This window comes from Mastacembelus armatus, chromosome 14, assembly GCF_900324485.2.
Source record: "Mastacembelus armatus chromosome 14, fMasArm1.2, whole genome shotgun sequence".
Classification (NCBI taxonomy): domain Eukaryota; kingdom Metazoa; phylum Chordata; class Actinopteri; order Synbranchiformes; family Mastacembelidae; genus Mastacembelus; species Mastacembelus armatus.
The window spans coordinates 8045000-8114091 of record NC_046646.1 but is presented as its reverse complement, the minus strand read 5'-3'; the positions used below and the strand labels follow the sequence as shown (position 1 = coordinate 8114091).

The 69092-nt window shown below is 39.2% G+C and overlaps 1 protein-coding gene across 2 annotated transcripts; it reads left to right on the top strand.

Moving 5' to 3' along the window:
- The first annotated feature begins 38871 nt into the window (after positions 1-38871).
- On the top strand, positions 38872-66752 carry LOC113142902 (neuroligin-2-like). 2 transcript variants are annotated; one of them, XM_026328254.1, is made up of 8 exons: positions 38872-39448; positions 46266-46319; positions 51408-51557; positions 60340-60525; positions 63393-63658; positions 63818-63971; positions 64957-65323; positions 65819-66752. In XM_026328254.1, the coding sequence occupies exons 1-8, from the start codon at positions 38935-38937 to the stop codon at positions 66750-66752; spliced, it is 2625 nt and encodes an 874-aa protein (XP_026184039.1). In that variant the 5' UTR covers positions 38872-38934. The 2 variants fall into 2 exon arrangements, with proteins under 2 accessions (XP_026184039.1, XP_026184040.1); XM_026328255.1 differs by lacking the exon at positions 46266-46319.
- The last annotated feature ends 2340 nt before the right edge of the window (positions 66753-69092 follow it).

Genomic DNA, 69092 nt, shown 5'->3' with positions numbered 1-69092 from the left:
CCTAACCCTCATCTGTCAACACTATTTTATTAAACCTCTCTGTCAGCACAGCTTCGACACTGCCTGCAGTTAAAATATAAATATGATACCTTTTACTCTCACTACAGTATCAGACACATAGAAATACAGTTCTGTCACACAAATGGATGTGTAGGGAGTGTGTTTAGAGTGAACATGTGCTCTTGTGCAGCACAGTAATATACTGTGTGCAGACCAAGTGGATATCAGCTTATCAGATGAGGCCAAAGTTTGTGATTGTGAATACCCTGACACTAAAAAGAACTGTGTATAAATATGTAAATACCAGTCATCTGTACTCTTCTAAGGTTTTTTGTCATTGTTAGGATGCTATTTAACACTAAACCATGTTAGATGCCCTGTCAGGCTGTCTCTATACCAAATGTCATGGCAATCCATGTAATAGTTCTAAGACATTTCAGCTTTTATCCTCCAAATCCCTCCTTGCTGCATGAATTAGTCTTATGTTGCTAATGACTCTGAAACATCAGAAGACATATCCATTGATATAACGGCCACTGACTTAAACCCTTTTTGCAGATTTCACCTCAGTGATTATTAATCTTTATTTAGCCACTGCAGTGCGTGAAGCACGTGGCATTGTAGCTCTGGCAAAATTAAAACCAATAGCTTGAAACTCAAAGCTTTCACACAGAAAGCTGTTTGTCACTGATCTCCGTGGACTAGAAACTTTTATTTGAGTAGCAGCACATCTTACCTTTAAAACTGAGCAGTAAAAATTTACATCCTAGTAATAGCGGGGTTTAATAGCCCACTGAATCTGCCTCTTAAACAGACCTCATAAGCTTTTGGCATTAAGCTTTATAAAATGAATCTCCAGTCACAGATTGCTGGAAAGAGAAGCAATAAAATGCATTACACTGCTGTACACTAGACTTGATAGACCTGAAGAGAAGTCTTCCAGTCTCCACTAAAATTGGTTTGTGTGGTAAATAATTATAAACATCTGGCATACTAAGGTGTTCCCAGATATGTTTAGGTTTGGATTTTAATAGTTATATTTAACCATTTTTGGATGAAGTGAGAGTTTCCTCATCTAATTACCGCTTTGTTTTCAGACCACAGCCATATAGTGGGTCATGGCTTTAGGAATAATTTGTCACACCCCCCTGAGAGTCCATTTTCTTTTCTCATTGCTTTCTGTCTCCTTCCCTCTCCATCTGTCTATGCATCAGCCACTGTTGTATTATACTCTCATATTCATATACGCTATAGGCATTACAAAGTCATCAATCCAAACAATAGGCTTTCAATTACATTAAAGAAGTACCTGACCACAGAAAATGTCGGTAAATTAAACTCCCCAGCAGGAAATCTAAATATTTGTGGTTTTGTACTTTGGTTAACAGCAGTGTGGAAAATGTGTTGTACCATGTATTCATTGTGATAGTCTCCTCGTGCATCTGCTCAAATAGGAATAATACAGAAAATGGAGCAGACAGCAAGAAGCACTGGTGGAGAAGCAGGACAGAGAAAGAGATGACACAAACAGCGAAGGAGAGTGAAAGTCTGAGAAGTGCAAGAGAGTGAATGTTGATAGAGAATGAAAAACTGATTACTTATTACCCCCTTGACTTTTAATCCAGTTTACAATAGTCGACTTCACCCAGGCAATTTGACTTCAAAGGTTTTGAGTCATGGCCAATTATGTTGCATCCAAGAGTTCGTTTTCAAACTGGAAAAAAAAAAGTAGTCAAAGCGAATACTAATTAATATCAAGTCAGAGCCAGAAAATAAACCTTTTAGTTAGTTAGCAAACCTGAATATGTGCCATTCAATGCCAGCCCTGTAAAGAACATCCAGATGTGGCCTTATAAAACCTTTGGTAATTGTCATCATAGCTTTATTGATTCATTTTGTTGCTACACAGCTGTTGTGGTCCTTTAACGCACTTCATTTTGGCAGCTGATTTTTTATTACGTTTTAGTCAATGGTGAAAATCTATATTTGTCTTGGTCAAACAGTTTTTTTATCACTGTCTTGTAGCTTGAAATGAGAAGCTAGAAAAGCAGATAATGTGGTGGCCCTCCTTCAGGAAACCTCTAGAGAACATTTTGAAGGATTGCTGACATTAATTTGGTATATTTAGCAATTTCCCCTGACAGCAACTTGAACAACAGCCCACTAAAAGTGACATTAATCATCCATCCACATCCACTGCACTTGATAATGTTAGGTTAGCATGCCTTTTTAGATATGTTGGCGTGCTGCTTGCGTGTTTTGGTAGTTTGTCTAAGCTAGATTGTAGATGATTTTATCAGTGGATAGAGGTAAATTTACTGTAGTCCATATGTTTTTTTTGTTTTTTATTAATATCCCAAGAGCCAATAATGGAAGATTACGTTACTGGCAACAGAAGATGTGTGTTTAACTAAATCAGCTTCTTAACAAGAGACATTTTTGAGTGATAGAGGATACTTTTTACTAATCAGAGCTATGGCTACAATTTGTAATTCTACAGATGCATGCAGGTCACCGAAAAAGACTTAAAATGGTAATTGCTCGGTCTTTTACATTAGTGTTTTGTTTTTATTTGTTGATAAAAATGTAAATTATAGCTACAATCTCAGTTCAATCAGCAGAGCTTTTACTGAATTGAATGAGTTCATAAATGTATACAGAACATTTGTTTTTACACTAATGGCTTACGTGTGCAGCAGTGTCTACCAATATGCACATTGTAATAATGATTACATACTGTACACACACAAAAGAGATAAAAAATGTAAATCAGCTATTTGTTAACCATTGTAATGAACCCCATGCTTTTATTCCGTCCCTCAGAAACTATTAATACTCTCACAGTCATTAATGGAGATAAATGGATACAGGTAATAAACAGACATAGAAGAGCAAAAGAAAAACTATAGTGCGTGGTGATGGGAGGGGTGCTGCACCTTGCAAGGGGGTGGAAACAAGGACGGACTGAAAGATGGATAGATTTCATTACATGAGGAAAAGGAAACACAAAGTTCTGAGGTGAAAAACACCTTGATACGTTTATAAAAGACCGTCCCCCATTAGAGAAGGGTGTCCTCCAAATAATCACAGTTTAGTGTTCCTTCTCAGTGTTATAAATAGTCACATAGCAGAGTGTAGTGCAGAAATAAGAGAAAAGAACAAGCCAAAAGCAATTATTGGAACTGTGTTGTTCACATTTCACCAAAGCTGGTGAGGCTGTTAAAGCGTCTTAGACAGTGTCAGCTGGCTAAGATGCCATACAAGGATAATTGAGTGCAAACAGGCTGGGCGACATCAGACCAGGGGAAACAATGTTTTGAGTGACAGGGTCTGGGATGATGCACTCAGTAGCCAGCTTTGTGGACACAGCAGTGGATGAGGCTGTGCTTATATAACTTGAGCTGTGGAAGATGGGGGCATCCAAGCCTGAGTCCACGGCACAGCCTGGAGAAGAGAGACAGAAGCTGAGACAGACAGTGTTTTGTGTGGGTGGGGAATGGGTCCTTGTAGTTAAGGGGGTATGGCAGAGAACATTCCAGGAAACTCAGAGGCATAATCTTCTTATCCATGGCAGATTGGTTCACTGTGTGATGTGCAGCCTGTGTGTACAAGCGTGGCTATATGTTTGTGCATGAGAGGTTTGTTTGTCATCGCTGCTGCTGCACCTCCTCTTCTTCTTCATGTTTCACTTGCTTCCTTTTCTTATATGTATTTGACCCTAATCTTTTTGACCTTTCTAAACAGTCTCTGTTTCATCACCTGACCAAGACCCACTCATTTGCTTTTTATCCTCATTCCACTTTGCACTTTCCCCACAGTGAAAAAATGAGAATGACCCCCACTTAGAAGGCAGAATGAAGGGAGGTTTCTCCCTGAGACTGCTTGTGTTCCTCTGCCCCTCGGCATGGTGGTGATTGGTGTGGGAGTCGCGGGTGTTGTGGACCAGATTCTGCTGATTGTAGGAAATTATACCCTCTAATTTCACCTGTGACTCCAAGAGACAAAGGCCTTAGGGAGACAATAGGATGAGGACGTATTTCACAGAGTGATAAGAACAAGACGGAGAGGGAGAGATGAAAAAGGGAAAGAAGATGGACATAGGGGGCTCAAGAGCAGATGTAACAATAGAGCGAGTTTTGGTCTGAAGCCAGTCAGGAAGGGCAGCCTCTGAGAAGAACTTTGGTTCTGCTTAACCAAACCATGTCTTTATGGATCACACATCCAGCTTTAGCACGTGTGCACACACACACGCACAAATCTGTGTACACTTTCAACTATCTATACTCCCACTTTTCATCTTAACACCTTACTAAAGCACCATTTGCCTTGACGCTCCCTGTGTATCCTCCCATCTTCCTTTTTCGATCCTGGTTTCCCTCTCCTCCCTGATAGTCTTACTCACAGACCGTGACTATCTCCCACTGACAGAGCCACTACAGGATTAAAGAAATGCAGAAAGCCGAGTGCAGTGAGCCAGCACCTCCTGCTGTACACCGAACGCAAGTGGTGCACAGGTCTGCACTCTGCATCCTTGAAAAACACAGGAAGGGCATTTTTTAATTCAGACACAGTCTGTATTGTAAGTATGGTTTTTCCAAATAGGAAGATGAATTATAACATGAAAAACATAAAGATGGAGAAACAATGTTCATAACTGCCCTTTTCTGTCAGCACTGTATTCCTACTTAGCATCTGTATTATGATAAACCTCCTAATAATATTATATATTAGGAAATGTCCATATCTGATTTTTGCAGGGGGGGTTCTTCAAGGTGATGTATAGCTTTGAATGGTTACCATTTACAATACAAGACATTTTTCAGTCACCAAAGCTGATGACTGAAGTCATCAACAGGATGTAGAGCTGGAACGATGAGTTGATTAATCAATTTAAAGTCATTGACGGAAAACAATTGCTCTTATCAATTAACAGTTTGAGTCCATTTTCAAGCATGCTACACATTAGCTGGCACCGGCTTCTCAAATGTGAACCACAGGATTTTAAATTGAAATATAGTTTTGGACTGTTCAGCCAAAATTGGCAATTTAAAAGTCGCCTTGGGCTGATGAGTAATTGTCCTTATATAGACAGAATAACTAATCTCACTGATGAAAATAATTGTTGGCTTCTTTTTTGTTAAAATGCAATTAGCATAGAAATACAAAATCATTAATTAATTAAACTGAATCAAGACAGCATACTATTTTAATCAAATGTGTCATCTAGTCAACTAAAGAGATGGATGACGCACATGGCCTGTTTTCTGTCGGTGTTGATTTAAAACAATAGTTAAATGTTTCTTTCACCCCAGCATCATATTGTAGCATAATTTCAGTACCCGTATTTATTCCGGTCAAAATGGATTTCAACCGATTTCAATGGTTTTTGGAAAATTTGGATACAATGAAGAAACTGGGACACGGCAGCACATGCAGCACCCTCAGTGTTTCACATTACAGATTCCAGCAGCAGCCTCAAGTCGTGCTCCTCAAAGCTAGACAGTTTAGATGGTGTACTTTTTCCCCCATCCATAGACTGAGATGTTACTGTCCAGTGTTTAATGCTGCCTGAGATGCTATAATTGATGCTGGCATACAGACACAAACATTTTTTCTATTGCTGTGTCCTTGTTAGACCTCTGTTATTAGTTAGGAATCTGTGTGAGTGAACAGCGTGAGCCCACACTAAGTAATTCACAGTGTTTGGGACGCAATGAGAAGGTGAACGACAGCGAGTGAGTCTGGCAAAGTTACAGCGTTTCACTGCAGAGGTTTTAAATCCTTTAACATGATTTCACTCATCCTATTAAAGACACAGCTATGGATAGGGAGACTGTAAAGTGTTATGTACTGGAGGGAGGGAGTGAGAAGGAGAGAAAAGGAATGAAAGAGGAAGAGATTTTAAATGGGTGTTAAATTTAGGAAACAAATCATCATTTCAGTCTCATTTATATCTGCAGTCAGGCTTGTCATCTCTTGTAGATCGGGCTGGATGACTTTTCATTATTTGCTCTCCTCAAATATAATTTTTTGGTCTTCACATGGACATTAAAACAAATCTTTCTCCCCTTAGTTATGGTTTTACTTTTTTCCCGTCACTGCAAGAGATGAACTATGTTTTGGAGCAAATGGCACCTCTGCTCTGATCTACAGTACACTCACCATCCACTTTATTAGGTACACCTTGCTAGTACCAGGTGGACCCCCTTTTGCCTTCAGGACTGCATTAATTCTTCGTGGCATAGATTTAACAATGTGTTGGAAACTCCTCAGAGATTTTGGTCCATATTGACATGATAGCATCATGCAGTTGCTACAGATTTGTCAGCTGCATATTTTCTTTGCCAAGAAGTGTGCCAAGAAAATATCCCCCACATCATTACACCAGCACCAGCCAACCATTGATACAAGGCAGGATGGATCCATGCTTTCACATTGTTTACACCAAATTCTGACCCTACCATCTGAATGTTGCAGCTGAATTCGAGACTCATCAGACCATGCGACGTTTTTCCAATCTTCTGTTGTCCAATTCTGGTGAGTCTGTGTGAATTGTAGCATCAGTTTCCTGTTCAGTTTCCGAGTATTACTCGGTGTGGTCTTCTGCTGCTGTGGCCCATCTGCTTCAAGGTTCGACATGTACCTTCAGCAATGGTATTCTGCAGACCTTGGTTGTAACAAGTGGTTATTTGAGTTACCATTGCCTTTCTATCATCTGGAACCAGTCCGCCCACTCTCCTCTGACCTGACATCAACAAGGCATTTTCAACCACAAACTGCTGCTCACTGCTCACTGTTTTCTCTTTTTTTCTGTGGTTGTGGGTGAAAATCCCAGTAGATCAGCAGTTTCTGAAAGACCGGCCCGTCTGGCACCAACATGCCATGTCATGTTCAAAGTCACTTAAATCCTCATTCACCTTATTCCTCATTCTGATGCTCAGTTTGAACTTCAGCAAGTTGTCTTCTCCATGTCTGCTGCGGTGTGACTGGCTGATTAGCTATTTGTGTTAACAAGCAATTGAACAGTTGTGCCTAATAAAGTGGCCGGTGAGTGTATATTACTTCATGTATGTGGAGAACAACATATAGACATTTCCACTGCCTTGAATGTTATGTTATGCACAGGCATTACCTGTGCATAACAATCAACTTTAAGTGGCTTTAATCCATAATACTGAAAAAGTGAAAACCATGTGAAAGGGATCACTATGATCATAGTTATAAACCTGCTGAGAATTTTCACCTGAATCTGCAGCTTCCTGTCTTACTGAGCTTCATCATGAGTGTCAGCTCTTTAGCTGTCTGGGCCATAGCGTTACAGATTTGCTTAAGTCCCACCTTCCCATACACCACCAAGTGTGTTCATTTGTGTCCAAATGTTTGACTGGTTGTGGATACTTACAGTTAAAAATTGAAGATATACGACTTCACTATAAAGCACTGGACAGTTTAATACCATATACTGGTATTGTTGCAGGAATATCCAGTATGTTGTTTATGACATGATGGCAGATTTATTACTTGAAATTTATAAAAGAATGCATCTTTAATTTCAGCAATATTTTTCACTGGACTTTAAGTACATTGCTTGTGCTTTTGCTCTTGTGTATGCTTTCAAAAAGGCAAAAAAGACAAAACAACAACCATAAATTGAACACTGACAGCTTTTTTGTTGTTTTATGTTAATAATCTAAACAATTATAGTAAATGAGACATATTGACATCAGCTGAGGGAATTCAGCAGGTTATGACCATTGTTTTCCTTTGTTAGTTTCCTTCTTTTGAGCTATTTGTCCTGCTGTATTTCCTGTCTAAGCATTTATCTGTGTATTAGCTGCAGTATATTATTTTCACAATACTGACCAAAGTCCATGGATTCCCTTTACACTAAGATGGTGCCAACTGAAAATCGGGTCAGAGCAAATTGATACATCAGTTATTAGCTGGTGATTATAGAAAATCAAATAATGAAAAAGAGGATAGCAAATGAAAGAACACGGTCAGACTGAATGATGAATTGGCAACAAAACTGTCATTTGGTCTCAACATATGATGCTTTCTATTCCAGTTTCCAGTGCTGTGATTATACATTTACTCATAACAGGACACAGAAATCAACATTTCTCTGTCAGTGCTACTGTATAATCTGCACCCATGAACATCAAAGCTGTGAAATTATTCATTGACCCTTCAGACTCAAGTAGTTCATATTTTTCTTTCTCTTTAACACATAGGATCTTTCCTGAGGCAATTCAGTTGTTAAGCTAAGGGGAGAGGGCTCTATGTTTATGTCCCTCATTAAATCACAGTTTTGTATTTTAACTATGCATTTTCATAAATTGTTAACTGGTTTACAGTAAGCTCATTGATTTGTTACAATTCCAGATAAGATTTGATAAGATTCCAGTTGTCCGACATCTTGCCAGTTTCTCACTTGTAGTCTCAGCCTTGGGTAGCCATTACAAGGACAGTATTGTTCAAGTTTTTACTGAACAGCCTTTAAAAATAAAGTTCTTTGTTTTACCACTGGACTGCAACAAATATGGAACATGTTGGAAACAAATATTCTGAAACATCAGTGCTGCTTTAAATGCCCAGACGTGCAATAGCAATTTGCATCCAGCAGAGTGAGCTGTTCTCCAACAGCTGAACGTGACTGTATCTGAAGTGCATCCTGTGGTTTAGCGCAGTTTCAGCTGGATTGCCTAGATGCCTTCATTCATTCATCCATTATCTATACCCGCTTATTCCTAACCAGGGTCACAGGGATCTGCTGGAGCCTATCCCAGCTCTCTTTCAGGTGGTAGGCAGGGGTACACCCTGGACAGGTCACCAGTCCATCACAGGGCTGCCTAGATGCATGGATATTTTATTTTCAGTTACACTGGCAACTTTATCTCCTGATTGTCTATGGTCGTGTGTATCTACAGTGCTTTCCAGCATGCAAATATCATTTTTCCGAATCATACAACTGTACTGCAGTACATATATTTTGTCAACACCAGTACTTCAGAGACAGGTTTTTATTGTCTGATGTTCTTTTAAAATCTCCTCTTTTTGTGTTATTTCATTGAGATGACATAATGGTATGTTACAGTACTGCAAGAGCATTTAATATAAATATTCGTATTTGACTGATATGTTCTTAGAAATTTGAAGAGAATTACTCAACCTTGATTTAAAGCTGACTTTTTTTTATTTATTTTTATTTTTTTGTTAGGACAACACTAAGACACTGAACCAAACATTTGTTACATACACCATACCCTCAGGTGCCTGTGATCTTAATCATTCTTCAAAGCAACATTCCTGTGACTTTTACACATGACATTTACCCACTGATCCCAGATGTCTGTGACCCATTATGCTCTATTCTCTCACAGTATACAAATTGCAATCTTAAGTGCACCACAGTTGACTGAATGCACTTCAGAAGCATTCCTCCGGTGCGTCCGCGTCATCCATTCTTCCAAACACACACCACCTTCCACTGCATTTCAGCTTTCATGACCCAAGGACACAGCAGCAGCCTGCACAACCTTGACTTAGGAAACAATAAGCTTATATCTCACTGCTGAATGCGAGCCAAACCACTGTACAATTTAATTCAGTAGTGCAGAGTTTCAATACTCTTCAGTCAGGTACGGGGATGAGGAGAAGCTCAATCTTGTGACGCAATCTGTTTTTCTGTTAAGAGTGTTTTATTGAAATAGGTGCATTTTGGACACAGTAATGTCTTTTTATTACCTATCAACTGTTTTTAATAAAGGCCGACATGTTGGACTGGTACGGTAATGTAGATGTAACTGTAGATGTAAAGCATATTTCTGAGAGTCAGTATTCAATCTCAAACATCTTATTGGTGTTTAAGATAGAAAATATTTTGAACATACTCACTTTGTTTCAACAGTTGTGTAACAGTTTTTTAATGAATTTCTGTATTATATATAAATGATAGAAAAGCTGGTGTCCTATTTTAATCGCCTTTAGTGAACATGACAATCACAGATACATGTATGTAACATGGCTGACTTAAAAGTAGCAATTTAAAGGAAATTATTAAAGTGATGTAAATTTCATATTTCCATGAATGAGAAAAGGGGAAAGGCAAAATTCTGTTTGATTTAGCACCAAATCACAATACAATCATCTCAAGGTACTTTACAAAAATAAAAACGAAACCCAACAAATCCCTTAAGAGCAGCACTTGGTGACAGTGGAGAGGAAAAACTCCCTTTAAAAGCAAAAACCTCCAGCAGAACCAGGCTCAGTTTGGGCGGCCATCTGCCTCGACCGGTTGGGGTAAGTGGATAGAGGAGAGCGAAAAGAACAGCAACAATAAACAACAAATAGACACTGCAGGTTGGTGGGGCCAGTAACTGCACATCAGGGATATACAGCTCCAGGACCAGGGACACCTGCAGAAGGTACAGAGAGAACAGAGAGAGAACAGAGAGAGAGGGAGAGAGCACAAACTAGGGGAGAGAGAATAATAATAAAATAATAATAAATCATAAATCAGATTTTGAAAATTAATGGAAAAGACTGATGAATTATCTAAACCAACAAAAGAAGTTAAACAGTTAAACTTGTGACAGTGATTCAGTGATTTCAGATACAGTTTTGACACTCCTAAACTCCTAAATGAAGAGAATGCTCATTAGTTAACTCAGCTGTTAATGGAGAACAAAGTCTCTTGTAACGGACAAATTCCCCATGTTTGCACGTAAAGGTTATGCTTGCAAATGACTGGAATTTATTACCACTGCAATAATCAATATTTACAATGAACAATGGATTAAATCAACACTGCAGTTCCCCTCAGTTCTACAGAGCATTTTAGCATCCCCCCATCCTTTATTAAGGGTTTACAGCCCGGGTTTTCCGTTTTGCTTCAGTCTCACTCTCACCTCATTGTTTGCAGATGCAGCAGCCCAAATCCCCACTGTGTGCTACCTGCTCAGAACCAAGTACCAGACAAAAGTTTGAGCCCAGTGGAGCATTTAGCAGCTAAAGAGCCAAATATTTCCCACAGGAGCCGGTGGAGAACAAATCAGAGCTCAATGGAGGGTAGTTATTGGACTTAGATTCATGAAGTGGACACGACAAACACGACTCTAAAACTGACTGATAATGTTCCCCTGTGTCTGCTGGATGTGTGAACAGGCAACTGTTTGCTCTGAGGTTCATCAACTTAAACGCTGTCTATGTTGTTTCCAGCTTGCGTTTTCTGCCCCCTGGTGGCCAGATCAAGTAAAGCAACGTTTTAACTCAACGTACACCCACTCAACAGTCTCCATGTTTTTTTTTTCTAAAATGATAGCCAAATTACAAAGGCTATCCTCCTAAAAACATATTCTTGTTATAACATGGACGCATTGGCACATTAAGAATAATGAGTATAACAGTAACAAAAACATATACAATGATAATCATAATAATAATTATAACCTTAATTATTATTGATATTATTTGTGCTAATGGAATCTTAGTATTTTTAACGTTGTGAAATGCACCGATGCCTAATGGGCGAAGAAAAAAAGACACCTAGAAATCTGACGTCAGCCTGGTGCAGATCTAAAAACAATCAAATCCTTGACATCTTCTTCAAATGATGTTTTTGCCCATGACGGTTCCAGCAGAGCGGTCACACCTTCATTGAATTATGCATCGCACCTCCTCGTCATGACAACTAGCTGTGTGATTGAAAGATTGCAAGCGGTGTCCTGTAAGAGAGAGAGTCGATGAGACCGCACCGAGAGAGAGAGAGAGAGAGAGAGAGAGAGAGAGAGGGGCTGTGGAAGTACAAGCCGTGGGATCTCCTTCAGCGCACGTAACGGACTTCAAAATAATATCACTGCATCCTAATCTTAAAAACATTCATGGTAGCCATAACTCTAAAGCAAATCAAGGTTAAACGCAAGATCCCCGCGCTGTTTGTCACAGCGAGCCTCTAGTTTCTGTTAAGAGCATCAGATACCAAGTCAAAACCAAGTGAGAGCACCACGCAAGCGCGTAAAGAGGAGACTGGCCACCTGATTTTCTGGGGTGTCTTTAGAGCTCTATTTTACTTGATTTTAAGTCGAACACTTCGTGTTTTTTGAAGGCCCTCGCGGTGCACAGGGGCAGATCCCGTGGATTATTATCAGCATGGACAAATGGGGAAAAGAGGACATTTCACTGCGTTGACTTTTGAAGCAACGCGCAGAGTCTTGACGCTATAGCGTTACGCATTTATTACACTCTGTGAGCGAGCGTGTGTATGTGTTTCAGTTTCAACTGTACTCTTTGCTGCGTCTCAACATTATAAAAGTCAAACATCTGTGGATAAAGAACGGGGCGAGGGTGTTGTCAGAGAGGGATGAGAGGAGGTGGGGGCAGTATGAGGTGTGCTTTTTTTGGAAAAGCCGGAGAAAGACGGACACCGAGAAGGTGTACTGATGTGCGAAAGCCTGCGACGCGTTATCCTCCTGAGAAATAATTACGATCAGGGAAGAAATGGCCTAGTTAAAACACCATCGACACGCCGACAGAGGACAGAAAAGAAGAATCGCGTTTAGATGGACGGGCCATCATCGTCGTCATCATCATTCCGGTGCTTGCATCGAGTCTTTTAGGTAAGCCATATGTTCACCACCACCTCCTAAACGTGACTAGTGATTTTCTGTCTGTCATGGGTTTTATGGATGCGCAATCTGTACGCTTTGGTGACTTCGCACATTGCGCACCTTATCCATCTTGACGCACTGTCAGAATTGGGCAATGAGATCTCAGTGTAAATCCTCATGCCACTTTGTTGCTATAGCACACATTTTCTTCCTTTCAGTGGGAGCCTTCGATTGGTCTTGCCTGTTGATAAGCTGTCACATCTTAACACGATCTGTCTACTTTGTGCATTCAGCATCAGTATTCAGTCATTTTAACCGTGCTGCTAAAGGAGATGATAATTCATCTGATTTAATTGAGATCAGCCCATCATGTATACTGTCAGTCAGAGTGACTCTTCTTCTCAATCCAGCTCCAACACAGTCCTGTTTCTCTGGCTCTGAAGGTGCAGAGGATTTTAGTAATGTTTTTATTACATGTATTAAAGGCGGCTTAATTAGACACACATGCTGCTGTGCTGTAATATAACTAATCTAAGGCTGGAGAGTGTGACAGGCCTAGAACCCAGAAGATGTCCTCTCTAATGAAGAAACCCACAACAGCTCCAAGACACACACGGTATGCACAAACACACACACATATGAACACACCAAGCCTGTGCCCTAGAAGATGCAGATAGGATTGTGAATTAAATGCACACACTCTGATGATCCAGGGAAGGCTCCATTAATATTCAGCGGTGGTTGGGCAGTGCTCAGTTAATGGCAGACAACAGGACCTCTGTTCTGACAGGTCATGGATGAGAAATGGTATATTTTCATTTTTAGGGGAGTAAATGTGTTTTTTTTTCTTTTTTCACTGATGCCTGTAGCTACAGAGATGGAGGAGTGACATTTAAAATCCATCAGAAAACCAATAAAGTGGTTCTGTAGACTTTTGCCGAATTTGGTTTTGCTCCTGTTCATGTACTGTTGAAATAGCTGTGATTGCTTTCTTTCAGCTGGCATCACATCAACCTGGTTACTGGCATTTGGACACTTACTCCAGTATAACAGAACATGGCTGAAGACTTGCATGGGTATTACATATACCATCTGATTTGCTTAATTCAATGCATATCTAAACCAAATGTCTATAAAACCCAAGCACCACCATTTCCAGAAGTATTCCCACAACCCCAAATTTGAATATTTCTTGGAAACTTCACAACAGGTCTATTTCACTAAAGATGATTATTTAAAATTCTCTGTGTCTGATACGTGTTAGTCTACTCCAATATTGTGTGTAATGTGTGGTATTTCTTGTAAACAATAGCAAGCTCACCTGGAAGAGTTGGTGGCAAATTATATTAAAGATGTATTGCTGTATTGAAGGATGTAGTGCAGTGACATCATGCAACCTCTGTCATCGACCAAACGACTGTTAACCAATGAATTTTAACCGTTGAAACGTTTTTACCAACTTTTTTAACCTCTGAGAAATTGCTGCCATTTCCAGATTACTGTATCTACAAAGCTGCAGTAAAAAGCTAATAAAGCTAATATCACGGTGGCCGCAGTGTCATTTGGTTTCCAGGGAGAAAATAGAAAAGATAAATGGAATAAAGAAGAAAGAATGGCTGCTTAATGGATTGGATGACAACACAAAGTGGAGACTTACAATCCAGAACCAAACGTGTTGAGGCTTAATGTTTAATGAAGTATGTCGCGGTGATGTGTGGGTGAATAAGGTGAAGTGTCCCAAAGTGTTCAATGTCATATTCTCTCACACATGAACAGGATCAAAACCAAAGCCTTGTTTAACAAGGACAAGACTAATGTCCAGTTGCTGTATTGTTTATATAGATGTCCCACCATTTAAAATGAGCATTCATATAAAATTTACTTTAGTGTTGTACTGTCACTTTGAGGGTTAGCTGGATTTTTTTTAAATTAAATGTTTGTTTTGAATGGATTGCCTTGTTATGGCTCTAAACTAGTACGACAAATGAAACACCAAAATTCTTCATTAAGACTGACATGTCACATTTTCATGTGCATCATGGATTGAAGTGCACACAGTATAATTTATAGCAATGCATAGAATGTGATTTTGTGTAGAATGTGATTTTGGCGTTTGGTGAAATGGCCCTTTAGGTCTCCTGTCTAGGGGTGCAAAGCTGTGTGGATGAATTACATTTTTCAATTTAAAAACCAAAATTTGTTGTTCCACTGAGTCAAATAGCTTTGCTGTAAGACAGAATGAGCTGATATAAAAAACTAGCTAGTATTTTAGCTCCCTGACCTGCAGGCAACTGTATGAAGTAGGATGTGCTTTATAAAATGTACCTGGTAATTTATGGTAAACAAAACTGTCAGTTGTTTCTTTATTTAATTGTGGTCATCTTATATGAATAAAACATTACATTAAAATAATCTTTGAATACACAGTGATTTGTCAAATCCATCAGAAATTTCATTTTATTTTTTCATATCACAACAGCATGCTTTAATTTAGTTTGTGTTCCCCTAGTTCCACCTTTTGCTCTTAACTCAACGGTCTGGTTTGGCTCATATGTTTTGACACAGCCCATTTAAAAAGTATAATACAGGTATTATAAATTTAAAAAAATAAATAAATTAAAGTTGCACTGTGTTGTTATGCTGCCACCCAGTCAAGGGGTAACATTGAAAAAAGTCTCATGAACATGTTGTCTCTTAGCAGTGATGCATTCATTCTTTGGAAGTGCAATAATATCATATACATATATATACATATATATATATATATATATATATATATATATATATATATATATATAAAGGTTGTAGAGTTTCTTTTGTTCTTGGCTAAACAATGTCTTCGCTGGTGAAGTCAGTGTCTTATATGTATAGATCACAATTTCAATGTCACTTGTGCAGCATGTCCATTAATGTGGACAGTACAAATGCTCCAAATACAAAGTGTGGGAAGCATTATGTTTTTTCTTTTATGTTTTCTCCAGATGTTTCTGGGGTTCCCCTGTCAGTCCTATTTCTTTTTGTCACAACACCATGAACTGTGTGCGAGTGACTTTTAAGGAGAGTCTGCAGGGTCATGCAGTTGCAGATATTGTGTATCGAGGGCTGAAAGCTCACAAAAGAGCCCTCATGTGCTTGCCAATTTTATGGCTTGAGACTGCCCTAAGCCCCCAGAGATGTATCAAGCACATTCTTCAAAATCTGTGACTTCTGCTGGACTGACAATTTGAACATAAGCACCGGTGTCACCACATGTACAGGTTACATGTAATGACACTGCAGCTTATGACCCTTGACATTTCTGAACCCTATCATGTTAAGTTTTAAGTGTCTAAGTGTCAACATCCAAAAATCATAAAAATCCTTCCCATAGTTCTTTGTATTTAACCAGCTTGGAGGCGTGGCAGCTGTTACTATCCATACATCCTCTCACCATATGGCTAGCTCAGTTTCTCACCAGGCTAAAGCATATTTACATACAATATTTACTATACCCTGGGTTAATGATGTGGCTGCTGTAATAGTGGCTGGGAAATATCAGTTATGTGTGAAGATGTGGAGTCAGGGAAACGAGAGGTTAAAATGACCCAGCGCTCGTCACAACCAGGGAGGAGAAGAGCAGGAGAATACCTTGACCTGACCCATTATCCATGAGCAAAGTTGGAGAAAGACCTGTGCAAATGCCATGGTAACCAACTTGCATAACCTCCTTTGAACAATATCATGTAACAAGACATCCAGGACATAAGCCTGGATAAGTGCAGTCCTGTCGTGTATGGCCTGGGAAAAATACAACACCAAACCCCATTATAATACCTGATCATTTCATGTGTTTATTATTTTATTAGTGGCAAAGTTGTGACCTGTCCTGAATTGCAAAGTTCCACCCTTCAATTCATCAGACATGATCCATTAAGCAGCTGCACACTTAATTCTCTGATGTTTTTTGAGCACTGATGCAGAAACTTGAGCTGGCATTCAAACATGGCATGTATTCTTAAAAAGAAGAGAAGGGTTTCTTTCAAGCAGCAGCAGAGCCTCATTCAACACTGATCATAATTCATCATAATTCACCTTGTTTATGACACAGGACACGCATTAGGCAGCTGGTGCTCTTTAGAAAGGTGTGGGCAGCACTGACATGAATTAGACACATAGGCAGCTGTAGCCTACATGATATACTGTGCTGGGATGGCAGTCCATTTGCTATTAATTAAATGTCATAGTTTCTACATTTTCAGATGGGAATATGATAGCTGGTTAATGTTGCAGTATAAAGTTAGCTAATGCTAGCTTCATTGGCTTGGGATATAGTGAGGAACTTTATTGCCTGAACAAATTTGAGATATAGTGCTAGGAAGGAAATGTTAATAACTGTGGCCCCCACCTACTCTCCCCTTCTATTACAGAAGTGAACCGTCTCTCAGTGGAAAGAAAACCAGAGTATGTGCTTAGCAATGCAATCAATGCATTGTGGAAACCCGGTATAGATAAAAAAAAAAAATGTTGGAACAAGGAAAAAAAATGAGTGAAGTTTCATGCACACTAACGAAAAGGAAAAAAAAAAAAGAGTGCCAATGAATTGTTTGAATCACAGATTTTAAGACAAAGCTGTGATATGAAGGATCACACAAGGATCACTCAGAAGCAATCAATTAGATAATACTAAATGTCTAAACTAAATGTCTAAACTAAAATTAGGCTGAAATTGAAAAACCTTTTTAGGCCCTGCCCTTGATAAGCATTTAATCTTCACTCAATATTTTTTAAGTGTTGTCATGCTATTGCAAATGCACACAGACTAACCACTGTGGAATATACAGTTACAACTTGATGTCCAAGTATAGAAATCTACCTCTGAACCTCATTAACAGGACAGATTTGAATGGATCTGTGCATTGGTACGTTATTCTACGATTTGGATTTGCCATAAATGTGATAATGTAAGCAGTCAAAGTTAAAAATGACACCTGGACTGGTGGTGGAAAATCAGACATTAAACATTAAAAACTATCAGCAGCAAACTTTGACACATAACTGCAGATTGCAAAATCAGAAAGCCAGAAACTTTAAATGTGGTTAAATATGAAAACTGCTCCGTTTTTAGTTATTTTGCTGTAATTAAAATATCTGGCATTCCATATAAAACCTTGTACCTGTACCTGACCATTAATTAACTAAACAATAAAGTGACTGCTCTATAGAAGCCCTGTATATCACAGCAAGACATTTGCTCATATTTCCCTCAGTATGTTGTTGTAAGTTTTTTGATTCAGGTTCTCTGGCATTCAGCTCAGTAGATTATTATCTTTACCTTTGGCAATTCAGAATCTCGTGGTGTGTTCAAATAAACACAGCTGTACAGAGCGCATGCCAGGTCAAACCCATACAAAATGTGGGAGTATTGTACCGAGGTTACTATGTGTAAAAGGTCAAGAACTCCAGTTTACAGGCAGTAAACCTTAATGTTTATTGGCAGTGCAAAAGGTTGGTCTGCAAGTTTCACAGATAGTTACCGAATCAGTAGGCTGGCACAAATAGACTAAAAGAGTCTAGCTAAATAAAATGTACATCTAGCAGACTGAACACAAATTAAAATTGATTTGCCTGGACAAGAATATGAGGGAAAACCACTTGATTTCCTCTCATATTAAGTACAAAGAGAATTGTGTCCTGTACTTTCAGTATTTCCCATGATGTATTAAGCAAAATGCTTTGCAATATAATTAAGCAATTATATTTAAGAAATGAATGTCAACACTTTAAAACAATAAGGTGTTTTTAATTCTCACTTCAATGAATGACGAGTGGGATTTTTTTTAGCCATCTGTTAAATGTAGATATAGGTCCAGTATCCCAATAAGGTCAGAGGGAACTCTGCATGTGGTGAAATTCATTTTCACTCCTTTCCAATGCACCATTTTAGTGCAATACTGGTGACATAGGGCCTGCTCACAGTCACAGGCCCAGGGGGATATTTCAGAAAGCAGGTTTAACAAACTCTGAACTTAACCCTGAACTCTGAGTTGATAAACCCTGAGATGGGTTTTTGTTTTTAAAACAGCTGATTAGTGTTAGTTCAGTCAACTCTGGGTTAACTGTTTTCACAGGGACTATAAAAAGCCATTACTAACGGAGCTCAGATACAATAAGTCACCATGGCAACAGAAAAAAGGTCTACGTTCTTCACGCAAGGGGGATCAGAGTATGTGTTCTTACGAAGAACATAAACGATTTTCGAAAGAAAAGCAACACAGTTGCAGCGACAAAGCAGAGGGAACTGCCATAGAAGAAAATTGTTGCTCGAGTCAAAGTGCAAAAGTTTGAAGTTCAAACTGAACTGTAATAAAACTGAACAAACAAGCAAGCCCACACTGTATAGGCTCACTATTATAACCTCAATTGATTTAACCATATTTGAAATGCTGAAAAAATTAAAACATTATTGAGTGGTTCTATTTCAACATGCTGTGTCTTTCATTCTGAACATAATGCAGTTTCAATATGTAGGCTACATGGACGGATTACTGAACAGACCGAATGGGCATGGGCCCATGGGCGCAAAGGGTTAATGGGCCCCAAAGGAGAGCCATGAAGGAACTGTTAAAACTCTCCACTGGAAAGTCTACAAACAACAAAATGCAATAATATATGCAAAACAGCTACAAAGAGATAAAAAACACTAAAAACCGACATTCAGTGGCTAAAGGTAGAGTGAAAAATCTCCAAATAGTGCAAATTGATTAAAATATGGAATACCACAAAAACATACACAAAACAAGTACGGTAAATATAGGTGAAAGTGACTATGAAGAGATGCAAAGCAAAGCAAAATAGGCACAAAATGGCTAAAACACTCAAAACTTAAAAAGAGACAGTAGAAGGCTAGAGGACTATTTTGGATATGCCATACAGCTGATGTCTGAGCAGGCCATGTAAAAGCAACCAAAAGCTTACAGTGTGGACCACTAGAACCACTACATTGTACAATGCACTTGCAAAATGTCAGGTAGTTCAGTCAGACACTTAACATCACAGGATTTAGGACAATTTTCCACAAACCGATGAAAATGCTCAGCATTTGTAAGTGCTCAATAGACGAAGCCAAGTAGTACAGCAGATTGTGTGTCTTGTACAGGCTGTACAGAAGCAATGAAAGGAACAGTCACAGTGAGTGTGCGAGGTCAGATAATCAAGACCACCTTCTTACTGTGTTTTAATCTACAGTAACAGGTGACTGGAAGATTCAGCTTGTAGTGGTCAGCTGACGAAATGTCGTAACCCCTTGCCATACCTGAACCAACACCCGGTTTATGATGCCTCATAAATACATAAGAACAAAAGTCTGCCCTTAAACAGCTCCTATCACTTCACATTCTGGTAATTTATTAGCAATCATTGTTTAGTATTAAATTTTTGTTACTGTTTAGATTGAGTTATCAGCCTTAATGAGGCAGTATAATTTTACATTGAGTTTTCAGTGTCAGCTTATATAAGCAGTTGATGCTGCCTGCTTTTTATTGAAATACTTCACACAGCCTGTTGTATTTGCCCTCTCAAACAGACCATTTAAAAATGACTTAATTTAACAATAAAGGAAAAGAAAAATTCAAATGCAGTCCAAACAATATAAGGAGAAATCAGGAATGTAATCACAATTTTTGCAAGCCACAAAATGTGTGAACGACTTTTATTTTGAATGATTTGTCTCTTTCAAAAATCAGAAACCCGCACTACCTTTCTATGTTTTATTCAGCTGACCTCAAAGCAGTATCTTTGGAAGTACAACATTTTATGGCATACAAATCATTTCAGCAGTGCTCTACTTAAGCTAACTTACCCATCATCAGCACAGCCAGTCCATTTTTCAAAGTATACTTTCCACTGAACGTGACAGTCCTCTTAAGGCAACGTTTAACTTTCAGCAGCTGTTTTGTGTTATGGCAGCTGGAACAGCATGGCAAAATAAACTGTATGTATTTTATCAAATGAATAATGACCTTGAGTCAAAAATGCCCCTAGTGCAAGACAATGAAGCAGACTTAAGTTCCTGGATGCTGAACTCCATGAGAGCAGAAGCTGTGTGTAGCTTTTGGACCAGCTGCAAGATTCGTACATGGTTGTATTTCCCATTATTCTGATTCTCCGCAGTCAAATGAGAACACCTGCTGTTTCCTCACACAACCAATATATTTTTTTACACTTCCATTAATCTATCTTTTTTTCAAATCTTCAATTTTCATAATGCTGTGCATCTACATTCCTTATCCAGTCTTTCCCCATTTTAACGAGGTAAAACGGCCTTTATTCTGGCTGCAGACTATTTTAACATTGATTTGTTGTGTGTATTGAATGATGCCAAAGTGTAATAATAAATGATCTACAGTATGTAATGTGTCTAAAACATAAATTCCCCTGCCTGTTTTGCATTTATTTTTATTTATTTGTTTATTTTGTAACATTTTCCGACAGTTTGCAACCCTAGGTAAGCAATGTCAGTACTGGATGATTCTGATGATTAGCTTCAATGACTGTTGTCCATCCAATGCCTGACTTAAAAATTCCTGTTGTTCTTTGTCCAGTGCTGAGGATGAGGATAGGTTATGTAGCAAATACTATGATTAAGATATCATTAGAGTAGGCAACTAAGACACTTGATTTGGCGATACCCCTGGTTACCTTTGTTACTGCAATTGCAGAAAACACTGATCAAGCAGCTAATTTGTGAGCAATACAACAGAAGGGGAAATTGTTTACAGTGGAACCTAACAAGTGTTTGGATGTAGGGCTTTTTTCATCACGCCATACTGTACACGGTGTGGTGTTACCTCGCAGAGATGGTGGTGTGCAGGTGTTGATCTAACGATTAACTGTTACTGCTCCTTTACTCCCTCCAATATTTAAAACTGCCATTAGAAAATGCCAAAAATTTCATTTTGTAGCCTAATTTTTAGTTACCAAATGCTGTCGTTCTGCTTGTGTTTTTTTATTACTGCTCTGATGTGGTCAGAGAGAGTGAAAAGTTAGACGTATAATATATACAGTAAACAGTAGTTTATCCCAAATATTTTACGATCGATAACTGTGTTTTAAATAGCTCAGATTCCCTCTTTTGTCTGAAATGAATCAAAACATTATGGCTCACTTTAGTCTGTGTTGATTTTTTTAAGATTTTTATGGCCTCTTTCTGCAAAGAGTGGTAAGAAAAAAGGTTATTTTGTTATTCTTGGAATCCACTATTGATATTGTAGCAGTAACTGCATTTACACACATAAAGCTCTAGTTTATTTTCTGAGAAAAAAGGGTGGTGTGTGGGAAAATGAGAGCAAACTATATGTATGTTATTCCAGCCTTTCTGAAAAGATTTGAATTATTAACATGTTTGGATACTCAGAACACAGCTGGACTAAAGTGCATTACCACAGCAGTTAGGGAGCTGGGTTTCACCAGCAGCAAAGGACACAAGCTAAACAAAAGAAAGCATGCAAACTAAACTGATGCCAGTTACTTAAAAAAGGAGAAGCATTAATGGAAAAACATGTTGCTATAATCATTTCAAAATCACTGGTGAATTAGTGAAATGAATCATGCATTATTTTATTATCGCCAATGTAAAAGTCTGTTTTTTTTTTTTTTCCATAATGGCATTTTTGCCGATAACATATTTCATGTTGTTCATTTAATAATGCAGTTTTCTTATAATGTCACTTTTCATTACCGTGATGTCGTCATTGCCCTCTTGCCTTTCAGCCAGTTGCATACCCTCTACCTTTCAATGACTCAACAGCCTCAATGACTCAACCAAATGTAAACCAGTGACAGTGACAGCTAACAGGTGCTAACTGGCTAATCCTGATAACTTGTTAAGTTTTCCTGCTTAAAAGGCAGGGGACATTCACTGAAAGGTGAGAAGGTGCTGCTCTCACTGGGCCTTTATCCTTAATTGTCATCTCTTATCTGTCACTAATCATGTGCCTTAACAGATACAGACTGAAGTGCACTGCAATCTACTTTCTTCTCCACGCTATCCAGCATCACTAATAGTGACGTTCTACGTTCCCATTTTTCTCTTGCATTTCACGTTACTTCATCTGCAGTCCTATCTCTTGTTGGCCCAAACTGGCCTTACCCAAACCACAGCTGCTCTACACCTATCCCCCCCACCGACTACACACTTCTGCAACAATGAGTATTATTGTGTAAATGTGCTGCACAGTGTCAACCATGTGTGCTTTTATCCTGCCTAGTATTTCTTTATACTCTCATGGTCTTATATAAGAATGGAGCAGGTGTGGCAGACGTGTGTCTCTCAGCCACACACTCAGGATGCTCCTTAAAGCATGTTGCACTTTCCACTTGGGATTGTCGGTACAGCAGGTAAAATAATGCCTCATTGGAACATATTCTGACAATAAGCAATTATGAGTGGATGCTAATGATTTATTCATGCAAAGGAGGAAATTAAACATCACATTTTGGAAGTCAGTGTTTTAGAACATACTGTAACCGGCTGGATTCTAATGGTTTGACTTATGACTTATTGTAGTTTTGATTATATGATACGTACAATGCAGGGACACCCTTGTTACTGTGACAACGGGATTTGCCATAATAGTTCAATTAAGCACAGGCACAGTTCAAATTAAAGTGATTTCACCCAGCAGGAATATGTTTGATTAGACTGGGGGTTAGTTGACATAGAGATCCAGAAATCACTGGGATACTTCAGGCATTTTTTACTGTTTTGTTGTTGTTTCTGTGAGTTGATCTCCTCACAGACAATATTGAATGGAAGTCTCATTATTCACAATTTTAGCTAAAAGCATTCTCTTCAAAACTGCGGGCTTTTGGTGCTACCACTTACCTTTTTGTCATCCTTGTAAACAAGTCCAGATCCTCCTTCTGTGCTCCTTTTGACACAAAAACACATTTAAGAGGAGAAAATTAAGAGGTGAAATCTGTGAATTTTAACCAGGTGACTCTCACTCTCTTGTGTCTCACAGTGAGGCCAGTGTTAATATGACAAATGCACTGACTAGATTAATGTCTTAATTAGTGCACAGGGCTTTTAGTGCAAACATAAATGTCCCAGCTGTCGTGTAGGTCTGTCAGTTGCTCCTAAACTCAGTGTTGATGATTAATTAACTGAAAACAGCTTCATTGACTAACACACCCCTGGCAGGAGATGTGACATATAAAACATTTGCTTTTACACTTTGAGTCCAAGATGGGTTATACATTTACTGCAGTCTCATACTACTTAACCTGGTAGCTTCTTTGTTCTGTAAACCTCTGCAAACTAGTTGACCTGACAACTTTCCTGAAAGTAAAAGAAGGATGGTTACTTACTAAATCCAACGAAGCCCTGTTGAAAATTAGAAAATATTAAGAACACAGAAATAGCATATTGTACTTGTTCAGATAAGTCAACATTATTGCCTTGTAGAAACAGACACTTCCTTTCAGACTGTGGCTTATAAAATCACAGTACATACTGTAGCATTTGACTCTACAGAAATTGAATTGGTTTGAAATTATTTTGCGAAGGGAAATTCATGGCTCGTTGAAAATTTGTATCATGCAGTCAGAAAGTATTGGGACAGCGACGTGTTTTGATTTTACTCCAGCATTTTTGATGTAAAATGAAGCAGTGGGTGTGAGGTTAAAGTGCTGAGTTTCAGCTTCAGGGTACAGCGTGGCTCCTATCCCATTTTTATAGATAACACAGCAACTGTAGAGCAGTGCAGCAGGACATAAACATAGAGACAAAGCAACAAAGGACTTTTTGGGGCCAAACATCTGTTAGGATTCAGTCTAACTGAGCACTCACTGAAGTCCAGGCTGAAGGTTAAAAGCTGTGAAACAAGCAAGAAGGGAAGGTGGCTCTGAAAGGCCTTTTTTTCTTATTTGGTAATATCTCAGTGAATGATGTTTTGCTGTCAGCAGCACAGAAGGAATGAGGCGGTTGATGGACATTTTAAATTGACTTTTTTAATTGCACCATCTGTCGACAGTTACTTGTACATGCTGTACGAATATCTTTTCCATGCAATTTAACCTGTTATAGTCTAATAATGCAGATATCTTATTCGATTTTCATTGGGCTTTATATTTAGCTGGCAGCCTGTCTTCACAAACAGTCAGTTTGCTTGCTTTGAGAAAGGGGATTCGAGGATGAGGTGTAACTTGACATTCAGCAAATCACTTAACCACGCATGTCACACCCTGTTGCCTGCACCCACCTCTATTTTAGCCATGACAGTTGTTTCCCTCGCTGTTTCCTGACATTGCAGTCTACTTCTGGTCTTTTTTAAGCCATCTTCTTCTTCCTTATTTTGACCTCACACTTGGCTCTTTTCCTCCGCCCGCGCAACTGTACAATTTCTCCACTTTCCTGTGATCTCTTTCCTTCTTCAGTTTGGCACTGAGCTATTTGAAGAACCAGAGCTTGTAGCGTCCGCTCGGTTCTGAGGAAACAAATTCTGCTTGTGCTCAGTCCAGTCTGTACAAAATGTGAGTGGATCCGAATGGTCCTGAGTGAAAGCGGTATAAATGTGCCCAGCAGTGAGAGGGAGACTGAGAACTGTTAACTTCACAGCTCACCAGAGCTCTGTTCTGATGAGGGAAGTGAATTCAATTTACAGATATTAAAGAAGTTACAACATTGTCATTTGTTTATTGCCCAGTTGGCCACTCAATGTTTGATTATTTGTGCAGGAGATGTAAACAGGACTCCCCATTATTTGGCCTGTAAATTAATGAAGATTATAGCCATAAACAAATGACTTTCATTTCCTCATAACTACTGTATCAACTTGTCTGATATCTCTTTAGTAAAGCATTAGGTTTGATTTGTTGCTATCTATCTGGAAATAAAGGCTTGTGAAGATAAATACATATAGTAATACCTTTAAAAACAGAAAACATCACATCTTCATTTCAACAAAAATTTATTTATTAAGAGGCTGCTTACTAGCTGGTGGAAGCTTAAGTTGTACCAAACTGATTTCATTCAATATATTTTTTATTTATTGAAATTACTGATAGCTTTACTGTATATGATTAATTTGGCAGCCCTACTAAACTGCCGACTGTGGTCATGGTTAACATGAACTGAAGCACCATGGGATCATGACGAGTGGTAAAATAAAGGCTATATCAATAGAACAAATAGAGAACATGGGATATTTTCTTTCACCCCTATTGAAATGAGTTGAGTGAGGTGTTATAGTGGCAGCATGGTGGATTGGTGGTTAGCACTGTTGCCTCTCAGCAAGAAGGTCCTGGGTTCGCAACCTTTCTGTGTGGAGTCTGCATGTTCTCCCTGTGCTTGTGTGGGTTTTCTCCAGGTACTCTGGCTTCCTCCCACAGTCCAAAAACATGTATGTCAGGTTGATTGGTGACTCTAAATTGCCCATAGGAGTGAGTGTGAGTGTGTGAGGTTGTTTGTCTCTATGTGGCCCTGTGATGGACTGGTGACCTGTCCAGGGTGGACCCCTGCCTTTCACCCAAAGAGAGCTGGGATAGGCTCCAGCTGATCCCTGGGACCCTGGTTAAGGAATAAGGGGGTATAGATAATGGATGGATGGAGTTATTGTAGTAGCTCACATTGCTTTTATGGCATTATATTCCACCAATTTAATACACATCCTATCTGGACATTAGACGAAGAGGTCTACGCTTGTCACTTGGATGTGGCTGTCACAGCCGGTAATGAATTAGTCAGACTCTCACATTGCCAGCAAAATGTTCGTAACACACCCACACCGAGAACACAAGCCACACAGATACAGTATACTACTTGGGAGTCCTCAGACAAATGATGTACATTGGAAAACACTGAGCTGGGTAGTTGTCACTTGATGCACTGTTGTATTTTATTGCCTTCAAACTAGAAGCTGAAACACGATGTAAGCTTGTGTTATATATGTGGCTTCTTACTTTGTGTCATTACTTTCCAATGATCATGTATAAAGTAGGCTAAAGCAACGTCTGGCCCATGGCTACATTCAGACTTTGAGCTTCCTGTCAGCCTGTGCTCCTCAGGATTTTTTGGCTCTTATTCAGTCTAGAGTCAAGAATAAAGCTGATTGCAGTTTTGCTGTGGGGGCTTAGCGTTGTACGTGCCTGCCTGAGGAACATAAGCTAGTTAATTCAATGTTATCCTGTAAATCTCCTTTTTAAATTGCATCCCTCTAGACATGCTTTTATGTATTGTCTTCATCTTTTGCATCCACCTTTTCTGTGTTCTCTGTTTTCCCAAGCTTGAGGAAGACTATTATTATTATTATTAGTATTATTATTATTATTATTATAATTATCGCTTTAGTATATCAGCGAGACTGGGCAATTATTTTAGTATAGCTAAGCTGCCATCTCCATTTAACTTAGTGGGTCATTCTATTCTTAAATTAGCTTTAGGCTTGAGGCAAAGCAGCTGTCAGACTGTTCCCTCAAACTGTGTATCGCCCACGGACACCTATACACACGCAAACACAGCTAGCATTTCACCTAGATCATCTCTAATTAGTGTGTCACCAGATTGTACACACTGCTTGGCTTCATAATGACACATTCTCCCACTTACAATTACCAAGCACACTACAAAAACACATAGATAAAAAGTAAAGGCAGCAATACAAAGACCAAATTTTAAGGATGTTTGGTGTGGGTAGTTGTAAGATAAAGCATTTTCCATGTGATCTACAGGTGTTAAGGAGAAAGAACAGTGGTGACCAACAGCAACATATTGATTTTCTGGTCCGGCAGTAACAGAGGGTCTTTTGTCTAGCATGTCCTTTCTGCCACTGCTGCCTGCTTCTTTATGGTCCCTGCTGCAACTTTAATAACATGCATTGATGCTTCATTAAGGCCCCTTTAATTGACTTGTATGTGATCATTTGTGAACTTTTTTTCTCCTAACGTGTTTTCATGCTGTTAATTATTGGGGTGAATCCATGCAGCAGTGTAGTAAAGAAATATAACAACATTTAATTTGTTACAAAGTGTGTTTTAAATGGATCCTGGCCTCTGCTACAAGATATTTCTATTCCTTTCTTGGTTTAGTTGCAGTTCCTTGTGGATATCCTCCACATTTTTGTCACTGCAGTGTGATAAAAATGGAGCAGCCATGGTGTCTGATTGGGCTGCGCTTGGAATCTGAAGAGTTTAGGGCAAATAGACAAAACTTTGGGATGAACCTGACAGCATTCATCAGGGCTAACTACGCAATTCTGCAATTCTGGGGTTGTAGTGAAATTCACACTGTGACAAGAAATCCTAACTTATAATATTTGTTCCCTCAAACAGATTAACCTTTATTTGGATATTGTTGACCAGAGCAGATTTGTCACAGACACATTTAACAAGCCCAGGACAGACAAATGTATAGTGACACTGTGGTGCATGCCTGTCATAATCAGCACCCCTAAAATTGTCATATACCTGTTCTATTTATTTTGTGGGAGAGTTTCATTCACAAAAAAATATCACACAAGAATCAAAAAAGAATTTTACCACTGCAGGGCTGTAGTCTGTTGTCACAAATAAACAAACTAAAGCATAAATAATTTAACAGACGGTCCATAATTAGCATGTGAGGGGTCAAAGGGATAACAGTGACTGAGATATTAGAGTAGAGCATACTGCAGCCTACAGCACAACAGAGGATGATACTGGACACAGACCTAAATAAAGACCCAAAGGCAGCTTCAAAGTGAGAGCTTGTTATCTTTGATCAATTTCAGTCTGGCCTTATAGCATCATGCCACCCAGACTTCCCTCCTCAAGGTGATTAATGACATTCTTATGGCTTTTGATGCTGGAATGTGTTCAGTTCTTGCTCTCCTGGATCTTAGTGCTGCATTTGACATGGTTGGTCACAACATTTTATTAAACATGTCAAAAGTCTGCAGACTGAAGCACAGAAATAACAGGTACTGCTTTAAATTGGTTTTTCTCATACCTGTCTAATAGGAAGTTTTGTGCCCTTAAATAAGTTCAGGTCCACATTTTCAGCTGTAACATATGGTGCCCTTTGAGGGACAAATTTTGTTTCATTTGTACTTACTGCCTCTAGGACATATTGTTCATAGACATGATGTTTCTTTTCAGTGTTATGCTGATGACAAGCAACTGTACCTGCCAGTTGGAGGCTCTACACATGACTTTATATGACTTTGTGAGATTTAAATTTAGATGGCTCAGACCTTTGGGCAGTTTTACTCCAGTAAAACAGAGCATTTGGTAAAACAAATCATGACATCTGCTGGTCCCATTTTACATTGCATTAAGCCTGTTGCCAGAAATTGCTGTTTAGTTTGATTATAATCTCAGTTTTGAACACCCTGTCACAAACCTGGCGCAGCCTTGTTTTAATGTTACAAATATTTCTAAAATTCATTCTGTTTTATCCTTGAAAGACCCAGAGACGATCTTGCATGCTTTTATTTCCTCATGCCTCAACTACTGCAACAGCCTCTTGCCTTTATTTTGAAATCCATCAGTAGACTTCAGATGGCACAGAATTCAACTGCAAGGCTTTTAATAAGAACAAAGAAAAGTGATCACATCACTCCAGCTCCCAGTATGTTTTAGAATTGATCTTACTGTTGACTTTTAAAGCCCTTCATGGAATTGCCTCATACTGTATAGCTGATGTTTTAGTGAGATATGAGCTTGCACGTAATGTGAGCTCTTTTGCAAAAGGTCTTCTTAACCTTCCCAGATGTGCGAATAAAAACAAGGTGACAGAGCTTTCACAGCCAGAGCAAACTACCTAGAGAAATTAGAACAGCAAAGACAGTGACTTCTTCTAAATGTCTGCTTAAAACATACTTTTACAGGAGCCCTTTCCAGATTAGATTTTATTGCTGTTATTTGCTTTTTATTGATCTTATTATTAGTATTTTACTCTTATTTTATTTGTGATTATTCTGTGAAGCTCTTTGGAATGCATGAGTTGAAAAGTGTTCTATAAAAAATATGATTACTATTATTATTATTACAAACTATAATAATAATAATAATAATAACCTCAGTAAATTTGGCAAGCCACAATGATGATATGGTGAACAGAACAATAACTTGACATTATGTTTGTTATATATATGTAAATTTTTAATTTACATTGCATTACATTTTAACTCAAGTTCTTTTAGATGAAGCCACTATAATGTCTTTTCTTCCAGTGAAGATTCTTATGACAAGTCTGGAATTTAGACTCTAACTCATAGCTCATAGGTTTTCAAACTTCAAAAGAGTCCTGGGAGACTTAAAGTGGACTTGCAGACAAAGAGGCAAAAACACTGTATTGGGTGAAAGGGACAGGTGCCTACAGGTGCTCTTTAAAGTTCAGTTTGTTCAGCCTGTTTATCACCACAATTAGCAGTTGCAACACCAGTGAAATACACAGCTCAATGAAGCAACTGATTGCAAGAATATGCATCAAAATCTGAACACACACGATATGGACATTTTTAGATTTAGCACAACTTAAACTTTACAAGGATGCAGTAGCGTTATCTTTGATGCCCCTGTCCAAACGTTTCCTGAGGACCATCATAAATTCTATTCACTGTCAAAGTGATTAATTGGTAGTTGTTGGTTCATCCAGAGCAGGTTTAGCATTCATTTCCCCAAAACATACTGTTGTACATAAATATTGTAGGCTTAAAAAAACAGGGCTCAAGGTGTAGACCATATAATAACTCACTCAATTCGTATCAATACTATAGTTTTCTCATGACTTTTAATGTTCAACTCATGCATTAAAAAACACTTTACATTCATTTGTCTTGGGTAATCTACCTATCCATCCATCATCTATACCTGCTCATTCCTATGTAGGGTCACAGGTATCTCCTGGAGCCTATCCCAGCTCTTTTTGGGTGAAAGGCAGGGGTACACCCTGGACAGGTCACCAGTCCATCACAGGGCCACATAGAGACAAACAACCTCACACACTCACACTCACTCCTATGGGCAATTTAGAGTCACCAATCAACCTGACATACATGTTTTTGGACTGTGGGAGGAAGCCAGAGTACCTGGAGAAAACCCACACAAGCATAAGGAGAACATGCACACTCCACACAGAAAGGCTCTTGATGGGTTTCGAACTAGGAGCCTTCTTGCTGAGAGGCAACAGTGCTAACCACCAATCCACCGTGCTGGCCCACTTTGTAACCTCTAAACACATATTTGAAATTTCGCAACTTTTTAATCAGTGGCATCTTTTAAACTCTTATCTGCATTGTTTATTAAAGTGGTTTCTCTGCTTGTTTAATCAAGGCATGTGATATTGAAATTCTATAGTTGTATTGGGCATTTGTCTTTCATATGAAGTCCTAAAAATAAAATGGAATTAATTTTTTTTCCCAAGGAAAATCTATGTAAGTATATTTCTTTGTAATGACTCTGTCCTCTCAGCAGTGCATTATGACTGGCTTAAATTTATTTATCAACCAGTCTTATCACATACATAAATATGTAGCTTTAATGACACTGTCGTAGCCGGCTCTGATTTTTCATCTCTTTAGCTTGAAAGAATATATTACAAAATAAATACATATCTTCTGTGAGGGTTCAGCAGTGATCCTATTACAATAATTCTATTATGGTTTAAAGCTCGAATGACATAAAGTCTTCTGGATCTCTGCGTATTGCTGTCTGCAGCCCTCCATGTCTTCCGTCTTTTTTATATGACAAGTCACATTGTTGTTTCAGGGGCTTAACTGTTTCATCTAGTTAAAAAACATTTCTTAAATCTGACAGTTAGTGACATAATTTTTATGAAATAATTTTGGATGTTGTGACCTAAAATTAAATGATGACTGTTCAGAATTGGTTTAATTTGAGTTGACTAGTAGAGTTTTAAAGAAAATGAATCACACATGATCCTAATTGACAGGAATAGTCCATGAGTGCCGCATTTTAAAATGTATTAATTTGCCCAGTACTGAAGGATGCCTTGCCCTGTTGCCTCAGCATCATTGGTGCATCATACAGATGTTACAGATTACAAAGGGAGGAACTGTCAGTCTTTTCCAGTAGTAGCTTTTCAGTAAATTAATTCTGATATCATGCTGCACTTTCCAGGAGTGGCAGCCATTTCTTTCCTCTTCTCCTATTCCTGTATTACCCACTGCACCCGGGCAGTCTGTACAGGAAGGCATTGGAGCAGATTCTAGACATCTTCAATGTCTTCTGTGAAAAGAGGATGAGGCTGTTTGGCTGAGCCTACATATGCAGCCTGACAAGTCTAATAATAGCTCAAGTTTCAAGAGTCACTCCTTCGTTAGCTCCTCTCTTCATCAGCAGGACAACTTTCCATCTAATTGTGCCTGCTAAACGAACCATTCCAACATACAGCTCAGGGGGACTGAAGCTTATGTTTTTAGTGCAATATACAAAATCTGCACATTTTTAACAGAAATCTATTATTCTTGAACATGGGATTTAAAATTCCCTCAGCAAGTAAGCAAATATTTCATTTCATTTTTCATTTCAAACAACCAAACAAGAAGGAATTATGTATTTAAAGGGAGCGAATTATGAGTCTGAAGTGAGAAAATAAGTTTTAAGTTTGGATTTAAAAGATGAAAGTGTGGGTATCATTCGGTGCTGGTAGTGAATTCCACAATTTAGGGCCTGCAATCGCAAAGGCGCAGTCTCCGCATCGTTTACGCCTCGACCTCTGATCAGAGAGCAATCCTAGACTTCCTGATCTAAGTGTTCTGGACGGTGTGTGAGGGTGTAAAATATCCGTAAGATACGCTGGGGCAAGTCCATGTAAGGCTTTAAAAACAAAGAGTAAAATTCTCAGTTCAATTCTTCGGTTAATGGGAAGCCAATGTAAAGCGGATAGAATAGGTATAATATGGTTGAACTTGCGTGTGCCTGTCAACAGCCTGGCAGCAGTGTTTTGCACCAACTGATGGAGCATTGGGATATTCCGTAGTAAAGACAGTTACAGTAGTCGAGGCGTGAGGTGATGACTGCATGAATTGTTTTGAAGTTTTTTGCTGACAGAATGGGCTTCACTTTCACAAGGCGACATAGATGATAAAAACATGACTTTACAACAGAGTTGATGTGTTTGTCAAATTTGAGGTCTGAGTCAAACAATATGCCGAGATTTCTGGCGCATGGAGTGGAGTATGGATCCAGGTCACCCAGATCGACTTGGCTAAGGTCGTAAGAACAATACAAAACAACAACACTTCAGTCTTGTTTTTGTTTAGGGCTAAAGAGTTTTGGGTAAGACAGGATTTAACTTCCTGAAGACAGGCTGATAAGGTTTTATTGTCTAATTGGGAGATATAACTGGGTGTCATCTGCATATAGGTAGTATGATATCCCAAATTTTGAGAAGATGGATTTCAATGGGAGCAGGTAGAGGGAGAAAAGTGTAGGGGATAGAATGGATCCTTGTGGGACACCACAGGGGAGATGAATAGCTGAGGAGGTGTATTTGCCGATACAAACGGAGAACATCCTGTTGGTTTGGAATGACCGGAACCAATTTAAAATGGTGCCATGAAATCCTAAGAGATATCGAAATTTGAGCTGAGGTCTGAATGGACCAGAGCAACAGCATTTCCCGCATCAGTGGCTAGGAGGATATCATTGGTGAGTTTAAAAGGAGCTGATGCAGTGACTGAAAAGAATTGTATTGTCGATTTAAATTAAGAAAAGAGTGCAGTTGGGTAAATTCAATCTTTTTGAGGATTTTTGAAGTGAAGGGCAGATTGGAAATCGGTCTGAAATTTTCTAGCTTGGATGTATCGAGGTTAGGTTTTTTTAGGAGCGGAGTGACAGATGAATGTGCCAGGCAGTTTGGAACCGTAGGCTACCAGTCTTTAAGCAAACGTTAATAAACACCAGGAGATCAGGACCTACAATGTCGGCAATTTGCGATGGGATACTGTCATAAGGACAGTGGGTGGGTTTCAGATGAGCAATAGTATTTTTGAGGGTTTGAAGAGAGATTGAATTGAAGGAGTTCCAGGTGGTTGAGCATAGAGGCTTATAAGGGAAAGGTTATCGAGAGGACAGTAATTGAGACTTTGATCTCACTATCTTCCCAAGAAAAAAGTTAGCAAATTTATCACATATTGCATCAGAAGCAGTTGGAAAAACATCAGTAGTTGGGTTTAAGATGGCATCCACCGTTGAGAAAAGTACTTTTGCTTTATGGGGATTTTGTGCAATGATTTCAGAGAGAAATTTGGATTTTGTGAATTTGACAGCTTTTTGAAAGGTAAAATGATGGAACGTTATAGCTTCAGGGGGCAATGTTGTTAAGAATAATTAAACAAGAATTATTGAAGTGAGTGAGGTATGAAGTAGTGTAGACAACAGCAAAGTCCTTTCGGGCGTAGGTAGGGAAATGACAAGTCCACCGGTGCAGGAGTCGTGGAGGGGGGATAAGGGGGAGTGATAGAGAAGGACAAATGGTCCGAAAAACCAGAATCTTCCACCACCAAGTTCATGACAGAACAGCCGAGGGAGAAAACCAGATCCAAAATAAACATGTTGTCCAAAAGGTTGAACTTTGTCTTCAAAAAGTGACTGTACCTGTGACCTAAGAAAAAGGCACTGGATAGCAATAACAAACTGAGTTAGCTTAGCATAAGCAATATGGTGATGTTTGAAGCTCTGTCCTGATTGTACAGTCAGGGATCTTTTCCATCTTCTTTAATAAAATGAAACAACTTCATTACTAAGGAAGTCCTCGCTGCCTCAGAGGCTTTCAAATTATGTTAATTCTTTCACTGTCAGTAGTAACAGAATCAATAAAGTAGCTACATTTGCTACTGTATGTTTTCTAGGGCCAATTATTATGGTTGTTCTGCCATCCCCAGCTGCAGAAGGCAAAGGTATGATCCAATTCTTCCACTTAAGTTGCGACAGGCAGTGTTGCCGCATGAGTTATTTCCCCAAATCTCCAAGAGGAGGATACCTGTACTATACTGTTAACTCTCATAGATGCCAGTTTGGAGAAAGGAATGATCAAAGTTATGCCCATATTTCACAACGAAGTAAATATTCTTTCAATGTCATTGTATACAAACACTAAATACCGATGTTGATGTCTTGAATTAAATGGAGGATCCTCTTTTCACAGTGTGGTGACAGTACAGAGGGGAGACAAGCAAATGTAGTCAAAAATTCAGCTCTCTGTTTCTGGCTGGCTAAGCTGCTTGTCATCTACAGATGTGGACTAACAGAAGAGGGCATCTTGACAGCTGAAGTAGTGTATGTAGTTCTAACACTCGAAGGAAACAAAGCAACATAAAATCCCAAGACAAGCGTTTTCCTCAAATAGCACCATTCTGTGAAAGTTTTCACAAACCACTCTGACCATTCCATTTAAACACACTCATAAAAGTGTCCCACTGGCAGAGACATTAGCTTGTCAAACAGCGTCAGTTGACAGGATACCTATTATATAAAACAAAACAGAAAACAGCTTACATCAGCCTGGTGATTTGTGTGTCAATTTCCCCTATTTTATGTGTGAAGATGCAAACACAGTACTGCTTCAGCTCATAGAAGGTTGATATAATGAGATGTGAGGGATGTTAGGGTACTACCATTTGTGAGTCACATGTGAAAGCTTGAGAACAAAAACCTTTTGCAAGTCTCTACTCACATGCAACATCCCATTGAACCTTGTCACTTGTGCATGTATGTATGTGTGTGCATATTTACAGTACATGCTGAGGAGTGTGTGATACAGATACAAATCTGACAGTCCACAGACACTCGGCCCACACCTACACTATGGCTATCAGTAAGGACATGCTACTGTGTACCTCCCTGGATCTACTATGAATTTTGAAGGTGCTCTGACCTTGAACTTGAGCTCTATGTTCAGTCCTATTTACTGACAGAATAAGTACAAACACCTGTTTAAAAATCTAAATGTGCACATAAATATAGTGCATGTAAGCAATAAACGGTGACAGCTGCTGTTGTGTAAACCAGTGCTATTTTAAATAACAGACTTATAGTGTATATTGTATAGTGTATGTGTGTGTTGTACTAGACTGTGTCTGGGATGTTTTCAGTCTCTTCTTGACCATACCACGTTCCACTACTATAGATTGTGTGTACTTTGTGGGTGGATTGTGTTCAGATTGGAGATAGTTATACATACAATGCATTGTTAAACACTTTTACGTCCAGTTTGAATTTTTTTTCTCTATGCTTTATCCCATACCCCCAAAGAAGCCCTTTGTGGTCTTTTAAAGCAGTTTGACATTTTGCAAGATACACTACAAGAGTACGATGAGAAAATCAATGGAGGATCGTTATTAAAAATGCAGCAGCATTGACAGACATGTCTATTGTGTGATTCCATTGTTCTTTATTATAAAAAGTCCTTCCAGATGTGGACACAGTGAAATGGAAATAGAAAGGTAAAAAGCGGCTGCTCTGCACTTTGGTCTGTTTGCTCTAGTTGGGATGTGTCGACACATCTCTTTGAACAGCCAGAAGCAAGAGACCTGTGAGCACCCACGTCCTCCCTAGGACTTGATTTAGTACTACCTCCTGAGGGGTGCTGAAAGTTTCTAGACATAGCCCACTCCTCATCTCTGCTCGAGGCTAGCAACTCCAGGCTACATTACCCACGGCTTAGCATAAATCACCCAAAATGGTTGCGTTACATAATGGGAAATGTAGACGTTGTTTTAAAACGTCCATTGTGAGTCCAACATCATTATAGGAGTGCAATACTAAATCAGAGGGCTCATATCTCTTATAGCCGGTATCTCATTTGTCATACAGAAACTGAAGCAAAAAAACAACAGATTGTGGTTTCATGAGTGTCATATGCAGGACTATTATTTGGTTAGGAGGAGTGATTTCTTGACATAATTATATCTTAGTTAATAATAATTAGATGTGCTAGATGGAGACATGATAGCTGTTGCTAGTTATCCATGTACAGGAGCACAGATGTGAGAGCGGTATCAAGCCTGGCAAGAAACCAAATAACCATATTTCCCAAAACGACAAGCTATTGTCTAAATGTATCTGACTGTAAAAAATGGCACAGCAAAATTTCTGCAAAAATGGGCAAATTAACTTACCTTCTTTTTTTTTTTTTTACTTTTTGCCTCCTATTCCAAACAAGGATAGTGGCTTCTCTAAGTCACGCAAATCATAGCCCATTACAATGACTCTTACAGCAGTGTAGTCATGCTTTATGTATAATTCACATTAATCTTTTGGATTTTCAGCTCCACTGTGTATGCACACCATTTTTTTGATGAGGATTCAGGGTGTCCTTGCACATCTTTCCTCCTTCTACAGTTATCATAATATGGAGTCACTCAAAAGGCTTTAATGAACTGAATATTTTTCCAGACAGCCTGTTTCTGTCTTGTTCTTATGAAGCAGAGTGCCACTCTCATTACTACCTTTGAACTTCCTGTAATGTTATATGCCATCTCTCTGCCTTGTTTACTGTCATCCCTTGTGTCTGCTGGCTGGCAGTGGAATGTGGTTATTGCAAGGTTGAGGGCAGAGGGATGAGGTGGCATTCAACCAACAGTTAGCGCCACATAAAGCCTTTATCACACCTAAACGGCTCGGTCTCCCAAAGCCAGACTGAGATAAGCACAGCCCGTTCATCTGTAATGATGTGGAGGCAAGGACCAACTGAACTGAGCTGAGAGGGGAGTGTTAACTCTGACACAGTGTATGTGGCTGAAAAGCGGTTTTGCTAGTTCACTCCACAGAATGATGTGTGAACATGGTTTTAGTTAGTTTGTAGTGTCTGAGGGTGGGAGGTAATTACATGACATGTATTGTTTTACACTTCAAGGTACTGTAATTAACTGCAAGCATGCACATTACACCACTATCAATGGAAAAAGTTTTTCTTTGCACTGCAAATTAAATTTTTGCAACCAAACCGAATATTCGTACACTCCTAACCTGTATCACTGTAATCACTGTATGCCTTTATTCCCAAGTAATAATTACAAAACCCAAGTTCTTCCCAGTTGCAGATTTTAATGTCCATGTTCAGTTTCTAAGTTAGTAACCAGTATTTCCAACATTTCTGATAACAAGCAAATACAGAGTAAAATTTAACCATGGGTATGTTTTTCAAAATAATGATCCATAACTTGTTCCTAAATTTCCTAACATAATAGTCTATATTTGACTCTTTCCACTGTTGGCACCACCCAAGGTGCCTGGTATGATATATTCACAAGTTCACAACTCTATATACAGCTGAACGCCTGCACTGATAATACAACAAAAGGCATCGCACCAGCCGCTTTTGCAGGATGTGATGTACAGTACGTGGTTATTTAGCATATTCAGCAAGGACCTGATATCTGACAGGTGAAGTCACAATGAAGTAGAATTTGCGACACATTGAGTCTACAATCTGGACACAAGAGGCTATTTCTAGATCGGGCCTTTAGGCAACTAACCTACAAACAGCTGCACTTATAAAAACCAGCAATAAAATTCAGCCTATTGTCACCAAAACTGCAAGTCAAAATGAATAATGAAGTCATATGGCCTTACCTCTGTACAACAAGCAGAACACTGCAAAATAATGTGACAAAGCATTCATTGAAATTCAGAGTGGACGTCTGCTGTAGATACTGTATGTTGGATTGAATTAATTAGACACATTCATTGATTATTCACACATAAACAGTTGTTTATTGTTTGCTTAATTTGAATCATTGGTTATGTGCATGATGGCTGCATAATTAGCTTATTTATAAATATATATTTGTTCCAGCATTAGCAATGCTGTTTCACAGCAGAATTATATTTAAGTGAAACAACTTTACATCACATTGTTAAATTGTTACTGTCAATTGTCATCAGTGTTTCTGATTAAATCACATATCTTTTAAAATGGTGTGTGTTGTAGTTGACAGAATAGCAGAGTATAGCAATGGGGCATTATAAATGTAGTTATCTGCAGAATCTTTATCTTAGTTAGTCATCTTGCATATTTTGCCCTCTTGTGCCTTTTTAAACCCACTGACAAGTCTTAAAGAGTACCCCTTTCACATTCACACATGCTGACTCAAACCTATAACCTGTCTGTGTCTTCCAGGCATAATTGGTTCACTGACTGCAGCTCTGGACCCATCAGGAGCTCCAAAAAGGAAGACAGATGAGATTGCAGCATCTACCTGAGAATGCTACCTGTCCCTCCGCCTCATCATGTCACCCTAGCAAAGCCGTTAATCTCTCCCTTTCCACACATCCTCTTTTTGCCTTTGCTATTTCCCATAACCCACTGAGTTTGTGATCCCTGTCTACACTCAACTGTAGTGATATGACTAAAACAGCGTTTATTTTGGACATGTTGTTTTTTCCTTTCCCTGCTGCCAGCCACCAAGGCTGTGGTGGGAGATGTCATACTTCTCAGCAGGTTGCTAATCACTGTCTGGCGTGGCTCTTGGGACTAGTGCTACACCTGTCCCTTTCCTCATGTCAGCGGGTTGACCTGAAACACCCCATAGTGTCCACAGTTTATGGAAAGGTCCGTGGTGTCAGAAAGGAGCTCAACAATGAGATCTTGGGCCCAGTGGAGCAGTACTTAGGCGTGCCATATGCGACAGCACCAATCGGTGAGCGTCGCTTCCAGCCTCCCGAAGCTCCAGGCTCCTGGCAAGAGATTCGCAACGCCACCCATTTTGCGCCTGTATGTCCCCAGAATGTGCACGGGGTTTTACCTGAGATCATGCTACCAGTGTGGTTCACGGACAACCTGGATGCTGCAGCAACCTATGTTCAGAACCAGAGTGAGGACTGCCTTTACCTCAACATCTACGTACCCACTGAAGATGGTGAGTGAGACAAAGCTCTAGATATCTACTAGATATGAGGGTAGGTGAACTTAGGGTAGGCTGTTAAATGTTCTTTTCAGAAGTGGGTCAGAAAAAGGTCAGTGTAAGGTACAGTGTCACAGCTGTTTCACAGCTTGTATCTTTTTAATTATTTTCAGATATCATATTTGTGTCAGTACTCCAGTGCTGGGATTAGTGGCATGTTGATAAATTAGTTGGAACAAGAACCAAATGCCACTCAGAATATATTCTTAGAAAATCCCATGGGCTTGTATGAATGTATGAATGGCTTAATTACTATTACTATTATTAAGCATAATTGCTAAATGATTTAGCATAGTCATGTAGGCAGTCTTCCTTCTGCTAATAATCTGTTGAGCAGTTAGATACACTTTAATGTAATTCATATATTCATACTAATATTTAATTCATTTTCATTTCTATCAAATATGTAATAAAAAACATGTTCTAGCTGCTTTTTGCACCAGTTGCCACATTGTGACACATGCTGCATTTTGGCCTGTTTAACACTAATTGGTTTAAATCATCCATGATCTTAATCATATTAATTGTGTTAGCCAGGTAACATTACCCTTCTGCATGAGCAATGCAGAGTAAGTCACATGTTTAGAGTGACTGAACAAAGTGAACCGCTAATGTAATAAATCAAACAGTGACTCAGTGACACCATTAACATTTTGTTACTTCAGCCAGTAGAAGAGGAAAATCTCTCAAACAGATTAAACATGGCACAAGTCCCTGTATATTCTTTCATTATTGTGTTTATTGTTGTTTATGTTCAGTTAAATTCCATTTCTTTCTTCTCTCTGTATTGAGTTCTGGCAAACCAGTGCAAAAATCTAAAAACAATTAATGAGAGAAACTACGGTGTGTGTGCGTGTGTGTGTGTGTGTGTGTGTAGCAAAACAACCACCATCCAAAATATTATGTCATACCCTTCATGAATATTCATAAACATCTTAATCAGATATGTAAGCTACATTAAAGAGTCTCTTCTTTGAATTTCAGTTCTTCAGTGTGTGGGTGTGTTGCCCAGCATAAGATTTCCACCAAGTCTCCTACTGCTGTAATGAAGAGGACTCAGTAGCATTATAATGAAAGCACAAGGAAATGTGATAGTATTCAGTTCATGCTAAAACATGTCCATTTTAACTTTAAAATACAGCCTCATCAAACCCACCAGCTGTAAACATGCTAGCACCCTAGTACTTTGGTTATGTGACCATCACTCTTGTCAATCATAGGGCCTATATGAAAAAAGGTAAGGACTAACCTGCATATTTTTGGCATTCCAGTTATAGACTGACACGTGCATTGCCATATATTGCATTAAAATGTTATGACTCACAATAAAGATTTTATCTATTGATAACTTTCTTACTAAAGTTGCATTTGCAATTTGCATTTTCAATTTATATTTGAAATAATCAACAAGGCTTTGTAATTAACTGTTGTTAACTTTTTAGTATTGTTAGTATGTGGTTTTAAAACTCAATGACCATTTTAGCAAGATGACAAATATCATGGTTTGCTGCAAAGCGGCCTCCAGCCTTGTATTGCATGGTTGCAGCACTGTGGTTTCTGTGGTTAGGCTATGAGACCTAATGTTGTAGCAGCAAGGTTAAAAGAAAATATAGCAAATGCAATACATTGTCAAAGGCAACCTTGTTCAGGCCTCTGGGGTGAACTTAATCGCTATAAGTCAAACATCTCATCTATCTGAGTGTACTTCTTAACATTACTGATCCTGTGGAGTGTTTCAGAAGGCAGATGGGCAGGTAAAAGAACACAGGAGGCAAAACATATGCTACTGATTATATTAAGCAATGCTAATGATAAAATGTTAAAAGTCTATTATTCTCGCCTGAGAGTATTCAATACCACAAATTTATGCATTATATCTGCTGCTCATGTATGAAGTCTCACTCTAAGCTAAGCCCAGGGTTTACGGCATTGTTGTTTGACACTAAAATGACTGTTTAGCAGGATTGTGACAGTGTTGCAGATTATTTTATTATTGATGAATGCTCCATGGCCCAACAAAACAATAGAAACAGATTAATTGCTAGTGGAAAATACTGAGTATTAATGTAGTACAAAGTGAGCTCAGAGCACCTGAAACATTGTGAAGAAGAGATGACAAAAAGTACTGAAAAAAAATAGAAAGTTAAGGGTTTTTAACTCCTCTTAAAATGAGGTGTACATACATGGGTGGAATTAGAGCTCATAGTTTTCCAGTATGTGTGATGTACACTAAACATGTCACATACTCACAGAGACGATGCTGTAGAGTCCTGTGTGCTATTCCCATGAGAAAAGGTGTGCAAATGAGTGAAACAGATTTTATATGTAGCCCTGTCTGCTTGTCAGAATCTTGTCACTTATTGTCATGGGTCACTGCTTACACAAGGCTGATGCTGTCCCCAAGGATATGTTTTGCCTTGTGTGTGTGAGACAGAGAAATAGAGACTGACGGAGAGTGAAGTGCCCCTGAAATCAAGCACACTACATTTGTCACGTGCAACTGCTGTCACAATCCCTCAAACTGTTTACACAATGTTAAAATTGCAGTTATGTCTAAAGTACCAGCCTTAAAATTAATGCAAATTACCAAATTTAATGTTTGTAGGGAAAAAATGTAGGTTTATTGAGAGTCTAACATTCAAAAACTTGTTTTGTTTTGTTGATCTGCCTCAGCAGCACTGTGTATGTGCGGTTTGGTTACATTCACATAGTATTACCATTAACTATATTTTAAGCACAGAGATGAACAACAAAAAAGTAGTTACAGTCTGCAAAGTGCACCTCCTAATGTGTGAAGTGTGTAGTTCTGTGTTGAGGTTGCCACTGTAGTAATGTATATCTAAGGTAAGGGTGGGTAACCCATGTTCCTCGAGGGCCTGCTTGTTTTTCAACCGTCCCTGCTCTACTACCAGACACCTTTTCAACTACCACTGCTGATTACCTGGATCAGGTAAGTTCTGTCACTCAGAAGATGGAAGATACTAATTCATTTTGTCTTCCCCTACTTTTAGTTAACGTCCCCACCCTGCCCCTCACACACAGTAGCTGCTACATCTGTTTCAGACCTAGAAGTATCTTACTGGACATATCGTCTTTGCTGCTGTTTGGGCAAAATAAAATTCACAGCTATCTATTCTTTTTGCATCTGTTCACCCCTCCTGCTCCCTATTCTCTGAAACCATCCCTGCCTATTCTCACTCTCCTCCATCTTTATGCAGATGGCAGTAGAAGGGGTCACTGTTCTGCATGCAAATGAGCTCAGTGCCCTTTCCCACCAGGCCACCATGAAGCTTGCTACTTCTTCAACTCAAATGAAATTCAAATACTTTCATAGAATCATGTAAACAAACACAACTGTTCATGTAGACTGAGAATGGTGAGTTTTACTCTTACCATTTATCTCTTGCTCTCTATCCTCTTTCTCTAGTCTTCACCCTAATGCTCCTGTGAGGCCACGCTGCTAGGCAAGAACACTGTCTCACTGCATTCCTATTTCCTCAAGACACTCCTCAGTCGAGGGGCCAAGATCCTTCATTTTTATTGCCGCTAGAGCAGCCATTTACCCTGCTCTTTATTAAAAACCATATTTCAGGAGGCAGGACAGAAGAGGCAGGGATGGAGCTGGAGGCTGGGGGCACAGTAGAAGAGATGGAGAGCAGAAGGATAGGACTGCATGTGCTGGAAGCTGCTGGCTGAATGCAGGGGAACTGAAGCTGTGTCTGACACCTTGTCAAGCAGACAGGCCACCACAGACATGACATACTGCAGCTTCATCCTGTTTACTGGACTGAGAAAATGGAGAGGGACGGGAGACAGCTTGCGCCCTGGCCACTAGCTCACTGAACCGAGCAGAAACACTGTTGACTGAGAGATAGAGCTGCGTTAGGTCAAACAGTACTGGGACAACCCAAGCTAAATGCTCCTGCATAGGCCAGTGCAATTTACTGACCAGTGGCCCATTATATCATGTGACAGTCAACCTACTGGAAGGCTTCTCTACTGATGTGGATGGGAAATATATTTTTGACCCACCACTGTGTGTGTGTTTGTTTCCCTTTGGCTAAATTTTACTATTTGTCTAATCCATTGTAGTATTTCTTCGAAACACAGAAGTTTGTTGTTTCATAGTAAATGCTGTGAGCATTTGTATCCATGCAGAACCGCTCAGATGAGAAGCTTTGCTGCTTTTCTCGTCATTCATTGCCCATTTCTTATGGTGGAGGTACACTCTATGGATGGCAGTGTCAGACTGTTGGTCACTCTGGTCCGGGCTGAAATATCTCAACAAACAGTGGATTCTTGATGCTATTGGTTTTAAGTGAAATATGTCATCAACCACTGACCTGATTGCTTTTGAAATTTGAATTCACAAAACAAGACTTCACATTAGTTTTTGGGAACGTGTGGTGTATATTTTCACTATTTTCTGACATTTTAGTCAGATGTTTAGCTGACAATCAGTTAAATGAAAAAAAACCCAACAGGTTATTAATGAAAATATCAGTTCTTTGATTTAAAATCCAGTGGATGTACTGTAACTTCTAAGTGAGATGCCCATATGAAGTCTTACTGTGGATCCACATTAAACACGAGACAGCACGTAAGAGTTACTGAAGCTTTCAATTCATTCTGTCCACACCATCTTCAATGTCCGTGTAGCTGTTTTTTTTTTTTTTTTTTTTTTTTTTTGGCAGAACAGCTATTCGTCTGCTCCTAATGAAGTTAAAAGACAAACTGTCCTTAGAGTGACGGACAGCAGAAATGTACTGGACAAAAATAGTCTTCATGTGTTCTTAGCAGGAAAAAATCAGCTATGTTTTATTCATGGACTTATCGCTTTTGTTAATTTCCCCTGTCTGCTACACAGGGCAGGGGAAAGTGAAACCTGAAAGTAGCCCATTATATCAGACAACAGTAAAGTTTTCAACACAAAAATAACAGAAGATTGTGATTTAAGTAGCTGTCTTTAGAGGTTATACTTCGCTAAGCATGCTAGATGGAAAAAAAAAATTCTCTTGAAGCAAAAGAAAGTGTGGGTCATCCCAGGGTAATGTGTCTGACACGTGTCTTGGAGTCAAATGTGATATATGTATATTTGACCTAATGAAATTCCATCTCTTGCATTGGATGGATGAGTGATGGACATGTCTATGAAATAATTTCTCTGTAAATTCAGGGCAAAGTCTGATGGTTCGTTTAAACGTGTGACTGAGCAGAGAGTATCCTCACATATAGGTTAGTTCTTTATTAGGCATTAGAAAACAAATGAAATTAGAGTAGTCTCCATTAAGTGGTGAGGTGTGGTTTTAAAGTGGTGCTAAGTAGTGAGGAAGTGCTGACAAGATGGAGAGCTAATGTACCTTTCTATCCATTACCGGTCTGTCTACCTGTAGCCTAGGACCAACTACCATACCATTTCCCTTTATGGCAGGATGTGCTCTGTGGGTCTGGCGCCTGCATAGTGGCACTCAGACGATGCCACAAATCCATTTAGCATCGATTCTTTTCCATTTAGATAGAAGATAAACATTTTATATCAGGAAACCATATTCATATAGAGGAATGGCTGAAAATGCAGACTTATAATTGTGGAGTGCAATGAAGCGCTAAGGCTTTTTCATCAATAGGAAACCGACATGTCATCGGCACACTGGTAGAGTGATTAACACATTGCCAACCAAATGTAGAGTATTCTTTAAAATGAAAGACTGCAACGCCTCCCCACTGGAGAGCAGGGAATGTGCTGCTGGGTGGGTCGAGGAGAACAGCAACAGATGATAAGGACACTGTTAACATGCTTTGCGTAGTGCAGGGCTGTGGGTGTGTGAACGTGAGTGTGTTTAATGACTTTCTCGAAAACGTGTAGACAGTGACTGAGAACGGCACACAACGCAGCGGTAATTGCCAGCTGATGGAAAGCTCCATTGACAGAAACCAAGGAAAAAACAAATTAATGGGATCCTTATCAGTTAAGACTTACAGAGGTTGACGCGCCAGGGCGTTGGTTGGTCACCGTGATAAATGCTTGTTATTGGCTCTGCCCTATGGAGCATTTAACTGGCGTCACCGTTAAAGCTTAATCTGCGGCTCCTCTTTGACCTTGGTGAGTGGAATCCTCTCACAAGCCTTTGCAGGTGGTGTAAATATCAAAAACTGTTCTCTCTTTGCTAAATTTTAAAGACTGACTTTTCACATTTTGTACCAGCAGCTCTCTGTGCACAGTGTGCATAGGTAGTCACATGTATTCAGGATAGGTATCTGTTGCTGCCCATGCATGTGTCTCCTCTATTAGTCCAATTTCAGTGGACTGCATTGGGGCTTTTGCCTTAGGACTGCAACATTATCCTGGGCTGGAGCGCAATACACAGTATCTTTGGCATTCCTTTGCTTTTTTCCTGACTCAAAAGAGTGATGGCTTGATTCCACTCATTGATTTTTCTTTACAAAGCCGTAGTGTGTCAGGACTTATTGGGAGGGAGGTTGAGGAGAAGTGGCCTCTGGGGTCATTTACGAGACAGTCAGTGACTCGATCGTATGCAGTCAGAAGAGATGGGTTTGGGGTTACATTTTCAGGAAACTGTGTGATCTTTGTAAACCTTCTGTCTTCTTTTTACCTTTTGCACAGTCACAGAGAATAACATCTTACACTTTTAGTAGTTTTCCTTCTTTTTTTCCTTCATGTTTTTCTGTTTAGTTTTGTTTTTTCCTGCAAATGCAGTTTGTAATGTTTAAATTTTGGCTTTTGTCTCTCTCTCCCTTTTCTGAACCTTAGGTCCGCTCACAAAAAAACATGATGAGTCTACAATGAACAGACCAAGGGATGAAGGTACTTTAATTGCATGGTTTTTTTTTTCCTTGTGCTCCATTTTTCAAACTCTTTGGGGAATATTGTGTTTGCATCTGTGTTAATAAGCATCTTAGACACGTCACTCTATGTGCACATCACATTCACCAGTTTTTACTGCTTTTATTAGCACACAAATCTGTCATTCCTTTTCCCAGGCATGCTTCTAACTACAGTGCATACAGAGCTACTGTACATGCAAAATACTTCTTGTTCCCTCCCAGGCTGATGTTCTGATTATCCTGTGTGATTGATCACTGAACATCAGTATTCAGTCCTTTTTCACCTACACTTTTATTCTCATGCTAAAGGCCTTTAGGAGATAGTCTGCTAAATTACTGTCCTTGATAATGTTATTGAGCTTTCTCTGGTTTTGCATTTTTAAAGCAGAGAAGAGTGTAGAGTTTCTGCATATTTCTGCTATTGCTGTAGATTTTCAAGTTCACTGCAGTCGAAGAGAGATGCTCTCACTGCTCTTTACTGATGCAGCTAAAATCTATACAGACAGTGTGTGCATCTGTTTCTGCACACGTGCCGAGACGTACTGTATTTTACAAAGCATTGTGCACAGAGACTGCATTACATTTCCATGTTTGTCTGCTCAACCACTGTGCATTTGTAAATCTGCATGTGCATGTGTCAGTGTTGTGTTTGTGTATTTATTTATTTATTTATTTTTGTATTTTGGAATCTGTGCTATTTGGGCATTGAATTTTCTCTCCCTTACATCTCTAATTGCTGTGGTTTAAAAAGAGACAGATGTAACTAATCCCATCGTGTGGTTTCTTAACGGTGAAAACAGAAGGAAGGATTCATGCAGGATTGTCAGGAACAGGAGCAGAATGATAGAATAGAGATGAAAGAAAAAGGAAAAAGCTGAGCACTGAGAGCACAGGGGAGGGCAACGAGGGGGAAGAAGGGAAAAATAGTCATAATGAAGACGAGCGCATGATGAAATGACATTTATAGAGCTTTGAAAGTGAGAGAGATGGGGAGAAAGAGAGAGTGAGAGGGTAGACGAGTAGGATGACTGGTAGAGCTTGACATTTATGTTGACACCTGATGGATCTTGATGGGATCAGGAGGGCTGGCGTAGGGCTGAATTCCTCACTTAATTGCTGAGGTATGGATTAGAGGCTGGTTCCCAAACATTGTTTAAAAAAATACTGTTCTTAGCATCTAAATTTTGAAAGTTATTTGCAGGATGCTGCATTGATTGTGTGTACATTTGCAATAAGTATGCAAGAGCTGAGTTAAGCAAAACTTTGTCCAAATCTGTTGAGATTCCTTTAGAAAACTAATGAGAAAGGACCAAAAGAATGGAAAAGAAAAAAGTCAGGCAGTTTATATTGGGAGGTAAGATGTTACATTGAGAATGGGTGTGAGACGAGGCAGGTGGGGGAGGATAGTATCAGGTTAGGTAAAAAAAAAGGAGAGGAGTGAATAATGTGCCAGTGTTTTTAGAGGCAGGCAGGATAGACAGTGAGCTCCTTGTTGGCCATACAGGCCTTGGATTTGGGCTGAGTGAAACACTCTCACCCTGCGACCCTGCACCCCCAAACTCTGTTCTGCTTCTATCTTTTTTGATTTCATGTGTTTCTATTACATTGTTTTGCATGAAAGTGAATCAAAATAATGTGAAATTTGTTTGTCATTATCAGTTGTCCAGCAGGACCAATGCACGTGTCCATTTTTTAATAATATAAAGTAGGCAAATGTTCTTTTTAAACTCACTTGATGAAAGTCTAAAGCCCTAAAAATGTTGTTAGAATAAAATACATATTAGTGATGAGATAGTGCAGAAGTTTTATACTTTCACACCAGCTGGAACTTGTTCTGTCCACCTTTCATTAAGGCATTGTATGTATGCATGAGCTTTTTATCGTTTTTCCAAAGTGAATGGATTTTATTTCCATTAAGTTTTTTTTTTTTGCTCCTAGCCTTGATTGGGCTTAGCAAATATTTCAGCTTTAACTTATTTTTGGTGGGGTCTGTTGTTTTGAATTTTAAGAAACATTCCTTTCACGTCGTTCTTTACAGTATGACAAAAAAAAAAAAAAAGAAAAGCAAAAGCTGAAAGTGAAAAAAATAAATCTTTTAGCTAGCTTTGGAGTCAGCTATGAAATATTTAGTTTTGTTGTTATACACTTCATATACTAATGGCCATTATAAATGTGCCATAACACCATATGGTTACAGTAAAAAAAAAACTCAAAGGAGATGTAGTTGTTAAAGCCTTCTAACATAGGCTGATTGTTGATTTATCATAGAGGTTTTACTGTCAGTAGATACCCATTTAACTTCATCTTTCAGCTATTCAGAAAAGCTAATGCAAAAAAAATCTCAACAAAGGCAAGCTTGCAAAGTGTGTGTGTGATGCGGATGGGTAAAGGCACAAACTGTCATCTAAATGTAAACAAAAGACCCACCTCACTATCTCTTCAAACTCTCCTGCCACTGTTCATCTCAACTCAATTTTATTTAAAAAGCACTTTGCACACAGCACGGTTGATCCAAAGTGCTTTAAAGCAGTGCGTTATTGACAGGACACTAAACACTAAACAGCTACTAATTTTAAAAGGGAGAGCCACTAATTTTACACATCAAACTTTGTATCTCCAGGGGGAAATATGTAGCGTCTGATAAACATTAATGTCACTTGAGTTGGGGACTCTAATGTTATAAAATAAAAATAAAAAATAAAAAAAATAAAAAAAAAATATATATATATATATATATATATATATATATATATATCAGGCTGTAAAATTAAAAGAAGTGAGCTTACTTGACCTTTGTAGCCTGCTTCTCATTTCTGCTTCATTAGCCACCACTAGTTTACCACATGCAAAACTCCTACCAGCAGTTGAGTTTTTGTGTTTTAACAAGCTGGAAATATAGATGAATGGATATAGATAAAAGATGATTCAGTCCAACTCAGATCTTTCTTGTTCTATAATAGGGAATTTTTTTGCAGCAAGGCAGCACAAATGCACAACCAGACAAATACCTTAATAAGAACACATTAAATACACACAATACCACAATAAATAAAAGGACAATTCAAGAGCCAGTATTATGCAGGCAATTTAAACAATAAGGATGTTTGGTAATATAAGAGCAGTACTAGACTGTGTGACAAATTGAGAGGGAATTTCTAATACACTAGAATGAAAATAATTTTCTGCACATGGGATAAATTAAAACTTTAACCTGTTGATCCCAATTTTTGAGAACCTGCATCTCTGGCCAGAGGGTAGGATGTCAACTTTGTAAATATACAGAGAGGGAAGTCTGGATTCGGCAGGAAGGATTTAGTTTCTCAAGGGAATTGACCAATATAAATGTCTGACAGAGCGCTGCTGCTCACGATGATTTTACTCACTGTCTTGGCATGTTTTCTAATTGATCTTGTTTGAAAATATTTAAATTCCCATACTATGAAATGACTGAGAGGATAGGGCCTGATTCTATGATGTAACCATCAGATGTCTTTAATAATCTTTGAAAATGCAGCAGTAAAAAAGTAATTTATCAGTAAAAATACTTATTGGGCCTTTAAAATTGACAGCTACATGTCTCTGTTCTTTTTCTTTGAGGATTTATTTCATGGTATGAGTATTGCTGTGAGTGCTGGCCGACGAAGGCCTGCTGATGTCACTCCTCTGTACTGTCCTAGTAATGCCAGTATAATTGAACTTGTTTACATATCCCCTGGGAAATCAGTGAGGTTCAGAATACACCAGAGAAGAGAAGAAAAAGCCGTGCGACGGAATGTACGACTGAAAATTTGTATTTTTAGACAATCTGCTTTTGTCGTACATATGATGCATAAAAGATGCCTGCATGTGTGAAGCCATATGGGCCTTTTTGCTGTGTTCATTTATGTGTAGGCTATACGTGCATGTGCATGTGTGTGTGCGCGCGTGCGTGTGACTGTGAGTGACACACCCAAGTGCATGTGTAACCTGAGATTCAGGTGGTGATGCAGGCGGGTGTGCAAATACGTGAGTAGAATTTGTTACCACGGCAACAGGCATTCAGTGAGTCGGTGCAATGGAATGGCTGGTGCAGTTCTATTAGCGAGAAGCAGTTACCATAGCGACTCTACATCGCAGCTGCCTATGCAAGAGTTTGTGTGCATGTGTGTGTGTCTCTGTATGAATACGGTGTGAATCCTGTGTGAATTTGAGTGTTCATTAGCGTTCCTCGCTATGTATGACTTGCTCTGTAACATTTCATATTTTTTCATCCTAGCTGTCGTGTTTTTTTTATATCAACCTCCCATCTATATCTCTAACACTGTCAGTCCTCTCATGTTGCCCTATTTTCATCTCCTTCCCCTCTGAGTTTTACCCCCCTTTATCTTGTTTTCTCTCCTCCTGTCTCTCTGTCTCCCTCATCTCCGAGTGCTGAAGCTCATCAGGGTAAACAGATGCTATGGCTGTTATTTATGTTTCCACTTGGTCTGGCTTTCATTCAAATTATCCACAGGCCCTGCACAGTGCAGACGCTCAGTCTAACTGGGCTACACTGGAAGCTCTCTCATCCTTATCCACAGACACCTAGACCATACCACAGACACTGTGAGGGGGTGGGGGGTGGCACAGGCTGACAGAATGAACCATAGCAACACACTGATGGGCATAAAGACACCAATAACAGAGAGGGCATCAAAAATGGCTGCACCATTTGCTCCACACATGTAGGGGAAGGTACCATCAATGTATAGGACAGGGGAAACAGACATCACAGGATAACATACAGGGGAATGGAGGAATACATGATATACTTGCTGCCAACTTAAGAGGAGTCTACTCAACCTGTTTCATACTTAACATTTTCATTTTCTTTCCCCAAGTGAATCACTGGTTGTTATAAAATGCTCCTTTTACAATTTTTTTCTTAGAAGACTGCTGCAGGTATACAAGTCAAAAGCTGTGAGATTTAAAATGGCTAGTCTCCCTGTATGTTGTGCACAAGCTTCACAGGAACTCAAAGTGTGTGGTCAGGAATTTGACCAAATAATGAAAAAAACATAAACTCTTGTTTGTTTGTGTTGTTGTGCAGATATTCGGGATCGTCGTAAGAAGCCAGTCATGCTGTTCATCCACGGAGGCTCCTACATGGAGGGCTCAGGGAACATGTTTGACGGCAGCGTCCTTGCTGCCTATGGAAATGTCATTGTTGTCACCATGAACTATCGACTAGGTGTGCTTGGTAAGTTTGCTGTGCCACATATTTATCCAGCAGAGTATGGAAATGTTTAGTGCCTTTTTTTTGATGTGTCATCTTATCTTGATTTAGGTCCCTGAGTGTCACATATTTGAAATTAAAAAAAAAAAAAATCCCTTTATATCATAAATCCCTGCTGAGCAGAGAATTAAATTTAAACACATCCTTCTCTCTCTCTCACACACACACACACGCGCACACACACACACACACGCACAAGCAGCAGCTTGAAATGTTTTAATTGACCGCATGTGCAGATTAAACTTAAATAAAATGGTGATGGTGGCACAGCATTTTTGCAAATGTTATTCGGTTAAAATGGAGAGAGGGAGATGATCATTTGTTCCGTGTTCTATGTGTGTTAGTTTAGTTTAATTTTATTTTCTAACTTAAACATAAGTCATTTTATATCAAATATCATTTCACAGAATGCCTCACCTCACTCACAAAAGTGTAGAACCAAAAATGGACCAAGGCAATGGAACTTGTAGTTTTTAGTTCCTCCTCCAAGCCGTGCAGCTTTTTCAGACACTCGTAACCACATATATTTTGGTAGGAGGCACTCATTGATATTTTCTAAAAGTCTTAGGTTAGTTCATACTGGTCTCAGTGTTAAAAAGCAACATAACACATTCACAACACATCAGTGCTTCACTGTCCCTCTACCTTTGCTCATGGTTTTCCATGGTTTTCATTTCAGCTGTTTAAATGCCCAGACAATCGTACCAGGCTCAGTAGACTCTGTAATAAAGTGACTGCATGCAGAACTTAAATAAGTGGCTGTAGGTTAAATTACTCTTTATGAGGCTTTTCGGGAACAGGTCTGTGCCAGTGTCTTTAAGACTGGCTGAACCCGAATGCTACTGCTAAATTTAGCACCAGTCCCTGACTCAAACCTATAGCTTTGCTTTATTTCATCTCTTGCTGACAGTTTGCTCAAAGTTAATGCAACACACTGCCCATTTTTTCCCATCCCTCAAGCTTCTAGTTGCCACAGACATAGGCACAGGCAACTGGCAGAGTCAGAAAGAAAAGAGAGAAAATCTCATTACAGTGTATTACATTTAAAAATAACTAAATTCGAACACAACCCAGCCTGAGCCTTAGAGATCCTGACAAATTATCGGGGTTCCTATTAACTAGCAGAAGTCTAATATATACCTTATAATACAGACTGTACAAGACTATATTACTGGTCTAGGACTTGGTAACCTGTATAATGAAAGCCTTTGTTCAAATAATTCAAAAGTGGTTTCAGTGTTAAAGTCATGTGCAATGAGGTTTAGTTAATCATTTCTGCTTTTAAAGTCGCTCAGACTTCACTGATACCATTATCTGTTCACTGAATGTTATTTCTGTGCAGCAGGGACTTCATAATAAAACATAATAAACAGGTGTATTTACTGTGTTCACTTAGCCTGAAAATTACATTTTTTTTATTATTATTAATTAATTGTTGTATTAACCTGCACTTCTGCAGAGAAAACTGACTTTAGAGACACCACCAACTTCTTGGTGCCTTTGTTGAACATTCAGCCATTGGAAAGAGCACTGAACTGTGTGTCTGTCGCTTCCAGTGTATTTTTGGATCAAAGGGTATTCTATTTGTCCATTCTGTTGGAGCTTTGCACTGCTTGCATGGCCTATGAGTATGGGCTGAGCTGTGTGCATACCCAACCCCTGTGCTGCTGGGTATCAGTGGAGTCAAGTATTTACATTTGGCATCGTCTTTCGGAGGTATTTGCACACAGATTCTCTGTGTCAGTCATTGTGGTTGCCAGGTTGGGTAATCAGATCTTGTTTATTGCATCACGCCTGTTTCAACATATCAGAATAATGATAAACAGAGAAATGGGAGTAGTTTAGGATGCCATCCAAGAGTTGCAGTGTGTATTAGCAGAGGGTAACATGATCCAGACCATTATTGACAGTGCCAATGGAGAGGCACAGGGACAAGGACAAATCGAGAGTTTGTGAAATGAGGACCTGGACCTGCAGCTTTATCCAGCTCGCTTTCAGCTCGTTATGTGGGCTTTTTCACAGCTGCCAGGCAAATCGTGACCATTAACAGGTTGAGCGTGAGATTCAGTTTACAACTTGAAATTAGGTTTAAATGACATGCCAATCCAAACGCCTCTACAGTGGCATCTTTGTTTCCAAACCTGACGAAACTTTAGAGATGTTTGAAGAAGTGGATTCATGTGTTATGTTCATTACAAAGGAACTTCAGACACAATCGCCAAACTACATACAGAAATGGGGAGAGAGATGCTGCTTGGTGACTGTGAGAACTGATGCAGTGTCCTCAATTCTTTTAACATTGTTGGAAATTTCTGGTAGGTGGGCAAATCTGCGCTCTCACTCTCTCTCTCTCTTCCGTGCACACACACACCCTCCCATATATGCTTTAAATAGCTTACTGTACTAAGGTGATTATCGTTGTGTGTATGTGTAGAAGAATCTGCCTGTGTGCCCCCCAATATCTTCTTGTGCACATGTCAGTGTGAGCTACTCGGTTGCGTGCCACGCATAAAACATATATATGAATAATGCACTAACCATCTGAATTTTTAATAGCTCTCCACCCTGACACTGTGCATTTGAGTCAAAGTGAGACACAAGCATACCACATTTTAATAGTTTTATGTCCTGATCTTTAGTATTATCCTGTACTTACACACACTCAAGCTTACACATGCCAACTTCATTTCATACAATGCCTGCACCTTTAAGAGAGTGATAGGGAGTTAGGAATAAGGGAAGAAGAGGGAGCAGAGTATAGAGACAGATGAGTGAGGGAGAATCATAGAGAGACAGTGAGACGGCAGTGCAAAGGGAACGGTGGGGGTGGGGGGGTGGGAACAGTCTAAAAATAAACCATCAAGTGCTTTTTTTAAATCAGCAGTAATGCAAAGTATTCATTCAAATAAATTCTTCTGCGATGTGACAATAGCGCTGTTGCATCCAGTTTAGCATCTTATGCTTTTAACCCAGGTATGACACATACACTTATAAGTTTTGAAATGATATACTTTTGGGATTGTCTTAATAATTTATGATATGCCCCGTCGTGAAATAAAATGGGTGAATGAGGAGAAAATGTCTGCTGTACAGAGCATGGTTCAGAGGTTTGGTGACAGGTCACTTTCAGATTGTTGCTCAGCTCACCTTCTCCTGCCTTCCTCGTGCTCCAGGCCCAGAGAGCCTGCTTATTTGTGTTGCATAGCCATCTGTTCAGACTAATTAACTGATTAACTAATTAATGAACTCTAGGGAAAGGCCCACCGTCGTGGGCTGAGAAAGTGAGAACATTTTTCACCTCAGAAAGAGAGATGAAATGCTTCCTCTGGAAATGTTTCTCTGCCCTTTCTACCCAATTTCAGCATTTTGATTGTAAATATAATAAAAGCAGCCTACTTTGCAGAAATACCACCAGATTTAATAACCACAGCTACTGCACTGAATAAAGGTAGTTATGAATTTAGCATCCTGCCAAAATTTGCTTTTTATATTTACAGCTGCCTGGGTGATACTAAAAACTCAGTAACCTATAGAACTTGTTTCAAAGATATAAGCATTGGATGAGTTCAGTCACGTTGTTAAACCATTAGAATGATCTGAACTGAGTTAAATAGACTGGGAGAGGTGAGGGGAGCAGCAGTCAGGTGATCATTTTTTTCTCAGGGTATCACTCTGAGTGACACTTTTCACAAAACACGTATTTGGCAAATTTTTATATAAAAATATTGCCAAGACCAGCTTTAAGGTTGAAGCCTTTTTCGTTGGCCTGTGTAATAGTTCTTTATTCTTTATTACTTGGATACTCATATTTGTGAAATTTTACAAGCACAAGTCTTGGCACAAGTCAAGTCATCCCTTAAATACAACTCAGCTCAGATAGCCATGGGAATTAGTTCAAATTGTGTGGCTCATTGTTCTCAAAAACATCCTGTAAATTATGACATAAATTATATTTTTAGAGAGCATAGATTTTGCTGTCAATTAATTTCAGCCTTCTGCCTTCTCACAACTCAGCTGTCCCTAAATACAAATGAAACACACCTCCCACTCCTGGCACCGAGCTACACTCTTCCCACTCTGCGAGCAATTGTGAACACTTCTTTCCCCATACTCTGCCCATAGTGCACTGAATGTGATGTCCTTGTGGAAAACTAAAATCATTTTGCTTCAGTCTCTAAATTCAGCTAAATCAAATCAAGATGGTATTGCAAAATGAACATATATTTAAAAGTATAATAATTCAAAATATTAAAACTAATTAATATGAGATTTGATCCTCTTGAGAAATGGCTATATTAAGCTTAATGCTTAACATTGTATTATTCATAAAATGCACAAATACAAAAACACTGGCATTCATGTTATCATTGACTAGTCTAAGCACCACACTGCAGTAACCTTAACTTGACTCACCAATAACCTCTAGTGTAGCCAGTGAATAAGAACTGCTGGTATAACATCCACATTTAATTAAATCTACCATTAATGCGCTGTATTTCATGGGATAATTGCAAAATACTTTGCCAAGAGTTAATGGTACTATCACATGAAGAGTTGAAAGGACATACACAGTGACAGTTCTGATAACTATATGCCATTAATTGAAACAGGTTTATGTCGGTACAATTAGCTTTGTGATTAAAAACTCTGTCGGCAAGCAAGGCTTTGTTTGACGGGTTGTCATTCATTTCATTTATCAGGTTTTAATTGTCACTGACTGTAACTTTTATCAGTGACCAGTTGTCTCTGAAATGGAACTTTGTTTGAAAAGCTTTGAAATGTCTGTGTGTCAGTGTGACATGTGAAGCATTGCTTTTCAGATTCGCATGACAGCCTGGTTTTATTGCACAGCTCTGTACGATTTGAATGGACATGTAAGAGTAAAAATTGAGTGAGATAGGTAAGGTAATAGATATGAAGACACTGGGAACCTATAGGTGGTGGACTGAATCATATTAGTTCAGCAGGAAGAAGCCCAATTACAATATCATTTTATTTCTGGGTACACTTGACATACAGACTGAAACAGACATAATTGAAAGGGACCTGCCAGCAGGTCTTCAGGTTGAACTTGTGGTGCCAACAAGGAGACTGAAAAGAAAAAAAAAAAGTGATAATCCGACAAGAATGTGCAGAGGTGAACTACAGCAGCAGATAAGAGAAAATGAGCACGCCAAATTTTTATACTTACAGTTACCAATTAATAACACCCTTTTCTGACTGAAATATGAACTTGTTTTGAAATTAAATAAGTTAACAATAATTTGATTTACCAGCTTGTAATGCTGTACATCACAGTCGTGTGTTTTTATTGGAAAAATCTGCCCAGCCATATTCATCCACCGTTACATTCATACGAAGTAGATTATCCTCAAGCCTGCCACGCAATGCTCAGTGTTCAGCAAACATTTTATGTCCAATCAACAAAACAGATTCCTTAGATCTCAATATGCAGGAGACTTTCACCAGCTGTTAAGTTTTTTTCTATCCCTTTGGATTTTGCTAGATATTAATTTAGTTTCCCACAGGGTTTGTTTCTTTTATTCAGTCACATTCTTATTGTATAAAAAAGGCAATATCCTCTCTCTGATTCTTGACATCTCTCATCATCTCCTGTATGACGTCACAGTGAAATTATATAATACGTCCTTCAATATATTGCTTTCACCTCTCTTGTCATTTAGGATCTGACAGTAGCTTTGGGCAATATTCGATTTAATACCTGTCTTATGTCCCTGGATTTTTTTTTTTTTTTTATTCTTTCCTCCCACTGGACCGGTCCCTCTCCCTCTCCTGTTTTTTCTTCTCTAAATGTCTTCAATGACCCACTGCCGTCATTCTGTTTGGGCCTAAAATTACTCTACATGCTCCCATCTCTGCAGTCATACAGTCAGATGACTTAATACATTTGAATAAAGTGTTCATTACAGTACACCAAATAAACGTTTCAAAATACTCAAAACATCCTTCTGATGTGGAGTTTTTACCTTTTTTTCTATAAATCACCAAAAATCCCTCTGACACATGTCTGTATCTCCCTGTTGTAGCTCTAATACCAAATCAATAAGAGATAATGGATTTTACCATGGCTCATCTCATCAGTGTACAATACAAAAAGACTAAGTGCTTCCCTGACTCCTTTTTCTGCAGTCATTTGTAGCATTATGCTTTCATGATTTCATAAAACACACTTTTTCTTGAAGGATTTTTGTAGCCATGACAGGGAAGATATATGAGTGGATACAGCATTACTGGACGTCTGAGAGGCAGGGACCCCACATGATATAATATACTAAAAAGATTTCTGTTTTAAACTTCCCTCCATTAGTTGCTCACAATTCCTCTGTTGTCTTTCAATCATTTATTTCCCTGTCTTCAGTCTATATCTTTGCTTAGAGCTTGATGACTCTCCACAGTTCCTTGGCCGTTACCTAAAGCAAGTAGTGAATATGCATGATTTCAGCTTCATAAACTGCTGCTCTCAGCGCTAAAGTCAGTAGGAAGCCCAACTCAGCAGATGGGGGGGGGGGATCAAGAAAGAAAACTTAACTGAAAGAGAAGAGAAGAGGGAACTTGTTTAATTTATCTTCAATGGTGAAAGATAAACCGCATTTCCTCTCTTCATGTTGCCCTTGCAAAGAGAGCAAGACTAAGCCAGAAAGCTTATTCACTCACCTGTGTGTACATGTGCTCTGACTTTTGTCTTTGCATGCACATGCATGCAGCTGATGGTGAATATGGAAATGTTTGAACGTGTGTGTGTGCATGTCCTTTTGTGAGCGTCTGTCCATATCATGCGTGAAGTTCTGGACAGTTGCCAGGCAACTGTGGCAGGCAGCGCAGCATCAGGCTGGGCAGCCGCGGAGCAGACACGTCCACGTGCCTGTGGTTTTGAAAAGAGGTACAGGTCAGCACTGATATGTTACCAGGTCAGAGTAGCATCAGGTGAAGAGCTATTTAACTGCTGGGATGAACTAAGAATATTACAATGGAGGCTGTGTCCTGTACAAAAGTACATAGCACTAATGTCACTTTCTTGAAAATGACTAATTTCTTTCTTGTTTCCTTTCTTCTTAATTTTCTTCTTAATCCTTAATGTGCATACATGACCTTCTTTAACATTCTTTATTAAATGTAATAAATCAACATTGGCATAAATATTTTGCACAATAAACTGAAGTTAACATTTAAAGTAGAACTATTGGCCTGGGGGAAAAAAAACATATATCTCATTGGCTGATTTGCAATTTATCATTTTTATCTATAATTATCCAAGTTGGCCAAACTTGAACAAAATAGTAATCATCCGAAATATATTCATCCAAAGTTCTGCACACTCTTTAATATGAATTATAATTAAGCCAGGTTAGCCTACCAAAAACACTCCAGGCTTAGAGTGCTGTTAACTGTAGTATAAGTACAGTGAAGAGTGTGTGTGTGTGTGTGTCATCCTGATGGTTGTTGAAAGGTCAATTTGGCAGGTTATCATCACCACCATCATCACCACTGCTGTTACCAGCATCATCACCATCACTAACATAATAATCACCAACAATAAAATCTAATTTGCTGCTGTACACACTTGAAAACATGCTGACTGCCGTCTTCTACCATCTGTCTATGTGTGCTCCCTATGCCGTACGCTATGTGCTGTCCCACTTCTCTCCAGCACCCTTTTAAGAATACACTGCTGAATTCAGTCATTTAGTAGTTTGGTTATCAGTGCATGCAAGGACACTTAACAAATTTGAATCACTTTATTCACCAAGAACACAAGTATATAGTTATACCACATTGGTTTATGGGAACATGCTAACTATGGCATCAAGACCCTATGTTCAGATGTCCTATACATATCTCTGCATAAGTAAACGTTTACTTTGAACCACTGTACTCATTTAAATGGAATTTTTTTTTTAAATTTAATTTACATTTCTATCAAAAGTCTATTAGTCAGATCTACGTCATAGTCATAGAGTATGTTTGTGAAACCAGCCCTGGTATTACTTGTGGGCACTACTTGGAAATTCTGTTTATACAAAGAAATATGAAATCTTTTAATGAAAAAATCAACGGATGTGCTGGTCATCTCAAAGACGCTGTAATTTTTTTCCCCATCTTGTCCTAACACCACCACTTCAGCCAATAATCTGTGGAAGTTGTTTAGTGAAATAATTATAGATATGTTGTGGGTATTAAAGTCATCTAAACACTTTTGTTTGGATCAACTTGGAACACGTGTGCTGTAATTCACAGAACAAAGCATTCTTTGTGTGTGTGTGTGTGTGTGTGTGTGTGTGTGTGTGCGTGTGTGTGTGGGTCTGTGTGCGTGTGTGTGTGTGTGTGTGTGTGACATTTTGTTCAGTTTATTTTATCTTGTTGTGGGTGTGCACCTACTGTGTAAATGTGTGTCCTGGAAGTAGGTGAAACATGCCTTCTGTTGCTCTCCGCCTCTCTCTACTGACAAGTTCTCTTAACTGTGTTGCATTTCTAGCGTGGGTATTAAAAAGGAGTAGTTTGGCAAGCTTTCTGTGAGAAATTTCCTTGCAATGAGTTAGAGACAGAAGATATCAACAATAACAGGATGCCATCTTCTGTTTATATGGGATAGTTAACAAAAAGGCAATAAATATACAAGATTATGTTATCCTGTGTCCCTGAGTTTGTGCCCTGCTCCTCCATGTGCACATAAATCTGTATTTTCTCTCTTCTTTTGTCTCTGTGTTTGTTCTAATTTACCCTGCAGGGTTTCTGAGCACAGAGAACCAGTCTGCTAAGGGGAACTATGGCTTATTGGATCAGATCCAGGCCTTGCGCTGGCTCAATGAAAACATTGGCCACTTTGGAGGAGACCCAGAGAGAATCACCATCTTTGGCTCAGGAGCTGGTGCAGCCTGTGTGAACCTTCTCATCCTCTCCCACCACTCAGAGGGTAAGGTTCTTTTGCTGTCACTTTAATAGTCATATAGTCTGCACAAAAGGGGTTATTAACATTTCAGGACAGTGTGGGTAGTGTTTTTCTATACAGGGCACATTAGTCATTTGAATGAAGAACCTATACCAGATAAAGATACATAACAATATTATTCCCCCATGTGAAGGGATGGAATATTCAGAAATGAATCATCCATATTACCAACAACATAATATTTTTTTCAATAAACATAATATACTACAATGATAGAGTTGAAAGAAAACCAGATTGTCAGTCTGGATGGTGCTGGAGTTGACCGATAGACAAAAACAGTCGGTTTTATACCATAAAACCATCACTCTCCTTTGGATAAAAGCAATAATTCCAAATAACATTCCACGTGGGACATATATATATATATATATATATATATACACATATATACATACATGTGAATAGACAGAGAGAGAGGCTGTAAGGAGGAGGACTGCTGAGCAAAAAAGCCACTTTTAACTGCCCATTTATTAAAGGGATGTGATGATTTTAAAAAAAGAATGCTGGCAAAGATCTGATTGTTATCTGGTCCAGTACTCTGTCCTCACAAAGATACACTGTCTTTGCCATATCTCTGGCAATGATGGGCAGTTAAAAGAGGCTTTTTTGCTCAGCAATCTTGCAATTAGGGCCTCTAAATGCTAAATTATAGAGTCATCAATGACCATGTCTGATGTTTCTGGAATGTCACAGACTGATACCACTGCTGCAAAATGTGTTTGGTTTGTTAAAAACACTTCTTCTGATAAATAATTGCAAACACAAGGAATCCACAGTATGCCAGTGGTTTCCAAACAAAAATAAATAAATCAGCAATACACTAATAGAATCAGTAATGTACAGTATCTAGGACTTTTCTCAATCCCTCCAAAAAAAGGCAGCAGTTGTTGGATATATTCCTGTGCAGACTTAATTACATAACGGACATTATAGCTTGAAGAATAATTAAATATACTAGTTGATTAAATTAATTTTATTCATTTTGTTTAAAAGTAAAATTTGCTCATATTGTAGGTTTTTAGTGAAAAACACATATGACGTCATGCACTGTGCTTTATTGTTTCTCGATGCATTCAGTGTTCTTTGCAGGCGAAAAGGCAGATCTGGTATTACTTCCACTTCTGACCATTTTTAGCTGCAGATAAAGGGCCTAGGTGTAGGATACATCAAGCAAACAAACCATAGACTATGAGTTTACTTCTTTTGCTCAGTACTCTAGATTTCTGTGCATCTAAAAAACTTGTGTATTGCTAAAAACCATGTTGTGTTACTATGGCAACAGTGAGACCTGCAATAACTGGATATTTACCAAGATTTTTATTACCGCAATTTAGATGTTCATTCCTCCATCTTGATTTATTCAAAAGTCTAATATTAAAATGTAACAAGTAACATTAATATTGTAATGATCTGAATGTAACATTGTATGTCATGAAATGTCATTTAAAAAGTACCACTTGCCTCTGCAAGGCACTAAAATGGGATCGAATGTTACGAGCGCAGGACATATATTTCATATTACACATCGAGAAATGTATTTACCGTTTTTGTTTGAATTGGCTTGATCACTAATCCTGTGATGTGATCTTGGTTGGTAGACCTCAGAAGGTGAACGGCACTTTAAGCTTTGCCAAGAATTCAGATTATGTTATTACAGATCTGTTAACCTTCATGCTGCCCTTGGACAGATAAAAAAATATTTTATCTGTATTGCATGAAGCAGATTCTCAGAATTCAGTTTTAGTGTTTACAAGGAAACACAACTATATTGTTGGCTGCCATGAATCTGAAAACATTCAGAAGGACTTGGAAAATGCATTTGAGAAATTGGGTGGTATTGTCCCAATTTGTTGACAAGCTGCAGGCTAATGTCTGTATCCCCTGCTTTACACAGACAAAGTAAAATATCCACACCTACTGTACAAGCTGGTTTTCCTCACATCACCCAATTTGATGCAACATCAAATTCACACACAGTAATTACACATAACCAATAGCACAATACCATACAATACCATACCATACATGCATTTATATCAAATGCATTATTTTTGGTTTTAAAACTATGCTGTGTCTCTCAGAGTTGCATGGACACTGCTGTGGTACACCTCCTGTGTGAAATGTAGCATTCAACAAGATAGGATTTGTAGAAACATGTTATATAAAAACTTACTTTTATTTGCCAAAAGGCTGGCTGTAACACCACAAAGTGCAGGAAAAGTTGTGGGCTGAAGAGTGCTGTGTGTGTGCAGAGGAGAGATGAAATGAGCAGTAGAGATGAAGCTGCAGCTGAGAGGCTTCTTAATTGATTTCACAGGGAGAGGAGCGGGGGTGGGGCACATGCAGAATATGGGGGGGCTTAATTATTAATGACAGAATCTGCAGATAAAACAGAGGGACAGCAAGCCACTTTACATAACAGTGCAGCGGTGCAACAGTGCAAGCCGTTTTCTTTCTCCGTCTCTTTTTCTGTCTCTCTGGCTTTGTCCAACATGGCCATCAAGCTCACTGCTGTGCATTTAGTTGTTATCATTGTTTTTGCTGCCGTCTCTTGTTGTATGTATTGGAAGCACTTCATTTTATTCCCGTAATGATCATAAAGATTTTTTTCAGCTATGGAAAAGCTACAGGATAGCTGCTCCGTCTTGCTTTGTACTTTACAATCGCTCCTCTTCCAACACATGCATTATTGAAAACTCTCACACTCTAAGGGCCCATCGGCTACAAGCAAAGTGTGTCAGAAGGGACAAAACAGAGCCCCACTGAGAGAATGAGAAAGTATGATTACTGTTGAACCTGTATCTGTGGTATGTGGTTCCTGGTCTATGTAGGGCTTTTCCAAAGGGCTATTGCTCAGAGTGGCTCAGCCATCTCCAGCTGGTCGGTCAACTACCGACCACTGATGTACACCAAGATCCTGGCGAGGAAGGTTGGCTGCACTCTGGACGACTCGGCTGAGTTGGTTGATTGCCTGCGGAGAAAGAGTTTCCGGGAGCTAGTGGACCAAGACATCCAGCCTGCACGCTATCACATTGCCTTCGGACCTGTGGTGGACGGGGACGTGGTGCCAGATGATCCTGAGATCCTCATGCAGCAGGTCAGAGCTGATTTCTCTGGGTATCGTCTGTTGCATTTTTTCTGCTCCTTGCACTTGGTGTGTGAATACAGCACTGCACTAACTGCCACTAATTAGGCCTAATTACTGTTGCATTCTGTTCTGTCATGTCACGCTGTGTGTTGTTTGTCGTGACACCAGGGCGAGTTCCTCAACTACGACATCTTGCTGGGTGTCAACCAGGGAGAGGGCCTAAAGTTTGTGGATGACAGTGAGGGAGAAGAAGGAATATCAGCTGCATCATTTGACTACACCATCTCCAATTTTGTCGATAATCTGTATGGATACCCTGATGGTTAGATTCTCCTCTCTTTTACCTTAAAATGATTTCACGATTTAAAGCCGAAGTCTTTGTGGTTGGCCAATGGCACTAAGTCATAAAATGATGTTCAAACTACGACAAGGACGGCAGCACCTCCAGAGTTGTGCATGTGATGGGCTCTTGTCGGGCTGCTACCAGCTGCAAGGCGAGGGTCAGAGTTTATGCTTATGTATTTTAGTTGGATCTTTTACGCCCTACTACAATAATATTATTTCCTTTATGCTGTCTGGTGCTTTTTTTCACTAAACAATCTGACCAGTGTTGGAGGAAGTATTTTATAGGCAAACAGAGCCACATATTGAAGAATATGAGGGGAAATTCTGTGATAACTGTAATACAGTTAAGTGTTCAAATTATCATTCATTAAAGCTGTGTTTACATAAATATTTATGGAAGCCATATATTTGGGAAGGTGGTCACTGATTTCTGAACATTTCTGCATTGATCACAGTCAAATCACAGTTATAGGGTGCGGCTTGGTCGAAATAAATAGAGGTGAATGAATGAAGAAAGAAAAAATGTATTTTTAAGGCTCAGTATCACAGTCTTAATGTGCTTCTTTATCAGGTTATTTAGCTATGAGTTAAGCTGGCAAGACTACCAAAAATTAGACTACTTACACCTGCCATGTGACCATAGCAGTCCCATGAGTCTTCTGTTTTGACATTGCCTCACCTCTGGAAGACATCTGTCTAAGTGAATTGCTGCGATGAAACAACAAACTGAATGGCCAAAGGATGATATAGATATTGCAATATAAAGCATGTTCATAGTACAGTAAATTATGTTTATGGTGCTTCCTGTTCTCTGGCTCTGGGATGACTTTATTGGACAGAGAAGTGGGCAGGAAGATGACACTGTATTTACAACATTTTAACCACAAACGTTCAGCCTTAAGTTATTTTACCGAATGTTACAAATAACCACATACTCAGATACTATTCTTGTTTCTTTCAAGGTAAAGATATCCTGAGGGAAACCATAAAGTTCATGTACACAGACTGGGCTGACAGGGACAACAGTGACATGCGTAGGAAGACACTCCTGGCTCTGTTTACAGACCATCAGTGGGTGGCCCCAGCTGTCGCCACAGCTAAACTGCACGCTGAGTTCCAGTCCCCTGTCTACTTCTATACCTTCCACCATCACTGTCAGACCGAGGCGAGGCCAGACTGGGCAGATGCAGCCCATGGAGATGAAATTCCCTATGTGTTTGGGATTCCCATGGTGGGAGCCACTGACCTGTTTCCCTGTAACTTCTCCAAGAATGATGTAATGCTCAGTGCTGTTGTCATGACCTACTGGACCAACTTCGCCAAGACGGGGTCAGTAAAATCTAATTTAAAATATATTCACTGATCTGTGTATTTACTTTATTAAAAATATCGTGTGTAAAATGTACAGTATACATATGCTGATATGGTAACACAGTGGGGATTTCTCTTTAGCCAACTAGTGAAGTAAGAAGTTGACTAAGACTTGAGCCCAGTGATGGGTGAACTCTCACTCTGCTGATACTCACTACAACATGTCTAATAACTCTTGTTTTTAGTGACTCAAGAATAGTTTCTGACATTCAAAATATATTGTGAGTCTAAACATCTGGGTTCAGATTGGCTTAAACAGTGACATACAGAACCTGCTCTTTCTGAACCTTTAACATCAAATTTCTGCTCAGGTACTCACCTCTATTAGCACATCAGCTCCTGTATTTTGGTGTACTGAATTACTGCAGTAACATGGACAATACTACAATAGTTAGTTAGTGGTGATTGAGCATTGTTAGCAAAAAGAATTATTTTGTTATTTCCCTCTTCCAGGGATCCTAACCTACCTGTTCCTCAGGACACCACTTTCATTCACACCAAGCCCAACCGCTTTGAGGAGGTTATCTGGACCAAGTTCAGCTCCAAAGACAAGCAGTACTTGCATATCGGCTTGAAGCCTCGTGTCAGAGACAACTATCGGGCTAATAAGGTGGCCTTCTGGCTGGAGCTGGTGCCACATCTCCACAGCCTTCATGAAGAAATTCTTAATTCCATAACAACTCGACTGCCACCTGGAGGCCCCAACCGCTGGAAGGGCCCTCACAGCCCTGGCACCCGCTCCACACGACATCCTGTAATCTCAACCTATCCTCCTGATCCTGAGCCTGATGGATCAGAGAGACCCCGCTATTCTCCGTTTCCCAGTGAGACTAGGGACTACTCCACTGAGCTGAGTGTGACGGTAGCTGTGGGCGCTTCGCTTCTTTTCCTGAATGTGTTGGCCTTTGCTGCACTTTACTACAAACGGGATAAGCGGCATGAACTCATGCAGAGACGCCACCGCCGACTCTCCCCACAACGAGGCACAACGATGGGCATGGGTGTTGGCATGGGAGTCGTAGGGGCTCCACCGCACAACGACCTGGCACTGAGCCAGGAGGAGGAGCTAATGTCGCTGCAGATGAAGCAGCAAAGGGTGGAGCTGGAGCATGGCACACCACTCCCTTCCCGGGGCGTCCATGGGGACCTGGAGCCTCTACGGCCGCCTGTTTGCCCACCTGACTACACACTGGCCCTGCGGCGAGCACCAGAGGACGTGCCACTGATGACAGCCAATACCATCACGATGATCCCCAGCACTATCAGCAGCATGCAGCCCCTTCACCCCTTCAACACTTATCCCCCTGTCCCAGCTCCCTCAACTACGCCTGTTCCCAGCCACAGCAACAATGCCCTGCCACACCAACACTCCACCACCCGTGTATAGGACCAGGCACAACCTCTGGTACCCCACTCTGGGCTTAAGGAGACGCACCACACAAACTGCTCCATACAAATGTCACTCTCACCACCCTCTATTCTTCTTTACCACATCTTTGTCCTTTCTCATTAAGCCCTCAAATAAAGCTGCAGTTTGTAAGATTTTTCAGCAGTGAAATACCTCTAAAATGTAATCATAAATCAAGAGGGAGTTGATTAAAAAAGCTACCTTGCCAAAAGCCTGTCTCATCATAGGTACATACTGCTTTGCCCCGTTAAAGCTCTTTCAATATCTGGTGCTTAGTTGTGCCACTACAAATGCAGCTTTATGCTTGCAGCTCTCTTGAAGAGGTATCGAGGTGATCACAATCAGTCAGGCATCTTATGTGTAGCTTGGTTGCTTTGCGCATGTGTTGTTGTGTCAGTGCAAAACCATGTTTAACATAGAATACAAATATCCATTTTCATTCATTTAGTGAAAAGATATTACAGTAGAGAGCAGCTTTATATGAGGCAACATATGCCCCAACAAGCTGTCTGTCATAAAGCAGTGATTTATTGAAACTTACAAATTGCAGCTTTAAAGGCCCAATCTGGAAGTGAAGTTTGGAAACCGTGTATTCAGCAAATCTGTGTCCCAAAAGCTGTGTTCTGATTTCGGTGGCTTTTTAGAGTGAAATGTATTGACATGACAGGTAGTACCAGGATGATAGCTCAGCATGAGTTTTTCATTGACTTTTAAACTTAATTTCTTCTCTCTACCAGTGATATGTACTGCACCTGTTCTGTTGTGAAAGGCATCAAAAGTTGTGCTTTTTAAAAAATCTGTCAGAACTGATGCTTTTAGAACATTTCCAGATTGGGTCTTCAACCGATGGGCAGTACAGGAAATAACTCAGTCATAGTCTGTGGGATGCAACCTGGAATCCAGGCTGCCCATTAAAACTCGCTCCATCTCTGCCACACAGGCTTCAGTCTTGTCCATTACTTTATTTGTTCTCACTCATTATCAGCCCGTATCCGAATCTCAGCCCATTTAACTGCTTCTCCCTTTTCACTGCCTTGCACTCTCTCTGCATCTGCCCTTTTAGCTCTTTTTATTAAACCATTGATATAATCCATTTCCATCTCCACTTCTTTCCTCTTTCTCAGTCACTTCTAGACTCTTTTTTCCTTTTAGAGTCTTTTATACAAAAACACAAATGTAAATGATGTATTATTAATAAATTGTAAGGATATGAATGAAAAAAGATATTCTGATATCTCGTTTTTACCAGCATTCTTGGTGCCAAGTACTGTGATAAAGTTCCTCTTTCAGTGGCGTCCAATGGACTGCCTGGAGAGGACCATCCTGACTGTATCTTACAAAAGGAATTACCATCATAAAAAGTGCCAACTGCTTCATGTTTGTTTTTGATCCACACACTTTAAAAAAAAATACACTCAATGTTGCACTGTGGCTGGTGTCAGATTCAGTATATCCTTGTTTAAAAAAAATATCTAAAGTTTAGTACCTACTTTTGCATGATTTTTCCCCCCTGAAGAGTGTGGACAGAAAAATTTGTTTGTCATTTTGATGATTTGCCTTGTTCTTCATTGATTTTTTTTTTTTTTTGTTTGTTTTTTGAAAATCATTTTCATTTTCTGTTTTATTATCAGCTGCACTTTGTGGTACTTCAAAAGGTATTAAAGTATTAAGAGATGAATATTGTGTAAAACTATGATTATAACAAAGATAGTAAATATTTCCTCTTTATTTTTTCATTTCCTAACACTGAGGCTGTGCCACAAAATTACCAGAAAGACTGATGGAAGCATTTTTTCTTTGTGCCCCCTCTCCCCCTTTTTTTCTCTATTTCTTTTTTTGTTTTACAACTATGACGTTTGCACAGCCAATGTCTCAATCTCATCTGAAGATAGCACTTTTTAAGTTACAAAAAAAATAACAAAAACTTTACATGAATAGTCTAAATAAGGTTTTTGTCTGTGACAGACATTAACCACATGCTTCAAGTGTTTGAAGACTGCCTGACAGTTATCTTTTGGTCTGCACTTCTGTTGTTTCACGAGTCTCCCTTCTGCAAGACGGGAGAAAGTTTGAGATATATTTATTGGTTGGTCAAAAGAGAAAGGCTTGTATGCGCGTTTCATATCTTTCGCACAAATGAACACCGCGATGGGTCACACTCTGGACAATTCTGAAAAAAAAAAAAAAAAACTCCCAGTGACATTAGGACGACACGGGACAAATGCCGACAGTGATTCAATGGTGATGACGAAATAGCTCATCAACTACACTGTGAGCTGTCAATGCACAGAGGATGCATTCTAAAACCTGACTTAAAAA

Excerpts from the sequence above, each read along its gene's own strand:
- LOC113142902 (XM_026328254.1), top strand. The coding sequence starts at position 38,935 with ATGACTAAAACAGCGTTTATTTTGGACATGTTGTTTTTTCCTTTCCCT. Across the intron at positions 46,320-51,407 it reads GAACAGACCAAGGGATGAAG|ATATTCGGGATCGTCGTAAG; the intron begins GTACTTTAATTG and ends GTTGTTGTGCAG. Across the intron at positions 63,659-63,817 it reads CTGAGATCCTCATGCAGCAG|GGCGAGTTCCTCAACTACGA; the intron begins GTCAGAGCTGAT and ends TCGTGACACCAG.